The 72089-nt window shown below is 52.3% G+C and overlaps 1 long non-coding RNA gene across 1 annotated transcript; it reads right to left on the bottom strand.

The window, feature by feature from the left end:
- Nucleotides 1-13324: 13324 nt before the first annotated feature.
- On the bottom strand, nt 13325-67006 carry LOC146808674 (uncharacterized). Its single transcript, XR_014966219.1, has 4 exons — nt 66931-67006; nt 39606-39684; nt 35432-35543; nt 13325-13549 (listed from the first exon to the last, which is right to left on the bottom strand). It is a non-coding gene; the product is annotated as an uncharacterized LOC146808674 (long non-coding RNA).
- Between the last annotated feature and the right edge of the window lie 5083 nt (nt 67007-72089).

Below are 72089 nucleotides of genomic sequence, written 5' to 3'. Positions count from 1 at the left end.
AGTGGGAGATATGCATAGTGCAGGGACGGTTGCTTCAGTTGCAGTCATATCCATCCAGGACCATGGAGATGTGTGAACACTACGGTCCCCTGGGGCACCTTTTCCTAGGTATCATGTGTGTCATCCAACAATGTGGACATTCTCTGTGTCTTCAGCATAGGTTGGGCTCTGTGGTATTGTACCCTGGCCTCATTTGTATTTACGTAAAGTGTGCTACATGTGTCCACTGTACAGGGTGACCCAATTTGGCTTGTGCATACTCACTGTGGCCAGTGCCTGTGCGTCTTGGTAAAACTATCTGATGATGGTTGTTTGTCAATTATATGTGTGGACAGGCGCACAAGGGGTAGTTTGTGTACAATCTTGATTTATTGAAGGGCATTTTTTAAATTCCCAGAGTAAGAGGTGTAAGTACTTCCTCTGTCTCAATCACATTGTCTCAGGTAGGGGGGGGTTTGTGCGGGCAAGGCCTACATGTCCAAACCTTATGTCTCCTTGCCAGGTCTGGCCTGTGTGTGATGATTGTCTGGACATACACTCAACATGCAGTGACCCAGTCATGTTGGGCATGGTTTAATGTATTTGCTAAGCAGCATGTGCCAAAAGTTAAAAGACATGGTTCCTGCTCATCCCTTTTTTGTCAACGGTGTGTGGTCCAGATGCTGTGCTCGAGTGTCCCCAGAGACTGTCTCCTCTGTCTAATTTGACATCAAGTTATTTGATGTTGTGTCATGCTCTCCATTGTTTCTCAGTGGCATGGTGGGTCAACCAACTGTGTGGTGCAGGGCCTACATATGTGCCTTGTATTGTAGATGTACACATGTTGCTTTTCATCCTATGCACTGTGACCGATGTAGTTTTGAATCATGTGTCATATGTATACAGGTGTCTGATTATTTCCTGTCTCTTCACCTTGCCCACAGCATCGTCGGGGGAAACCGAGGGAGACACTGGCACGGACCTTGAGGAGGGATCCAGCACCGGTGCCAGCAGTGCTGTCGAGTCTGGCGCAGCGAGTGGCACGGAGGCCAAGGGGAGTAAGGCGGAGGACCTGTCCAGTCCCACCACCGACTATGACGCTGACGGGTCCGAGGCTGAGCTCCCAGAGGGGGCGGAGGCTGCTCCCAGAGCTGAAAGCAGCACTCCATCTCTCGCCGCCCCTTCCATTCCCATCACCGGCCTCCCACTTGCTCGGGTCCCTTCTGTCCGTGCTAGGTGACAACATGTCTCCTTCGTGCCAGGCACCGCACCCCCTGCCCCTGTCTCCCCTGCTGCCGTCAATGCCGAGTCTGTGGACATTCTGCGGCAGTTGCAGGTTGGTCAGACATCGCAGCTTAATGTCCTCCATGGCCACACCACACTGCTGACACAGATGGTGTTGTACATGGAGGGCATGTCAGCAGCGATGTCTGACCAACGGATGTTGCTGAGGTCCATAGACTCGTCACTGACTGCAGCAGTGGGTCTCCTGCAGCGCTCCGTCCCACCCCCTACCCCTGCACCATCCACACTTCCCACTCCCATGCCTGTCCCAAGCACACCTAGACGTCCCCATGCACGCACCCCACCAGACACAGGCAGCACACAACCAGGGAAGGCCAAGCGCACACCTCCTGTCACGCACACACAGGGGGAAGTAGGCACACCCACTGGGTCGGGGGGCAAACAGAAGACACGCAGCCACAGTGGGAGTCTGCAGTCCTCACGACCCACTTCTTTCAAAACCACTCCCCTTAGCTCTCCTGCCCAAGAGTCGGACAAAGAGTCCTTCATGCTCAGTCTGTCCATCAGCCCCAGTGTGGCACCACCCCGCAAGCGGTGGAGGTAGGACCCGGGCAGGGTAGTTGAGTCCCCCACCCTGTCCACACCCTCCCCCAGTGGCGCTGCAACCCATCCCTCTGAACCCCCCCTCCTTGGGGCCTGTGGTTCCTTCAGGTGCAGGGGAGACGCTTGAAGAACTTGCGAGCGTGTGCAGCGCCGTGCTAACCACCACCTTTGGCGTTGCCCCACCCCCTGTGGTGGAGTCGTCCATCCCTGCACACACAACACCTGCCCTTGCCCCTCCTGTCCCTGCGGTGCCTGGTCCTTACCCCCCACATGATGCCCCCCCTGTGGATGAACAGGAACTGTGAACTATGCAGGCAAGCTAGGGGAGACGCATCCCAATGTGTCCCCCCCAGCACTTCGCATATGGACTGGCCTATGGGCCTTATATATAGTGTAAATTTAAATTCTATTTCTTTGAGATGCTGAATAAAGCATTTTGTTTTTCATTTGCACACTAATGCTATTATGTTCTTGCTGTTGGTGGTGCCTCTCCATGATTTGGGGTGGTGATAATGTGTTAGGTCTCTGGGAAATGTAGTAGTGTGCTGCTCATGGGGTGGACCCTGGAATCTGTGTGCCATCACAAGGTCTCTGCAAATGATCTTTGGTCATGTAAGCTCTTACTGTATGGTGACATTGTCCCAAGGTGTGTTCCTTCCTCTGTGGACCCTGACATCTTCCCTGCAGGGTGTTTCCCAATTGTTGTGCTGAGCTGTGTCTACATTTCCTGGGTGTGTGACGGATCACCTCAACTTTGTTCCATGCATGCTCAGCAATGTCTCCACCTGCATCATTTGTGGCATCCTTGGTGGTCACTGTACTTGTGTATGGATTATATTGACATGAATTCATGTGGACATGTTCCCTTTTATGCACTATGCATGTGTGTACTCCCAGCCTCGCACACATGTGTTACGTGTTCTGCAGGGTCTTTCGGCACCTGACTGACAATTGTGGGCATTGTATCTGTGGGTACTCCACCCTTTTCCTTCCATGGGAGGCAAGAACTTGTTGGCAGCCCCAGCACCTGTACATTGCTATCAGTCCTGGAATGTGCGTGACAGTGTGTGTTCCCTTTGGGTCTCTTAGTTTAGTAGGGTGGCACATGAACATACAGTCTTGTTGCATGCTCTCAGTGTGTGTATTGTGCTGCCAGCGCCAGGGGTGGGTATGCATGTGTAATATTTTATCACACCCACATGTGGTTTGTCATGCAGTGGGGGATGGACATCCACCCTCATGGGAGTAGGACCCTGCTGTCAGTGATGTGTTGGCATGCCACTCTCAATATAGTCGCACTTTGTGTATGCCTTCATGCACCCATGGAGTTTTGCTAATTGTAGGATGGTGTACACAGCACCATGTCTCTGTCCACTGCTGGGAGGACTCTGCACCCACCCCTCCTATGTCTGGGCACTGCTGGGAGGACTCTGCACCCACCCCTCCTATGTCTGGGCACTGCTGGGAGGACTCTGCACCCACCCCTCCTGTGTCTGGGCACTGCTGGGTGTGATAGGCACCCACCCCTCCTATGTCTGAGCACTGCTGGGAGTGATAGGCACCCACCCCTCCTATGTCTGGGCACTGCTGGGAGTGATAGGCACCCACCCCTCCTGTGTCTGGGCACTGCTGGGAGGACTCGGCACCCACCCCTCCTGTGTCTGGGCACTGCTGGGAGTGATAGGCACCCACCCCTCCTATGTCTGGGCACTGCTGGGAGGACTCGGCACCCACACCTCCTGTGTCTGGGCACTGCTGGGAGTGATAGGCACCCACCCCTCCTGTGTCTGGGCACTGCTGGGAGGACTCTGCACCCACCCCTCCTATGTCTGGGCACTGCTGGGAGTGATAGGCACCCACCCCTCATGTGTCTGGGCACTGCTGGGAGGACTCTGCACCCACCCCTCCTGTGTCTGGGCACTGCTGGGAGTGATAGGCACCCACCCCTCCTATGACTGGGCACTGCTGGGAGTGATAGGCACCCACCCCTCCTGTGTCTGGGCACTGCTGGGAGGACTCTGCACCCACCCCTCCTGTGTCTGGGCACTGCTGGGAGTGATAGGCACCCACCCCTCCTGTGTCTGGGCACTGCTGGGAGCACTCTGCACCCACCCCTCCTGTGTCTGGGCACTGCTGGGAGTGATAGGCACCCACCCCTCCTATGTCTGGGCACTGCTGGGAGGACTCTGCACCCACCCCTCCTATGTCTGGGCACTGCTGGGAGGACTCTGCACCCACCCCTCCTATGTCTGGGCACTGCTGGGAGTGATAGGCACCCACCCCTCCTGTGTCTGGGCACTGCTGGGAGGACTCTCCACCCACCCCTCCTATGTCTGGGCACTGCTGGGAGTGATAGGCACCGACCCCTCCTATGTCTGGGCACTGCTGGGAGGACTCTGCACCCACCCCTCCTATGTCTGGGCACTGCTGGGAGTGATAGGCACCGACCCCTCCTATGTCTGGGCACTGCTGGGAGGACTCTGCACCCACCCCTCCTATGTCTGGGCACTGCTGGGAGGACTCTGCACCCACCCCTCCTATGTCTGGGCACTGCTGGGAGGACTCTGCACCCACCCCTCCTATGTCTGGGCACTGCTGGGAGTGATAGGCACCCACCCCTATGTGTCTGTCCACTGGCGTGGTACGACCCGTACCCACGTCCTAAAGGCATTGGTACGGGCCGTACCGCCATTGTTGGGGTGCCGTAGGGGTACGGCCCGAACCCATACCTTTAGGACGTGGGTACGGGCCGTACCACGCCTACCCCTACGTCACCCCAACAATGGCGGTACGGCCCGAACCCATGCCTTTGGGACGTGGGTACGGGTCGTACCACGCCTACCCCTACGTCACCCCAACAATGGCGGTACGGCCCGTACCCATGTCCTAGAGGCATGGGTACGGGCCGTACCGACATTGTTGGGGTGGGCGTGGTACGACCCGTACCCACGCTATTAAGGCGTGGGTACGGTCCGTACCACCATTGTTGGGGTGCCATTGGGGTACGGCCCGTACCAATGCCTTTAGAACGGGGTGCGGTCCGTACCGCCATTGTTGGGGTGCCGTAGGGGTTCGGCCCGAACCCATGCCTTTGGGACGTGGGTACGGGCCGTACCACCATTGTTGGGGTGACGTAGGGGTAGGCGTGGTACGACCCGTACCCACGTCCCAAAGGCATGGGTTCGGGCCGTACCCCTACAGCACCCCAACAATGGCAGTGCGGACTGTACCCACGCCTTAATAGCGTGGGTACGGGTTGTACCACGCCCACCCCTACGGAACCCCAACAATGGCTGTACGGCCCGTACCCATGCCTTTGGGACATGGGTACGAGCCGTACCGCCATTGTTGGGGTGCCGTAGGGGTACGGCCTGAACCCATGCCTTTAGGACGTGGGTACGGGCCGTACCGGCATTGTTGGGGTGACGTAGGGGTAGGCGTGGTACGACCCGTACCCACGTCCGAAAGGCATAGGTTCGGGCCGTACCCCTACAGCACCCCAACAATGGCGGTACGGACCATACCCACGCCTTAATAACGTGGGTACGGGTCGTACCACGCCCACCCCTACAGCACCCCAACAATGGCGGTACGCCCCATACCCATGCCTTTGGGACGTGGGTACGAGCCGTACCGCCATTGTTGGGGTGACGTAGGGGTGGGCGTGGTACGACCCGTACCCACGCTATTAATGCGTGGGTACGGTGCGTACCAGAATTGTTGTGTTGCCGGTTCGCATCAATAGCCACTTCCGTTGTGGCGGACGCAGGCCTTGGTGGACACGCCCCCACCCCCCGAAGTGACCAGGCCCTGGGGGTCAGGTATGTACAGGGCATGTATGATTTTTAACTTGGGTGGGGGTTATGTTTCCTGCCCCTGCCCCCCCCTTTGCCCCTGGGTGTTGTTCTGACCTTCTGCGGCATCTGCGTCGGTTCCTGTACTCCAGGTGGACTGCTATGAGGGCCGGGATGACACGTAGGTTGGGGTCCATGGCTGTCCGTCGCGTACAGGTGCTCCTTCTGCGCGTCGTCCTGATTTCCCGACAGTTTTTGGCTGCCGTAAAATATAATCCGTGCGGAGTGATGTGGGCACGGATCGTACTTGGTGGTTCGTGAAACGCTGCCTGACTCCATCCGGACGTCACGTCCGCGGTGTCCCGGATCAGAATTGTGGGTATATTTTTGTCGGTCGGTGGTTTTTACGATTCATACGGAAATGGTGTTTCCGTACGAATCGTACTTGCATGTTTGTAAGCTTTTATTCCCGGGTACGAGTCGGTCGGAGAAAACGCTCCGTCCGACGATTCGTACCAGGTTTCTCCAGGATCGGAATGGGCCCCTCTATATTTTGGAATCGATATTTTAGTACTTACCTGTTTGTAGATAGGAAGTCGATATTCTGTCCTTCTATATTTTGGCGTCGATATTTTGGGCATTCTATATTATGTCACTGAACCGAAGGGACAAGGATGCACGGAAGGACCACCTGCCATGTCATGAACAAGGGGCTGGGAAGCAAAGAAGAGCCACTGCCTTGTCATGAAGAAGGGATCAGGAGACACAGAGGGGCCCCTTGCCATGTCATGAAGAAGGGACCAGGAGGCTGAGAAGTGGCACCTGCCATGTCATTAACAAGGGACCAGGAAGTGCAGAAGGGCCATCTGCAATGTTATGAACAAAGGACCAGGAGGCTGAAGGGACACCTGCCATGTTATGAACAAGGGACTGGGAGGCAAAGAAGAGCCACCTGCCATGTCATGAAGAAGGGACCAGGAAGTGCAGAAGGGCCGCCTGCCATGTCATGAAGAAGGGACCAGGAGGCATGGAAGGGCCACCTGCCATGTCATGAAGAATGGGCCAGGAGGTAAAGTTGGGCCACCTGCCGTGTCTTGAAGAAGGGACCAGAAGTCACAGAAGGGCCACCTGCCATGTCGTGAAGAAGGATCCAGAAGGCACAGAAGGGCCTCCTGCCATGTCATGAACAAGGGAAGAGGACGCTGAGGAGGGCCACCTGCCATGTCATGAACAATAGACCAGGTGGCACAGAAGGGCCACCTGCCATGTCATGAAGAAGGGACCAGGAGGCACGGGAGGGCCACCTGCCATGTCCAGAACAAGGGAGTGAGAGGCACAGAACCTCCACCTGCCATGTCATGATGAAGGGACAGGGAGGCTGAAGGGCCACCTTCCATGTCATAAAGAGTGGACCAGGAGGCACAGAACCTCCACCTGCCATGTCATGAACAAGAGACCAGGAAGTGCAGAAGAGCCACCTGCCATGTCATGAAGAAGGTACCAGGAGGTACAGAAGGGCCACCTGCCATGTTATGAACAAGGGACTGGGAGGCACAGAGTGGCCCTGCCATGTCATGAACATGAGACGAGGAGGCACAGAAGGGCCCCCTGCCATGTCATGATGAAGGGACCAGAAGGCACAGAAGAGCCACCTGCCAAGTCATGATGAAGGGACCACGAGGCACAGAGGGCCACCTGCCAAGTCATGAACAATGGACTAGGAGGCACAGAAGGTCCACCTGCCATGTTATGAACAAGGGACCGGGAGGCAAAGAAGGTCCACCTGCCATGCCATGAACAAGGGACCATAAGGCACAGGAGGGCCACCTGTCATGTCATGAAGAAGGGACCAGGAGGCACAGAAGTGACCCATTGCCATGTCATGAACAAGGGACAGAGAGGCACAGAAGGTCCACCTGCCATGTTATGAACGAGGGACCGGGAGGCACAGAAGGTCCACATGCTATGTTATGAACAAGGGACCGGGAGGCACAGAAGGTCCAAATGCCATGTTATGAACAAGGGACCGGGAGGCACAGAAGGTCCACCTGCCATGTCATGAACCAGCCTCCAACACCTAGTCTCCAGATGGGTGACTGACGCCTCAGTGCAACCTCTGCCATCACTGGACTCTCTCAAGTAGTCCTAGATTAATCAAAAAACTGTAACTGCGTCCACATTTGGAGAGGAGGAGAGGCTGAGAGGTGCAGAACCCAGACCTGGTGGACAAAGAGGAAGGCGTAGCTGAATGAACCTGCATGGAGGGTGAATCAAGGGAGTCCCCCCACAGCGGTGAGGACCTGGAGGCCCAGCTGGCCAGAACTAACCCAAGAAGGATGTACAAAGCCAGGTTGTCGAGGACCAAGGAAGCATCTAGGACTGGTTAACTGCATCATCTATAAAGTAAACATGAGCCACCAGGGACCATGCGCTGACATTATCCTGACCATTGGTAGCCAACTCTTGACAGCCAGAAGGGGCATTGAGGTTTAATTTCTGTAACCGGCACATTGGAGTCCAGTCCCAGTGGCTGCAGCCATGACCCCGAACTCTAGACCTGTAGGAGCTTTGTCTCTTGGCGCTTTAGTTCTGGAGATGTCATATCTGAAGTCAAACTCAGGGCTTACCCAGTTCTCCAGTCCCAACTGGAGAGCCAATGTGTGCCTCTCCAGTGACGTTTGCTGTCCATGGTGGAAGAAATGTTGGTGCGGGCCACACTCCAGCATCAGCAGTCCACCTGCATTAAACCAGGACCTGAGGCTAATTCCGGATCCAATTGTTTTTTCTTGAACTAGAACCAGTGCTCGTAGCCCCAACTAGCAGATTCCAGGTAGCCTCAAAGTTTGAACTAGGCAGGCTTGTTAATGCATGGCAGATCCGGGAGTTTTGAAACCAGCCCAGGACAGGGGAGCCCTTGGCCTTTGGATGAAGGAAGCCATAAGTGGCCACAGAGCTCTGTGATGTTCGTAGCATCAGGGGCAGTGTCTCGGCCCAGAAGGGGCAAGAACATACATGTTCCGTTTAACATTCGGTGCCCTAGCTACATTTGCAGTCCCCACTGGAGATTATGGGGTATTACTCATAGCAAGCAGTCTGAGTTCTAGACTCTCCCTCACCTTGGGGGAAGCTCACAACATACTGCCCTTGTAGATTAAAGTGTCAACACACTGCCCTTGTGGAGTCAAGTGTCAACACACTGCCCTTGTAGAGTCAACACGCTGCCCTTGTAGAATCAACACACTGCCCTTGTAGAGTCAAGTGTCAACACACTGTGTATATGTTGTTTTTAGATTCACCCTGAAAATAAGAGCACATACTTGCACTCACCAGTGATATTCTTTGTGAGCCGTGGACTGTTTCCGCGTAGTTTAGAGGCAACCGGCATCCTAGCCAATCGCGGTTGTCGAGGGCGGGACAGGGGCGGCACCTGACGGAGTGTCGAGCGGTTAGCGCTCTAGACCTCCGCTTCCTGGAGAGTATTTAGCCGCTCGGAGGCCCCCAGCGCGCAGCGATGGCGCGCAGGGTAGGCGCCTTTGACTGCGCCAAAGACGAGCCTAAGACCAGCCCGTCTGTGCCCGTCCGGGCCAGGCCGGGTCACGGGGCAGGTAACGCTAGTCCGGGTAAGATCACTGTGGATCAGTTAAGGTCTATGCGCCCAAGTAGCAATAGTAAATGCTCTGTCCTAAAGCCTTCCCTAACGGGTATACAAGTATGTCCTCACTGTACATTTGCTCTTACAAATGTTCAGCCCTACCCAGAGGTATCACACAAACCTAAGCCATCAACTCAAACCTCTGTTTTAAATTCTCGCACATTCACATTCTACACTGTGAATTGTAGATCACTGCCTCAACATAAAGCTGATATCTACCACCTCCTAGCTGAAGAAAAACCTTGTGCGCTATTTCTAACAGAGACCTGGTTGCGAGATGGTGCAGGTCCCGATGTAGCCGCTGCCTTACCCTCTAACTATGCCATTGTTAGAGTAGACAGAGATAAACAAGTAGGAGGGGGCATCGCTGTGATCTTTAACAGGGATTTTAATTGTGATTTTGAAACAGTAAATATTCCTGGATGTGAAGCAGCTTTTTTTAAAATTTCATTGAATCCAAATTTTATGTTTTCTGGATTTCTAATTTATCGTCCTCCGGGAAACAGCAGTGGTTGGGCTGCGAACTTGGCTAATTTCATTTCGCCTTACTTTCTGAATGCCCAAAACTTGACCATACTGGGGGATTTAAATCTTCATTTGGATGACAAATCTAATAGCATAGCTGTTAACCTGTTAGAGGACTTTAATACTTTGAATATGTCTCTACGAAATGAGGGTCCCACTCATAAAGCTGGGCATCTGTTAGACCCCATTATTTCTAGTGTACAGGAGCTAAAATGGTTGAAAACAGACCCTATCTGTTGGTCGGACCATTTTTTAACGCTTTTTAGTATTACTCTTGAACAATTTAATTCGCCAGGCACTGCTTGCCCTCCAATTTATATGAGAAATTGGAAAAAGCTAGATCTAACTGAGTTACAGAACGCGTTACAGGCATCCCTCCCTGTTCTGGGTGCTGATATGGAAAGAAATGCGCTGGAAGCCCACACTTGGCTAGAGAGAGCAGTTGACATCTGTCTGCCCGCTACCAGGTGTAGAGGGAATGTCCATCGTCCCCCGGCCCCCTGGTATACGGAAGCACTGAAACTAGAAAAAACCAAGTGTAAGGGACTTGAGAGGAAATGGCGCAAACAGTATGATCCTCTTAAAAAGGAAGCATATCGTAAGGCCAGAAACCTCTATCACACGGCCTGTGCTAGAGCTAAAGCATCCTATGTAACAGAGACCATTAATACTGCTGCCAATAAAGCACGGACCCTTTTTAACACAGTTAAAGAATTAGCCGGAGCTAATTCTATGGCAGTTGCACGTCCCCTGACCCCTCAAAAATGTCAAGACCTTGCCACATATTTTGTGGAAAAGATCGAGACTATTCTTGCCAACATTAATGTTCCGGTGAGGGATGACAGGAAAGTTCCTCCCTTAGAAAGCCTACCAGGAAACCGGCTTGTCTCCTGGCCATCCATCTCCCTGGACACCTTGAAATCTTTAGCCACCTCTATCAAGTCGGGCTCTCCATGTGACCCTCTCCCAATTAATATTCTGAGCCAACTGGACGACAGTGCTTTGGGGATTATTGCCGAGACACTAAACGCCTCCATTCATCTGGCAACCGTCCCAGCGTCCTGGAAGCACGCCATGGTCAGCCCTCTGCTGAAAAAGCCGTCAGCTGATCCAGAGGTACTGGCCAACTATCGTCCGATTTCCCTGCTGCCAGCATTCTCAAAAATACTGGAGAAGCACATCCATGGTGTACTTTCAACTTTCACAGAGAATAACAACCTACTCCATTTTTCCCAATCGGGTTTTAGGGCAGGCCACTCCACCGAATCTGCCCTCCTAGGAGTCACGGAGAAGATCAGGGGACTTTTGGACGACGGGCAAACGGTTGCTCTTGTTCTGCTTGATTTAAGCGCAGCCTTCGACACCATCTCACACAACAGACTGCTTGTCAGGCTGAGTGAGGATGGTGTCGGAGGGGCAGCGCTGGACTGGATTAGATCTTACTTGAGCAACAGGACGTTTCAGATCTCGTCCTCACAGGCCCAGTCGGACATTTTTCTGTCACCCCACGGTGTGCCTCAGGGCTCAATTTTGAGCCCGCTATTTTTCAATCTGTATCTCCGCCCCCTCGCCGACTTGGCAGAGCGGGTAGGCCTAGAACTTATGACCTATGCGGACGATTCGCAGATTATTTTTTCCCTTACTAACTCAGAATCTTCATCCCCCTCTGTGCTGAAACTAGGCCTTCAGGAAATTTTCAGCTGGATGTCTACGAACCAGCTAAAGCTCAATGGGGAGAAGACAGAGATTCTTCTCCTGGGGAAAAATAAAGATCTGTGGCAGGATACCCATTGGCCACCATCTTTGGGCGCCTTCCCCACCCCGGCTACCCAAGCTAGAAATTTGGGGGTGTGCATTGATGATTCATTATCAATGAAACAGCAGGCCAACAAAGTGGCTGGTGTCTGCTTCACGATCCTTAAATGGCTGCGGAAGATTATCTGGATGCTGCCTGTGGATACCCAGAAGACCGTAGTCAATGCATTAATTACATCTAGGCTTGACTACGGTAACATCTTATACCTGGGTTCCAATCTAGCCGTGATCAGGAGATTGCAGCTGGTCCAGAACTCCGCAGCCAGGTTGCTGTGCAAGATTCCTAGGACAGCAAGGATCTCGAAGCATCTGAGGAACCTGCATTGGTTGAGGGTAGAGAACCGAGTTCGGTTCAAAGCCTTGACACACATGTTCAAGATCAGGGCAGGAACTGCACCAAAATACCTGCAAAAATTGGTTAGGCCCCATGTTCCTACACGCAATCTCCGTTCTTTAAATGGAGCAAATTTCGTGGTTCCCAGGTTCAAACTGGCCCGAATGGGGGGGAAATCTTTCTCCCATCTGGGACCAGTTCTTTGGAATTCCCTCCCCTTAGCCTTACGGAAGGAGGAGAATTTTGCCAGTTTTAAGAAAAACGTTAAATCTTGGCTTTTTAATAAATAATTGTGGTCCTTGACAGTTACTGCCTCTATGTTTTGACCTTTTAGCCCTGGCGCCGGGAAACCCTTTGTGGGTATCTGTGCGCATTACAAATGCAAAAAATAAATAAATAAATAAATACACTGCCCTTGTAGAGTCAAGTGTATACACACTGCCCTTGTGGAGTCAACACGCTGCCCTTGTAGAATCAACACACTGCCCTTGTAGAGTCAAGTGTCAACACACTGCCCTTGTAGAGTCAAGTGTCAACACGCTGCCCTTGTGGAGTCAACAAACTGCCCTTGTAGAATCAACACACTGCCCTTGTAGAGTCAAGTGTCAACACACTGCCCTTGTAGAGTCAAGTGTCAGCACACTGCCCTTGTGGAGTCAACACGCTGCCCTTGTAGAATCAACACACTGCCCTTGTAGAGTCAAGTGTCAACACACTGCCCTTGTAGAGTCAAGTGTCAACACACTGTCCTGTGGAGTCAATAAGCTGCCCTTGTAGAGTCAACACGCTGCCCTTGTAGAGTAAAGTGTCAACACGCTGCCCTTGTAGAATCAACACACTGCCCTTGTAGAGTAAAGTGTCAACACACTGCCCTTGTGGAGTCAAGTGTCAACACACTGCCCTTGTGGAGTCAACACGCTGCCCTTGTAGAATCAACACACTGCCCTTGTAGAGTCAAGTGTCAACACACTGTCCTTGTGGAATCAACACTCTGCCCTTGTAGAAACAACACACTGCCCTTGAGGAGTGGAGTGTCAACACACTGCCCTTGTAGAGTCAAGTGTCAACACACTGCCCTTGTGGATTCAACACACTGCCCTTGTAGTATCAACACACTGCCCTTGTAGTATCAACACACTGCTCTTGAAAAGACAAGTGTCAGCACACTGCCCTTGTAGAGCTGTTTCAACACACTGTCCTTGCAGAGTCAAGTGTACAAAGGGAGTCACTTTGTTCTTCAGCTGGAGTTCAATAGTACACAAGACCCTGGGGCAGTGGTAGTAAGCGGCATTGCCCATCAAATATACTGCCCAATAACCACTGCCCACCCCAAGCCCTGAGGAAAGGCTTAGCGCACAAACAAAAAAAGAAAAGCTATTGGGAATATTTGCAAGTTTAATCAGTATCTAAACATTAAAGATTCTACTGGAATACATAAGGTTAGAAGTCCGGTATCTGAGCATCTGTGCTATCCTTCAGTCCTCTGGCGCCATCTAGTGCTTCAGAGGGTGCACTGCAGGTCTGCTGGAGTTCCAGGGTCTCTACTTGGACTTGAGGTGCAGAACTTCTTTCGCTGTGTTAAACTTATCAGTTATCCAGTCTCTGCAACAAAAACAGAGCACGGTTAGCATTGCTCCGAGAGGGGAGCAGTCAGTACAATCAAACGCAAGAGCACAGTAGACACGGCCCCAGAGATGGGAGCATTCAGGAGCGTCAGAAGCAAGAGCACGGTAAGCGTTGCCCCCGAGAGGGGCGCAGTCAGGCTTGTCAGACTCAGGAGCATGGTTAGCATTGCCCCAGAGAGGGGCGCAGTCAGGAGCGTCAGATGCAAGAGCACGGCAAGCATTGCCCAAGAGGGGAGAAGTTTGGAGGTATGGACGCAAGAGCACGGCAAGCATTGCCCCCGAGAGGGGAGCATTCAGGGGGGTTAGATGCAAGAGCACGGTAAGCATTGCCCCCGAGAGGGGAGCATTCAGGAGGGTCAGATGCAAGAGCACGGTAAGCATTGCCCCCAAGAGGGGCGCAGTCAGGAGGGTCAGATGCAAGAGCACGGCAAGCATTGCCTCCAAGAGGGGAGCATTCAGGAGGGTCAGATGCAAGAGCAACGTAAGCATTGCCCCCGAGAGGGGAGCATTCAGGAGGGTCAGATGCAAGAGCACGGTAAGCATTGCCCCCAAGAGGGGAGCATTCAGGAGGGTCAGATGCAAGAGCAACGTAAGCATTGCCCCCGAGAGGGGAGCATTCAGGAGGGTCAGACGCAAGAGCACGGTAAGAATTGCCCCCAAGAGGGGCGCAGTCAGGAGGGTCAGATGCAAGAGCACGGCAAGCATTGCCCCCAAGAGGGGAGCATTCAGGAGGGTCAGATGCAAGAGCAACGTAAGCATTGCCCCCGAGAGGGGAGCATTCAGGAGGGTCAGATGCAAGAGCACGGTAAGCATTGCCCCCAAGAGGGGAGCATTCAGGAGGGTCAGATGCAAGAGCAACGTAAGCATTGCCCCCGAGAGGGGAGCATTCAGGAGGGTCAGACGCAAGAGCACGGTAAGAATTGCCCCCAAGAGGGGCGCAGTCAGGAGGGTCAGATGCAAGAGCACGGTAAGCATTGCCCCCAAGAGGGGAGCATTCAGGAGGGTCAGATGCAAGAGCAACGTAAGCATTGCCCCCGAGAGGGGAGCATTCAGGAGGGTCAGATGCAAGAGCACGGTAAGCATTGCCCCCAAGAGGGGAGCATTCAGGAGGGTCAGATGCAAGAGCAACGTAAGCATTGCCCCCGAGAGGGGAGCATTCAGGAGGGTCAGATGCAAGAGCACGGTAAGCGTTGCCCCTGAGAGGGAAGCATTCAGGAGGGTCAGATGCAAGAGCACGGTAAGCATTGCCCCCGAGAGGGGGGCATTAAGGAGGGTCAGATGCAAGAGCACGGTAAGCATTGCCCCCAAGAGGGGAGCATTCAGGAGGGTCAGATGCAAGAGCAACGTAAGCATTGCCCCCGAGAGGGGAGCATTCAGGAGGGTCAGATGCAAGAGCACGGTAAGCGTTGCCCCTGAGAGGGAAGCATTCAGGAGGGTCAGATGCAAGAGCACGGTAAGCGTTGCACGCAAGAGGGGGGCAGTCAGGAGGGTCAGACGCAAGAGCGCGGTAAGCGTTGCCCCAGAGAGGGGCGCAGTCAGGAGCATCAGATGCAAGAGCACGGCAAGCATTGCCCAAGAGGGGAGAAGTTTGGAGGGATGGACGCAAGAGCACGGCAAGCATTGCCCCCGAGAGAGGCAAAGTCAAGATGGTTAGACATAAGTATGGACGAAAAGGGGAGCCCCGAGGAAGAGTCAGACACCCGTATGGAAGACAGAGACACTAGCATGGAAGATATAGACACGGGTATGAAAGAGCTAAACACTTGTATGGAAGACAGAGACACTAGCACAGAACAGTTAGACACTAGTATGGAAGATATAGATACTAGTAAAGACACTATAATACAAAAAAAGGGGATGTTTACAAAGAAGTGTCGGAGAGCAGCGTTAGCATTCTTTGCTTAACACTACGCTCCGCCACTTCTGAAACACAGGGCTGCACCATATTTACAACAATCCGGTGCAGCCCTGCATTGCCCCTGCGCTGGTGCTAATTTCAGCTGCCTAGCGCCAACGCTGGCACCCTTGCACTTTGGTGCAAGGGTGCCTGTATTGGGGGGAATGATTGTGTGCCGAAAGGTGTCCCTTCCTGAGGATACACAATCTCAAATGGCGATTTGTTAGTTTCATGTGTGCTGCTTTGTGCAGCACATATAGAAATTGCAACTTGTCCTTTTTAAAATGATTGTTTATGTGCAGGAAGGGACACCTTCCTGCACATAAACAATCATGCATGCGTTTTGCTGGTTCTATGTGTGCTGCACAATACAGAACACATAGAAACAGCAAAAGCCAGGAGAAAGAATGCATTTCTCCTCGTTTCACCATGTTAAGACCAGGTTTTTCTTGTTCTTCATTTTGGCGCTGCTTCCTATTTACGTCGCCCTTGTATATAGAGGGCAGCATCATGGGTGCTGTGGCAGAATGCCCACCGCAACACCCACTGCCCACCCCTTTCATGCTAAGTGTTGTGTGAAAGGGGGCCTTGTAAATAAGGCGAAGCCCGTATCGCTGCAGGAATGTCTTTAAAAGTGACGTACCTGTGGCGATAGTGGCTTGTAAATATGCCCCCAAGTGTATTGTCAGTCTGTTTCCTGTTTCCAGTTGTGGAGAGCCGTCGGAGCGTGCGAGGCGAGCAAGGCGAAGTGAAGCCGAGTTTGTGTCAGCTAATTGCGGGTGGTTCGCCTTCCTTTTCCTCTCGGAGCAGAGCTCATCTGAGTGAGCGAGTGCGGCAGCCGTAGTCAGTGCCATGGAGAGTGTGCCCCAAGATCCACACAGAAGCAGCGCTTTTAGGACTGGGTGTGGCTTCAAGGTTTTCTCAGTGTGCCCTACTTGTAACTCACTTTTTTCCTGCCTTACTGTGCTCCACAGGCCAGCGGGAGTGATGCTCCAGTGCGGAGCATGTGCTGTGGAATTGAGAGGGGGTGCCCACGCTTCAAGGGCACAGCAGAAGTTGCAGCGGGCCCCGAACCTATTGACACATCAGAGCGGGGTGCTGTGAACCTGGGTGTCTTAAGGCTGGTGCAGCGTTGTGCCGGCATTCTCCTTTACTCCTTTGAGTTCTGTATTGCCTGGCCTTAGTTTTGGCGCTGTCCCAGCCTAGTGAATCTGGAGCAGGCTCGAAAGCAATGGGTGTTGCGGTGGAACGCCCACAGCAGCACCACCCATATCCCGTCCCTGTGCCGCAGCAGACTGCAGCAGGATGGGGCATATTTTCAAGGTGGCGTTAAGCCACGTTAAGTCACGTTAAGTGCCTTAGTGCCACCTTGTAAATAAGGGGAATGGTGCAACGCCACGGGAACGTCAGAAAAAGTGAGGCTCCGGGGGCGTTAGGGGCTTGTAAGTATGCCCCCGAGTTCTGAGAGCCCCATCAGACAGAAACTACCAAAGGACCACTTATCCTTGTGCACATATTACAGATGAAGTTTCGAATCTCACCTGCATAGTTGGGGCCCTTGTAGAGGAAGTTAAAAGGATGTCTTTACAGCAAATAATGAACCATAGGCTTGGGCAACACAGGGACCAGAACGCTGAAGAATTAAGGTTTCAAATCCAACAGATCCAAAGTGATGAAAACTGTGAGGCAGCTCAGGGTACCCGGGGCTCAGATAGAAAGGGCCCGATTCACAGAACTAACTTAAGACAAAATCCTAAACTTACTACCATTTTGGTATTCACAGAAGGCACTTACTCATTTTGGTATTCACAGAAGGCACTTACTCATTTCGGTATTCACAGAAGTTAGGAGTCCTAACTTTAGGACTCCTAAATGCCTTCTGGGAATACCGAAAGTCTTAAAATTAGGATTTTTCTCAGTTTAGTAGTAGTATAGTTAGGACTCCTAACTTTAGGACTCCTAAATGCCTTCTGTGAATACCGAAAGTCTTAAAATTAGGATTTTTCTCAATTTAGTAGTAGTAAAGTTAGGACTCCTAACTTTAGGACTCCTAAATGCCTTCTGTGAATACCGAAAGTCTTAAAATAAGGATTTTTCTCAATTTAGTAGTAGTAAAGTTAGGACTCCTAACTTTAGGACTCCTAAATGCCTTCTGTGAATACCGAAAGCCTTAAAATTAGGATTTTTCTCAGTTTAGTAGTAGTGAAGTTAGGAGTCCTAACTTTAGGACTCCAAAACTGAGAAAAATCCTAATTTTAAGGCTTTCGGTATTCACAGAAGGCATTTAGGAGTCCTAAAGTTAGGACTCCTAACTTCTGTGAATACCAAAGTGAGTAAGTGTCTTCTGTGAATACCAAAATGAGTAAGTGCCTTCTGTGAATACGAAAATGGTAGTAAGTTTAGGATTTTGTCTTAAGTTAGTTCTGTGAATCGGGCCCAAAGTGTGCAAGTTCATGATGCGCAGCAACAATCAATAAGTCATGGTATCCCGGCAGTGTCGAGCAATAGAATCTCTGTCGTAGGACAAGGAACGTCACGTGAAGGACAGGCCCCTCAGGGCCCCTCAAGAACCCTCAGGGACCGAGAATGAAGATAGGCAGATAACTTCAGAGCTCCAAGTAATACATATTACAAATACATCCACCTCCTCTAAGACGGATGGGCTCCCCGAAAGAGCAAGGAAACGGCTAAGAAGGGCTCGTAAGAAAACAAGACAGGTACGGCTGATAGACCCGAGGATGGGTACCCCATCTTTGAACCTATTCTATTGGAAACCGACAAGTGAACTCATCTGGGATGGAGCTGGGGACAACCACATGTATGCGGCAAACTGCCCCAGTGGATGAGACCCCGGCGCAGAGACCCCGAAAAAACAACCATGAGAACAAGGCGAGCGTGAACTCCGCCCTTGCCAGAAAGCATTCATTGAAATGTTCAAGATAAACATACAGACAGGAGATCTGGAAGAAAAAACGAGCTGCTTGCGAGGATTTATGGTTGAAGCTACATTATGCCTGCAAAACAGACAATATTAAAGCCTTTTGGGAACCATTAATGACCTGATCAATGGTAGCAAGTGACATAAACTATCATCATATGGGGAGTGAATGTCCTTAAAAAGAGAAGTGATTACAAATAGACACAGTAAATGAGGCAATGATAATAGCAACTATAGATGGAATTAGATCTAATGTTGAGCCCGGCCCTTATGGGATCCGCAAAGCTGTCTTTAAAGCCAACCCAGAGCTGTGTCAAGAGTACCGACTCCACTGTTCAAAGATGTTGTAGCAATAAAAGTGGTTCCGGAATCATGGCCTTTATATAGAACGGCCCTTCAGAGAATCCGTCTCACTATCGGCTCATAGCACTAACCGATGTGGAGGCGAAGGTCTAACCGATGTGGAGGCGAAGGTCTATCCGATGTGGAGGCAGAGGTCTAACCGATGTGGAGGCAGAGGTCTAACCAATGTGGAGGCAGAGGTCTAACCGATGTGGAGACAGAGGTCTAACCAATGTGGAGGCAAAGGTCTAACCGATGTGGAGGTGAAGGTCTAACTGATGTGGAGGTGAAGGTCTAACCAATGTGGAGGCGGAGGTCTAACAGATGTGGAGGCAAAGGTCTAACCGATGTGGAAGCAAAGGTCTAACTGATATGGAGGCGAAGGTCTAACCGATGTGGAGGTCTAACCGATGTGAAGGCGAAGGTCTAACTGATGTGGAGTCGAAGGTCTAACCGATGTGGAGGTGAAGGTCTAACCGATGTAGAGGCAGAGGTCTAACGGATGTGGAGGCAGAGGTCTAACCGATGCGGAGGCAGAGGTCTAACCGATGTGGAGGCAATAATCTAACCGATGTGAAGGCAGAGGTCTAACCGATGTGGAAGGGGAGGCTTAACCAATGTGGAGGCGAAGGTCTATCCGATGTGGAGGCAGAGGTCTAACCGATGTGGAGGCAGAGGTCTAACCAATGTGGAGGCAGAGGTCTAACCAATGTGGAGGCGAAGGTCTAACCGATGTGGAGGCGAAGGTCTAACCGATGTGGAGGTAGAGGTCTAACCGATGTGGAGGCAGAGGTCTAACCAATGTGGAAGCGGAGGTCTAAGCAATGTGAAGGCAAAGGTCTAACTGATGTGGAGGCGGAGGACTAACCGATGTGGAGGCGGAGGTCTAACAAATGTGGAGGCAAAGGTCTAACCGATGTGGAGGCGAAGGTCTAACTGATGTGGAGGCGAAGGTCTAACCAATGTGGAGGCAGAGGTCTAACAGATTTGGAGGTGAAGGTCTAACCGATGTGGAAACAAAGGTCTGACTGATATGGAGGCGAAGGTCTAACCGATGTGGAGGCAGAGGTCTAACCAATGTGGAGGCGAAGGTCTAAGCAATGTGGAGGCAAAGGTCTAACTGATGTTGAGGCGGAGGACTAACCGATGTGGAGGTGGAGGTCTAACAAATGTGGAGGCAAAGGTCTAACCGATGTGGAGGCAAAGGTCTAACTGATGTGGAGGCGAAGGTCTAACCAATGTGGAGGCGGAGGTCTAACAGATTTGGAGGTGAAGGTCTAACCGATGTGGAAACAAAGGTCTGACTGATATGGAGGCGAAGGTCTAACCGATGTGGAGGTCTAACCGATGTGGAGGCGAAGGTCTAATCAATGTGGAGGCAGAGGTCTAACCGATGTGGAGGCGGAGGTCTAACTGATGTGGAGGTCTAACCGATGTGAAGGTGAAGATCTAACCGATGTGGAGGCGAAGGTTTAACCTCTGTAGAGGCAGAGGTCTAACCGATGTGAAGGCGAAGGTCTAACTGATGTGGAGGCGGAGGTCTAACCGATATGGTCTAACTGATGCAGAGGCAGAGGTCTAACCAGTGTGGAGGCGAAGGTTTAACCGATTTGGAGGCGAAGGTCTAACCGATGCGGAGGTGTAGGTCTAACCGATGGGGAGGCGAAGGTCTAACCGATGTGGAGGCAAAGGTCTAACCAATGTGGAGGCAGAGGTCTAACCGATGTGGATGCAAAGGTCTAAATGATGTAGAGGCGAAGGTATAAACGATGTGGAGGTCTAACCGATGTGGAGGCAGAGGTCTAACTGATGTGGAGGCAGAGGTCTAACAGATGTGGAGGCGGAGGTCTAACCGATGTGGAGGCGGAGGTCTAACCGATGTGGAAGGGGAGGTCTAACCAATGTGGAGGCGAAGGTCTAACCGACGTGGAGGCGAAGGTCTAACTGATGTGGAGGCAGAGGTCTAACCGATGTGGAGGCGATGATTTAACCGATGTGGAGGCGGATGTCTAACCGATGTGGAAGCGGAGGTCTAACCAATGTGGAGGCAAAGGTCTAACTGATGTGGAGGCGAAGGTCTAACCGATGTGGAGGTGAAGGTCTAACCGATGTGGAGGCAGCGGTCTAACGGATGTGGAGGCAGCGGTCTAACCAATGTGGAGGCAGAGGTCTAACCAATGTGGAGGCGGAGGTCTAACCAATGTGGAGGTGAAGGTCTAACCGATGTGGAGGCAAAGGTCTAATGATGTGGAGGCGAAGGTCTAACAGATGTGGAGGCGGAGGTCTAACCAATGTGGAGGGAAGGTCTAACCAATGTAAAGGTGCAGGTCTAACCGATGTGGAGGCAGAGGTCTAACCGATGTGGAGGGGAATGTCTAACCGACATGGATGGGAAGGTCTAACCGATGTGGAGGTGGAGATCTAACCGATGTGTAGGGGAAAGCCTAACTGATGTGGAGGCGAAGGTCTAACCGATGTGGAGGCGGAGGTCTAACCGATGGGGAGGCGGAGGTCTAACTGATGTGGAGGCAAAGGTCTAACCGATGTGGAGGTGAAGGTCTAACCGATGTGGAGGCGAAGGTCTAACCGATGTGGAGGCGAATGTCTAACCGATGTGGAAGCAGAAGTCTAACCGATGTGAAGGCGAAGTTCTAACTGATGTGGAGGTCTAACCGATATGGTCTAACCGATGCAGAGGCAGAGGTCTAATCAGTGTGGAGGCGAAGGTTTAACCGATTTGGAGGCGAATGTCTAACCGATGTGGAGGCATAGGTCTAACCGATGTGGAGGCGAAGGTCTAACCGATGTGGAGGCAAAGGTCTAACCAATGTGGAGGCAGAGGTCTAACCGATGTGGAGACAGAGGTCTAACCAATGTGGAGGCAAAGGTCTAACCGATGTGGAGGCGAGGGTCTACATGATGTGGTGGCAAAGGTCTAACCAATGTGGAGGCAGAGGTCTAACCGATGTGGAGGCGAAGGTCTAAGAGATGTGGAGGCAAAGGTCTATCCGATGTGGAGGCAGACGTCTAACCGATATGGAGTCAAAGGTCTAACCGACGTGGAGGCGAAGGTCTAACCAACGTTATGTTATGTTATGTTGTTATGTTACTGGGTATTTGTTGAGCGCGCGGCTACTCCCAAGAGTGTCCCGGCGCTGTGTGCTGCTGGGGAACCCATCCTGGCTTTCCCTGTGAGAAGGTCCCTACTGGGCATCTCCAAGGTGAAGACAAGCATCCCCGGCGCTGATGGGGCCGTAAGTGGAGATTAAGCAAGCTATTGCCCAGAGTTGCTGAGTGGGATCCATGGTTAGAGTAGGCACCGAGGCGAGAATTATCGTGTCTGCTGACCTTGGCCCAAGACCCTGCCGCGTCGGGAATCGAACCCTGGTCCCGGGCCGACTTCTGCTTCCGGGTCTGACGCCTCTAACCAGTGAGCCACACCACTCCACTTGACGTGGAGGCAAAGGTCTATCCGATGTGGAGGCGGATGTCGAACCGATGTGGAGGCGAGTTTCTCACCGACGTGGATGCGAAGGTCTAACCGATGTGGAGGCGGAGGTCTAACCGATGTGGAGGCGGAGATCTTTGCATCAGGCCTACTTAAGGACCTTGAAGAATGGGCCACATTGAACATAATACCAATATATCAATCAGGATTCCGGAGAGAACAATCTCAAATCTGCGTCCCTCACATTGATGACGGAGACGCAAATATACATGAAGTATCTGCAATGCAATAGGTCCCACATTTGTAATCAATCAATCAATCAATCAATCATGGCATTTATAAAGCGCACTACATACCCGCGAGGGTCTCAAGGGCCAGGCGCTGGGGGGGGAAGCTGCTACTGTTCGAAGAGCTAGGTCTTGAGAAGTCTTCTGAAGGTCAGAAGGTCTTCGGTCTGCCATAGGCAGATGGGGAGGGTGTTCCATGTCTTGGCGGCGAGGTGGGAGAATGATCTGCCGCCGGCGGTCATTCTTCGGATGCAGGGGACAGTGGCGAGGATGCAGTCTACGGAGCGGAGCTAGCGGGTGGGGGTGTAGAGCCTGAGTCGGCTGTTGAGGTACGTTGGTCTGGTGTTGTGGAGTGCCTTGTGTGCGTGGGTGAGGAGTTTGAAGGTTATCCTCTTGTTGACAGGGAGCCAGTGCAAGTCTCTCAGGTGGGGTGTGATGTGGCTGTGGCGAGGGATGTTGAGGATCAGGCGTGCGTAGGCGTTCCGTAGTTTAGTCTACTGCTGACGAGGGCCTGGGTGACCGTCCTTCTTGTTTCGGTGGGGTTCCACTTGAAGATCCTGAGAAGCATGCGGAGGGTGTTGAAGCAGGAGGAGGAGACGGCATTGACCTGCTTCGTCATGGAGAGGGTAGAGTCGAGGATGCCCCTAGGTTGTGTGCATGGTCGGTGGGTGTTGGGGATGTTCCTACTGCAGTCGGCCACCAGGAGTCGTCCCAGGCCGAGGGGGTGGATCCGAGGATGAGGACCTAAGTCTTGTCACAATTCAGCTTCAGTCTGCTGTTCCTCATCGGCGATGGCCTTCATTCCTTCATGGAGGTTGGTTTTGGCGGTGTGGGGGTCCTTGGTGAGTGAGAGGATCAGCTGGGTGTCGTTGGCATAGTAGATGATGTTGAGGTCGTGACGTCGTGCGATGTGGGCAAATGGTGCCATGTAGACGTTGAACAAGGTTGGGCTGAGGGATGAGCCTTGGGTTACGCCGCAGATGATCTTGGTGGCTTCGGAGTGGAAGGTGGGGAGGCGGACGCTCTATGTTCTGCCAGAGAGGAAGGAGGAGGTCCAGTCCAGGGCCTTCTCTTGTATTCCGGCATCGTAGAGGCGTGTTCATAGTGTGCGGTGGCAGACCATGTCAAAGGCGGCTGACAGGTCAAGGAGGATGAGGGCCACGGTTTCTCCGTTGTCTAGCAGGGTCCTGATGTCATCGGTGGTGGCGATGAGGGCAGTTTTGGTGCAGTGGTTGCTGCGGAACCCAGACTGGGACGGGACCAGGATGCTGTTCTCCTCAAGGAAGCTGGTCAGATGTTTGTTGACGATCTTTTCAATGATCTTCGCCGGGAACAGGAGCAGGGAGATGGGTCAGAAGTTCTTGAAGACCTTGGGGTCCGCCTTGGGATTCTTGAGTAAGGCGTTGATCTCTGCGTGCTTCCAGCTCTCCGGGAAGGTCGCTGTCTTGAAGGAGATGTTGATGGTTTTCCGGAGATTGGGTGTGATTGTGCTGCTGGCTTTGTTGAAGATGTGGTGTGGGCAGGGGTCTTCCGGGGATCCGGAGTGGACGGTGTTCATGATCTTGATGGTGTCGTTGTCGTTGATGTTGGTCCAGGTGGTCAGGCGGCTGGAGCGGGTGGTGGTCGTGGGAGCGGGGGTCTCAGTGGTTGCCGGGATGGTGACGGCGTTGAAGCTGTCATGAATGTCTGCGATCTTGCGATGGAAGAAGGTGGCAAGCGAGTCGCACAGGTCTTGCGAAGGTGAGATGTCATTGGTGTTGGAACTGTGTTTGGAGAGTTCCTTCACGATGTTGAAGAGCTCTTTGCTGTTGTGTGCGTTGTTGTCTAGGCGGTCTTTGAAGAAAGTCCATTTGGCTGATCTGATGAGGTGGTGGTGTCTGCGGGTGGTGTTCTTGTGGGCTGTGTAGCTTTCCGGTGTTGGTTCACGGATCCAGCTTTTTTCGAGTTTTCGGCAGGTTTGCTTGGAGGCCTGGAGGTCTTCGGTGAACCAGCTGGCTTTCTTGCTAGTGTGGGTGTTAGAGGGCTTCTTGAGCGGAGCGAGGGTGTTGGCTCAGTCGTTGATCCACTGTTTGAGGTTGTGAGCGGCAGTGTCGGGGTTGGTCGGATCTGCGGGTGCGCTCCGGGCGAGGGTGGTGGAAAGCTCGTTTTTGGTGACTCTGCTCCAGCAGCGGCGCAGCATCTGTTGGGTGCGGTGGTGCGTGATGGGTTTCCGGAAGGTGAAGTGGATGCAGCGGTGATCGGTCCAGTGGAGTTCGGTGGTGTGGTTGAAGGAGACGTGGGAGCTTGTGGAGAAGATGGGTTCAAGCGTGTGGCCGTCGGAGTGGGTGGCTGTAGTGACGAGTTGTCTGAGTCCGAGGTTGGCGAGGTTGGCGATCAGGGTGGAAGAGTTGGTGTCGTTGTTGTTCTCGAGGTGGAAGTTCAGGTCCCCGAGGAGGATGTAGTCCGTGGAGGCGAGGGCGTGTGTGCTGACGAGGTCGGTGATGGAGTCGCTGAACTGTGCTCGTGGTCCGGGGGTCTGTAGATGAGGGTTCCTCTGAGGGTGGTATTGGGATCGGTGTGGATCTGGAAGTGCAGGTGTCCGGCAGTGCTGAGGGTGTCGTCTGTGTTGTTTGAGACTTTGAGAGTGTTCCTGTGGACAATGGCGATTCCTCCTACTGCTCCATTGGTGCGGTCCCTGCGGGTCATCTTGTAGCCTTCCAAGATGGCTATGGCAAAGTCGGGTGCAGAGAAGGGGTTTAGCTAGGTCTCCGTCAGGAAGGCAACGTCTGGGGTGTTGGAGTCCAGTAGGTCCCAGAGTTCCACGGCATGTTTGCGCGCGGAGCGTGTGTTGAGAAGGATGCATCTGAGGTGGTTGGGTTCTTTGGTAGGTGGGTTGGCGGGCCGGATGCTGGTGAAGCTGCAGTTCCAGCAGGAGAAGGATCCTTGGGTGTGCTTAGGGTTGGCCAGGCAGCAGGTGCATGATCGTCCGGCGTTGAGTGCATGGAGGGTGCTAGAGGTGTAGTAGAGGTGGGCATCGTGGCATTCGCGGGGGCCAGGAGTCCTGGCGCTGGGCACGGTCCAGGCGCAGATGGGTGCAGACGGGCTTGCCTTAGACGAGCCTTCGATGCGCCAGCGGCGCGTCCGCTGCGCGGCTGAGCAGCGTCCGCCATATGTGGGGAGGTGGGAGGGAGGAGCAGCTGGGAGGTGGGAGGCAGGAGGTAGGGGCAGGGAATGGGCAGTCAGGGGGGCGGGGCCACAGGGGACTCATCGTCGGGAATGGGAGAGGTGAACGGCATGGAAGGCAAGGGCACAGCATCACGGGGGCACAAAAGGAAAACTGGGCACAGATCACAGGGGTCACAGAAGGAAAAATGGGCACAGAATCACAGGGGCACAGAAGGAATACCGGTCACAGATCATGGGGGTCACAGAAGGAAAAAAAGCAGCACAGAATCACGGGGGCACAGAAGGAAAAAACCGGCACGGAATCACAGGGGTCACAGAAGGAAAAAACGGGCAAAGATCACGGGGGTCACAGAAGGAAAAACGGGCACAGAATCACGGAGATTGAGCTATTGATACTGAAATGATGATACCTTTTATTTATGTTTTTTGAAAATCTGCAAGTGGTGCGTAAACATGTAGGGGACGATTCACAGAACTAACTTAAGACAAAATCCTAAACTTACTACTTTTGGTATTCACAGAAGTTAGGATTTTGTCTTAAGTTTGTCTTAAGACAAACTTAAGACAGATTTAAGACAAACTTAAGACAAACTTAAGACAAACTTAAGACCGACTTAAGACAGACTTAAGACAAAATCCTAACTTAAGTCTGTCTTAAGTCTGTCTTAAGTCTGTCTTAAGTTTGTCTTAAGTCAGTCTTAAGTCTGTCTTGAGTCTGTCTTAAGTCTGTCTTAAGTTTGTCTTAAGACAAACTTAAGACAAAATCCTAACTTCTGTGAATACCAAAAGTAGTAAGTTTAGGATTTTGTCTTAAGTTAGTTCTGTGAATCAGGCCCGTACTTTGTACTTATACTCATTGTTTACGAGAATCAAGACAGGCTTTAACTGCACCTCTTTTACTGCCAGACTTTCTTGCAGTGAGCAAGGACTATAAGTGCAAAGGGGCAGATTTACTAGCCCCTTGCACCACTTTTGCGTCATTTCTAACATGGGAAAAGTGACGCAAAAGTGGCACAAGTGGCTTGTAAATAAGCCCCAAAGTGCATGTTCATGCACCGCTTGCAGGTTTTTCAAAAAATAAAAAGGCATTATCATTTACAATGACAATAGCTCACACTTTTACAAATAAGAGACCTATTGCATTGCACATGCTTGTTAGAAAGATGTGCATGTGTGATCAGAGAGATCGAATGGCTAAAGTGAGCACTCCCATCACCCCCTGTTGAATGCTGTGGTGGGAAGAAGCAAAAGTGTGACCGAGTACTGGGGGGCGCTAGAGTGCCCGAGGCCAGATGGCTGCTCTGCCGGCCAGGTGTAAATATCCGACGAGAATCCGCCCATCCAGCTACAGATTATAAGAAATACAGCTCATGAAGAGAGGGAGCAGTAAAGCTAGACTCGTGAGCCGAAGATTTGGAAAAATCCACAAATTAAATGATTAAGCCCAGAACCAGGCCTGGCCCCACAGCAACGCACTTGGATCCCCAACGCAGCCCGTGCTGCACAGGGAGAAACATGGGCTGGGGAAGGGGGGCTGCATGGTGACACCACAAGCTGTGGCCCTAAGGTATCCACGAGTCAAGGAAAAGACCAGAGACTGCATCTGTGGTCCTGCATGGTGACACCACGAGCTATGGCCATAAGGTACCCACGAGTCCAGGAAAAGAAAAGAGACTGCATCTGTGGCAGTGCTTGGTGACACTACGAGCTATGGCCCTAAGGTACCCACGAGTCCAGGAAAAGACCAAAGACTGCATCTGTGGCCCTGCATGGTGACACCTCGATCTGCAGCCGTCAGGTGGCCACGAATCAAGGAAAAGACCAAAGCCTGTGTAGGAGAGTAGGATCTGCTTCACATGGGTACCCCCACTTTTTGCTGGTGTTTCACTGTTTTTCGACCTTAGTCTGGCTGTGGCCCTGCTATTCAGGGCCCCAGTCTATCTGCTTTCTCTGTAAAATGGTTTCCATGTACATTAGGTACATATCTAATTGGATTCTGGAGTGCCTTATAAGCCCCTAGTACATGGTATACTATGTAACTAGTGCACAGGTACCTTAGAGGCCTACCAGGGGCTGCAGCATGTCTTATGCCACCCCTGGAAAACATTCCAAAATGACACCACAGGTCTGCTACTGCAGCCTGGGTGAGGGTGTGCTTGCACCACTTACTGTGGTATAGGCTACCTATATCACTACACTATCCAGACACATATGAACCTATAAGCCACTCCTATGGCAGGCCTTGACAATCCTGAAGGCAGAGCGCTTGGTTTTAAGTGAGAGGGTGCCCGAGCATGAGCTGAGCCCCTCTGCAGCATTCTGAAACACTTCCTTATGGCTGTTCTGTGATACAGCCATACCATATACTCTTAAGTGCATTATGACCACGTGGTAAATGCTAACTTTGGAATGGCTGTATCAAAACATGTTGTGTTTGGTGTCAAAACTTTGGAATACTACCCCCCCCCTGCCAGCCCTGGCAGCGGGGGTAGCATGCCACCCTTCTAGAGGGAGAGACATGTTCACACTGGCTAAACCCGGTTAAAACTTTCCAAAGCCCTGGCATCACAAAATGGATGCCACTGCCACAGACATGGGTCTGGCCTCCTGCTGCTGACCGAAACTCTGGCAGGGGAGGCCTGGACAATAGGTTTCTTGTATCAGGGAGGTGTAACCACCTCCCCAGACAGGCAGATGTGTATTGGGGCAGGGTGGGTGCATTCAGAGAATGCTTGTGAGAAACTGCCTGGGGCACACAAGGTGTGCCTGTGCATAGCCCAGTTCAAACCGGTTGCGGGGGCACTCAGCCCCTGCTCTGGCATGAAACTGGACAAAGGCGAAGGGGTGTAACCAGCCCCACCCTAGGTCCACCTATAGGTGGGGCCTTAGAGTTAGTCCATCCCCTAATCTTAGTATAAGTATAGGAATCCAGTCCCTAGGACTTTAGATTACCCTGGACAAAACTTTGCAACATATATCCTGGACCTTCGACTTTCTATCACGACTAGAAGACGGAAGAAATCTCCCTTGAGGTCAAGGAGTGACTCCCCTGCTTGGCAGGCACCAAAGCAGCAACTGACCGGTCTGCAATTCTGAAGCTCCCGACGGACGCTGAAGACTCTGCATTCCCAGATGTGGATTTCCAGACTTCACCGATGCAACAGTTAGTCCACAGCAAAGCTGAGTCCTGTGGCTATCGTGGGTGATGTGGAACCGTGACCCCTGGACACTGTAAACTTTTGCAGCAACACTATCTTCCTGGTCATCCTCGAAGTTGTGGTTTGGGCTACGAGTAGCCCCAGCCTTGATCACCACCTGCGCCGAAGTTTGTTAACCTCCACTCCACAAGTGACCCGTGGGCCAGCTCCAAGTGCGACTGCTCTAGGCTCCTTCGCGATCACTAGTCCGTTGGCTAGCAGGTCCCCACGAAGGCAACCCCTCTTCTGCTTGGGCTTTCCTGGTTGCCCCAGAAATACCCTTACTTTTTCTTGCTGGGTGAGTCCATCAGACCTTGCTGGTCTGCACCGCAGTCCTTTCTCTGATTTCCAGTGAATTGCCGTTGCCAAGGCTAGTTGGGTCCTTTCTGGTCGATGAAAATGCAGCAGTCGACAGACTTTGTGGGATAGCTCAAATCCGGCTTGTGGACTTCGTCAACGCCTCCTGGACCTCGTGGCTGAAGAGTCAAGACAACCATCAACTCACCTGAAGCACCCGACATCTGTGGGCATTGGTCCATCCTGCCCTAGGTCACTGGCAAGGGACCCAGACTCTGTCCCCTCTGCTTTCAGGTTCCTTACATCCCAAATCCAGACTTGGATCTCTTCGGACACTTCGCCTCTTTACTGCAGCAGCAGTTCTTTGCAGGTTTCCATTGGAATCGATGACGCGACCCGACACCAAAAGACACCTATGCACCCGACTTCCCTGGGTGATGTAACTAGAGTACTCCGGTGCTCTCGAGGGTGCTAGCCCTAGAACTGTCTTAGTCCAAAAGGGTTTGGTCCTGACTCGATTAGAAGTGTCCCTAATCTTTAAAATTCCAACCGCGACATTCCCCTTAGAAGATAACGGGAACCCGCGGTTGTGTTTTCACACTGCATACAGTCCCCGTGGGTCCCCTGTGTCACTAACTTGGGTGGTTCCTTGAGGTCCCAGTGATTCTAGAGGCTATAGGCCTAGGGCCTATTCCAGTCGTGGTTCTTATACCACTTTTTAGTATATGGTTTGGTACGCCCCTAGGGCCCAAATGTGTATTTGTGCTTTTACTGATGCTTGATCACTTGTAACTAAAGTACTTCGAACGCCAGTCTCATAAAGAGACTAGAGGGGTGTTTTTTATCTTAAATACATATATGTTAAATATATACCTGGTGTGGTTGTCCTTTCATTTGATCATTCAACAGATAATAGACTGGTAAAACAAGCTGCTTTACGTTCCTTCAAGACTTAGCCTGAAGGCTGCTCTCCATAGCTACCACTAGGATAGCTTTCAATAAAGGTTGTCTTTAACCATTCATAACAAGGGGTGGTTTGGACTGATACAAGGTGCCCACCTGAACTAGTGGACAGCATATATCAGGCCACCTTCTCACACTGTATCCCATCATCACTGCTTCTGGCACTCCTTCCCGTATCCCTCCCTTACTGCTCCCAGCACTCCATCCTGTATCCCTCCCTTACTGCTGCCAGCACTCCTTCCTGTATCCCTCCTATACTGCTCCCAGCACTCCTTCCTGTATCCCTCCCCTACTGCTCCCAGCACTCCTTCCTGTATCCCTCCCTTACTGCTCCCAGCACTCCATCCTGTATCCCTCCCTTACTGGTGCCAGCACTCCTTCCTGTATCCCTCCCCTACTGCTCCCAGCACTCCTTCCTGTATCCCTCCCTTACTGCTCCCAGCACTCCATCCTGTATCCCTCCCCTACTGCTCCCCGCACTCCAGCCTCTATCCCTTCCTTACAGCTCCCTGCACCCCTCCCTTTACAACTCACTGCACTCCTTCCTGTATTCCTCCCTTAGTGCGCCCTGCACTCCTTCCTGTATCCCTTCTTTACTGCTCCCAGCACTCCTTCCTGTATCCCTTCCTTACTGCTCCCAGCACTCCTTCCTGTATCCCTCCCTTACTGGTCCAGGCACTCCTTCCTGAATCCCTTCCTTACTGCTCCCAGCACTCCTTCCTGTATCCCTTCTTTAATGCTCCCGGCACTCCTTCCTGTATCTCTCCCTTATTGCTTCCTGCGCTCCTTCCTGTATCCCTCCCTTACTGCTACCAGCACTCCTTCCTGTATCCCTCCCTTACTGCTCCAGGCACTCCTTCCTGTATCCCTTCCTTATTGCTCTAGGCACTCCTTCCTATATCCCTTCTTTACTGCTCCCGGAACTCCTTCCTGTATCCCTCCCTTACTGCTCCAGGCACTCCTTCCTGTATCCCTTCCTTATTTCTCCAGGCACTCCTTCCTATATCCCTTCTTTACTGCTCCCGGAACTCCTTCCTGTATCCCTCCCTTACTGCTCCAGGCACTCCTTCCTGTATCCCTTCCTTATTTCTCCAGGCACTCCTTCCTGTATCCCTCCCTTACTGCTCCAGGCACTCCTACCTGTATCCCTTCCTTACTACCCCTGCACTCATTCCTGTATCCCTTCCTTACTGCTCCAGGCACTCCTACCTGTATCCCTTCCTTACTGCTCCAGGCATTCCTTCCTGTATCTCTTCTTTACTTCTCCCTGCAATCCTTCCTGTATCCCTTCATCACTGCTCCAGGCACTCCTTCCTGTATCCCTTCCTTACTGCTCCAGGCACTCCTTCCTGTGTCCCTTCTTTACTGCTCCCGGCACTCCTTCCTGTATCCCTTCTTTACTGCTCCCAGCACCCCATCCTGTATCCCTTCTTTACTGCTCCCTGCACTCCTTCCTGTATCCCTTCCTTACTGCTCCCTGCACCCCTTCCTGTATTCCTCCCTTACTGCTCCCAGCACTCCTTCCTGTATCCCTACCTTCCTGCTCCAGGCACTCCTACCTGTATCCCTCCCTGCACTGCTCCCTGCACTCCTTCCTGTATCCCTCCCTTCCTGCTCCAGGCACTCCTTCCTGTATCTCTTCCTTACTGCTGCAGGCACACCTTCCTCTATCCCTTCCTTACTGCTACAGGCACTCCTTCCTGTATCCCTTCCTTACTGCTCCAGGCACTCCTACCTGTATCCCTTCCTTACTGCTCCAGGCATTCCTTCCTGTATCTCTTCTTTACTTCTCCCTGCAATCCTTCCTGTATCCCTTCATCACTGCTCCAGGCACTCCTTCCTGTATCCCTTCCTTACTGCTCCAGGCACTCCTTCCTGTATCCCTCCCTTACTGCTCCCTGCACTCTTACCTGTGTCCCTTCTTTACTGCTCCCGGCACTCCTTCCTGTATCCCTCCCTTACTGCTCCCAGCACTCCATCCTGTATCCCTCCCCTACTGCTCCCCGCACTCCAGCCTCTATCCCTTCCTTACAGCTCCCTGCACCCCTCCCTTTACAACTCACTGCACTCCTTCCTGTATTCCTCCCTTAGTGCGCCCTGCACTCCTTCCTGTATCCCTTCTTTACTGCTCCCAGCACTCCTTCCTGTATCCCTTCCTTACTGCTCCCAGCACTCCTTCCTGTATCCCTCCCTTACTGGTCCAGGCACTCCTTCCTGAATCCCTTCCTTACTGCTCCCAGCACTCCTTCCTGTATCCCTTCTTTAATGCTCCCGGCACTCCTTCCTGTATCTCTCCCTTATTGCTTCCTGCGCTCCTTCCTGTATCCCTCCCTTACTGCTACCAGCACTCCTTCCTGTATCCCTCCCTTACTGCTCCAGGCACTCCTTCCTGTATCCCTTCCTTATTGCTCTAGGCACTCCTTCCTATATCCCTTCTTTACTGCTCCCGGAACTCCTTCCTGTATCCCTCCCTTACTGCTCCAGGCACTCCTTCCTGTATCCCTTCCTTATTTCTCCAGGCACTCCTTCCTATATCCCTTCTTTACTGCTCCCGGAACTCCTTCCTGTATCCCTCCCTTACTGCTCCAGGCACTCCTTCCTGTATCCCTTCCTTATTTCTCCAGGCACTCCTTCCTGTATCCCTCCCTTACTGCTCCAGGCACTCCTACCTGTATCCCTTCCTTACTACCCCTGCACTCATTCCTGTATCCCTTCCTTACTGCTCCAGGCACTCCTACCTGTATCCCTTCCTTACTGCTCCAGGCATTCCTTCCTGTATCTCTTCTTTACTTCTCCCTGCAATCCTTCCTGTATCCCTTCATCACTGCTCCAGGCACTCCTTCCCGTATCCCTTCCTTACTGCTCCAGGCACTCCTTCCTGTATCCCTCCCTTACTGCTCCCTGCACTCTTACCTGTGTCCCTTCTTTACTGCTCCCGGCACTCCTTCCTGTATCCCTTCTTTACTGCTCCCAGCACCCCATCCTGTATCCCTTCTTTACTGCTCCCTGCACTCCTTCCTGTATCCCTTCCTTACTGCTCCCTGCACTCCTTCCTGTATTCCTCCCTTACTGCTCCCAGCACTCCTTCCTGTATCCCTACCTTCCTGCTCCAGGCACTCCTACCTGTATCCCTCCCTGCACTGCTCCCTGCACTCCTTCCTGTATCCCTCCCTTCCTGCTCCAGGCACTCCTTCCTGTATCTCTTCCTTACTGCTGCAGGCACACCTTCCTCTATCCCTTCCTTACTGCTACAGGCACTCCTTCCTGTATCCCTTCTTTACTGCTCCAGGCACTCCTACCTGTATCCCTTCTTTACTGCTCCCAGCACTCCTTCCGGTATCCCTCCCTGCACTGCTCCCTGCACTCCTACCTGTATCCCTTCTTTACTGCTCCAGGCACTCCTTCCTGTATCCCTTCCTTATTGCTCTAGGCACTCCTTCCTATATCCCTTCTTTACTGCTCCCGGAACTCCTTCCTGTATCCCTCACTTACTGCTCCAGACACTCCTTCCTGTATCCCTTCCTTATTTCTCCAGGCACTCCTTCCTGTATCCCTTCTTTACTGCTCCCTGCACTCCTACCTGTATCCCTTCCTTACTACCCCTGCACTCCTTCCTGTATCCCTTCCTTACTGCTCCAGGCATTCCTTCCTGTATCCCTTCCTTACTGCCCCCGGCACTCCTTCCTGTATCCCTCCCTTACTGCTCCAGGCACTCCTTCCTGTATCCCTTCCTTACTGCTCCCTGCACTCCTTCCTGTATCTCTTCTTTACTTCTCCCTGCAATCCTTCCTGTATCCCTTCATCACTGCTTCAGGCACTCCTTCCTGTATCCCGTCCTTACTGCTCCAGGCACTCCTTCCTGTATCCCTCCCTTACTGCTCCCTGCACTCCTACCTGTATCCCTTCTTTACTGCTCTCAGCACTCCTTCCTGTATCCCTTCCTTACTGCTCCCGGCAGTCGTTCCTGTAGCCCTTCATCACTGTTCCAGGCACTCCTTCCTGTATCCCTCCCTTACTGCTCCCTGCACTCCTTCCTGTATCCCTCCCTGCACTGCTCAAGGCACTCCTACCTGTATCCCTCCCTGCACTGCTCCCTGCACTCCTTCCTGTATCCCTCCCTTCCTGCTCCAGGCACTCCTTCCTGTATCCCTTCCTTACTGCTCCAGGCACTCCTTCCTGTATCCCTTCTTTACTGCTCCAGGCACTCCTTCCTGTATCCCTTCCTTAATGTTCCCTTCACTCCTTCCTGTATCCCTCCCTTCCTGCTCCAGGCACTCCTTCCTGTATCCCTTCATCACTAATCCCTGCACTCCTTCCTGTATCTCTCCCTTACTGACCCCTGAACTCCTTCCTGTATCCCTTCCTTACTGCTCCCGGCACCGCTCCTTCCTGTATGCCTTCTTTACTGCTCCCTGAACTCCTTGCTGTATCCCTTCCACACTGCTCCCAGCACTCCTACCTGTATCCCTCCCATACTGCTCCCTGCACTCCTTCCTGTATCGCTTCCTTACTGCTCCAAGCACTCCTACCTGTATCCCTTCATCACTGCTCCCTGCACTCCTTCATGTATCCCTCCCTTACTGCTCCCTACACTCCTACCTGTATCCCTCCCTTACTGCTTCAGGCACTCCTTCCTGTATCCCTTCGTCACTGCTCCCTGCACTCCTTCCTGTATCCCTTCGTCACTGCTCCCTGCACTCCTTCCTGTATCCCTTCCTTACTGCTCCCAGCACTCCAGCCTCTATCCCTCCCATACTGCTCCCTGCACTCCTTCCTGTATCGCTTCCTTACTGCTCCCTGCACTCCTTCCTGTATCCCTCCCTTGCTGCTCCCTGCACTCCTTACTGTACCCCTTCCTTACTGCTCCAAGCACTCCTACCTGTATCCCTTCATCACTGCTCCCTGCACTCCTTCCTGTATCCCTTCTGTCTATCCTTGTTTCTAGCTCTTCTCCCACTCTCTTCTCTCAGACCATATCAATGTCTAACTCTTCCCTGGGCTCCTCCATCCATCCATATAACCGTGTAACCCTTTCATAGTAGTGTCTCTCTTGCTTCCCAGTTCTAGGTCTTTCATACTTGTGTTTGTCTCTTCTCTCAGCTCCTCAGTACTGGACGCTGCACTCGCCCCATGGGCCAGTGATGGTGCAGGAAGGTCCTTGCCTGACGCTGCCCTCACCCCACATAGCAGAGATGGTGATGGGCAGGTGACTGGTCCCACAGTCCGCTCGCCCTCCCGTGACCACAAGGGCAGTAGAGCTTCACAAATGGAATTTAATTTACAGTTGAAACAGGTTCATTGTCGTGGATTTTGCGAAACACCTACTTGGCTTTTTCACCGCCTTCTATAACCTTATCTTTGAATTCCTGCAGTGTATCGCCAAAGCCGGGGGAGGCGTCGGCGGAGGCGTCGGCGGAGGCGTCGGCCTTGGTGATGTCTGAGGGGGAGAGGGGGTAAACACTTCATTAACAGGCACTGTAGAGCTGAGAAGCAGGCACAAGAAGTGAGCAGAGAAGCCTAGAGTCAGGTTGTGATTGGAAAGATTGTGGTCTGATTCCCAAAAGCAATCTGAGACAAAAGTATAACTTACGACTTTTAATATTCACAGAGGTCATTTACGAGTTGTATCTTTCTGGAATCTCCAGCTCGGGCCATACTCTCTGGCTTGGGCTGTACTCTCTGGAATCTCTGGCTCAGGCCATACTCTCTGGCTTGGGCTGTACTCTCTGGAATCTCCAGCTCGGGCATTACTCTCTGGCCCGGGCTGTGCTCTCTGGAATCTCCAGCTCGGGCATTTCTCTCTGGCTTGGGCTGTACTCTCTGGAATCTCTGACTCGGACCATACTCTCTGGCTTGGGTTGTACTCTCTGGAATCTCAAGCTCGGGCCATACTCTCTGGCTTGGGCTCTACTCTCTGGAATCTCCGGCTCGGGCCATACTCTCTGGCTCCGGCCCTACTCTCTGGCTCGGGCTGTACTCTCCGGAATCTCCGGCTCGGGCTGTACTCTCTGGCTCCGGCCCTACTCTCTGGCTCGGGCTGTACTCTCCGGAATCTCTGGCTCGGGCCATACTCTCTGGCTCGGGCTGTACTCTCTGGAATCTCTGGCTCGGGCCATACTCTCTGGCTCCGGCCCTACTCTCTGGCTCGAGCTGTACTCTCCGGAATCTCCGGCTCGGGCTGTACTCTCTGGCTCCGGCCCTACTCTCTGGCTCGGGCTGTACTCTCCGGAATCTCTGGCTCGGGCTGTACTCTCTGGCTTGGGCTGTACTCTCTGGAATCTCCAGCTCGGGCATTACTCTCTGGCTTGGGCTGTACTCTCTGGAATCTCTGGCTCGGGCCATACTCTCTGGCTTGGGCTGTACTCTCTGGAATCTCCAGCTCGGGCATTACTCTCTGGCTCGGGCTGTGCTCTCTGGAATCTCCAGCTCGGGCATTACTCTCTGGCTTGGGCTGTACTCTCTGGAATCTCCAGCTCGGGCATTACTCTCTGGCTCGGGCTGTACTCTATGGAATCTCTGACTCGGACCATACTCTCTGGCTTGGGTTGTACTCTCTGGAATCTCAAGCTCGGGCCATACTCTCTGGCTTGGGCTCTACTCTCTGGAATCTCCGGCTCGGGCCATACTCTCTGGCTCCGGCCCTACTCTCTGGCTCGGGCTGTACTCTCCGGAATCTCCGGCTCGGGCTGTACTCTCTGGCTCCGGCCCTACTCTCTGCCTCGGGCTGTACTCTCCGGAATCTCTGGCTCGGGCCATACTCTCTGGCTCGGGCTGTACTCTCTGGAATCTCTGGCTCGGGCCATACTCTCTGGCTCCGGCCCTACTCTCTGGCTCCGTCCCTACTCTCTGGCTTGGGCTGTACTCTCCGGAATTTCCTGCTTGGGCTGTACTCTCTGGCTCCGGCCATACTCTCTGGCTCGGGCTGTACTCTCCGGAATCTCTGGCTTGGGCATTACTCTCTTGCTCAGCTGTACTCTCCATAATCTCCGGCTCGGGCTGTACTCTCTGGCTCCGGCCCTACTCTCTGACTTGGGCCAGATGAAGTGTAATCAATGGTCCAGAATTTTTACAAAAAGGAAAATTAGGAATGTGTGAAAAATGGTAGAGCAGGTCACGAAAATCAGTTTGGAAAGGGAAAAGGGTGTGGCCAGACACTGCATCACATTCCAGAAAGGTTTGATCCTTTGCATTATGGTACATGCAGTTCACAATTTACGCTCCCCTCAGTGCTGACTGTAGTGTTACACCAAACTTTCATGTAACACTACAGTCAATACTGAGCCAATAGGTCAAATAGGACGAGTGATGGTGTGGGTAGAAGGTGGCTGAGTGCTGTGGGTAGAAGGTGGCTGAGTGCTGTGGGTAGAAGGTGGCTGAGTGCTGTGGGTAGAAGGTGGCTGAGTGCTGTGGGTAGAAGGTGGCTGAGTGCTGTGGGTAGAAGGTGGCTGAATGCTGTGGGTAGAAGGTGGCTGAGTGCTGTGGGATAAAGGTGGTTCAAAGCACAAAACAATATTCACAAGGAACTCATTTATAAGCAATGATCCATCGTTTGCGACTTCAGTCGTCGCTCTGAATTAAACACAATCACATATTTCAAAAATGACCTTCTAAAGAAGGCAGTATCAATTATATAATAGCATTCATAATAAGCCCACACAAAACCTTTTTCCTTCCAGAATATACGTAACCTCAGCCGAGGTAGGTATTTTTTTTAATCTACAATTGTCTATATCACAGACTTCTTACCAAAAGTACATGTACAAAAGAATTCATTTGTTCTTGACATTTATAGTGATTTTGTGACCCCAAGTGAAAAAACCATAAGCTATTATAGTAATATTATATGACAAGGTGAACAAGACTTAAAAGGTTATTGGAAAATTATACAAGGACAAACTTAATACAATTTACAATGATTTAGTCAAAGCTGTCTCTTTTATATGTTGTCGACGGCGTTTCGACCCGCTCTAGATACGGGGTCTCTTCAGGACTGTATTTCTGGGGACAGTATAACGCATACATATGTCCATGTAGGATCCAGTATGTGGTTGGTAGGCTGAATGAAAGGAATATATCCAGACTATAATTTTCTTTATCAGAGTCTATCTGATTGATATTTCTATCTTCTTATTATGATAGGAATCTTCCACAATATAGATTCCCTGAGAAATAAATCACTCAAGCGCTGGACTTTTAATCTCACTCGCCTGTCCTCTTGTTACAAGGGAGGGGATCTTCTTACATTAAATTTCCTTCAGTGAATAATCACTTTAAGGCGCTGACCCATTAATTGCAGTCGCCCGTCTCACAATCGAGATGCTTCTGTGGTTAAGTTCTGTGAGTAGAAGGTTTCTTAGTTATATGTACAACTGTTACAAGTGGCATGGGTAGATACTGTCTCCTGTACAAGTGGTAAGGGTGGATGCTGTCTCTTGTACGAGTGGTACAGGTAGAAGCTCTCTTGTACAACTAGTGGTAAGGGTAGAAGCTGTCTCTTGTGCGAGTGGTGGTAAGGGTAGAAGCTGTCTCTTGTACAAGTGGTAAGAGTAGAAGCTATCTCTTACACAAGTTGTTTAGGTAGAAGCTGGCTCTTGCACAAATGGTACGAGTAGAAGCTTACCTTTGTACAAGTGGTCTGGGTAGAAGCTGTCTCTTGAGCAATTGGTAAGGGTAGAAGCTGTCTCTTGTACATGTGGTAAGGGTTGATGCTGTCTCTTGTGAAAGTGATACGGGTAGAATCTGTCTCTTGTGCTAGTGGTACTGGTAGAAGCTGTCTGTTGTACAAGTGGTCTAGGCAGAAGCTGTATCTTGTGCAATTGGTAAGGGTAGAAGCTGTCTCTTGTACATATGGTAAGGGTTGACACTGTCTCTTGTACAAGCGGTATGGGTAACACTCTTGTGCTAGTGCTACGTGGTCTGGGCAGAAGCTGTCTCTTGTAGAAGTGGTAAGGGTAGACGCTGTCTCTTGCACAAGTAGTCTGGGTAGGAGCTGTCTCTCGCACAAGTGGTAAGGGTGAAAACTGTCTCTTGCACAAGTAGTCTGGGTAGGAGCTGTCTCTCGCACAAGTGGTAAGGGTGAAAACTGTCTCTTGTACAAGTGGTCTGTGAAAAAGCTGTCTCTTGGACAAGTGGTAAGGGTAGATGCTGTCTCTTGCACAAGTGATCTGGGTAAAAGCTGTCTCTTGGACAAGTGGTAAGGATGTTGTCTCTTGCACAAGTGGTCTGGGTAGAAGCTGTCTCTTGCACAAGTGGTAAGGGTAGATGCTGTTTTTTGCACAAGTGGTCTGGGTACAAGCTGTGTCTCGCACAAGTGGTAAGGGTAGATGCTGTCTCTTGCACAAGTGGTCTGGGTAGAAGCTGTCTCTTGCACAAGTGGTAAGGGTAGAAGCTGGCTCCGGGTTTCCTTACAAGATGGCTCAGCAGTTTGGGTATCAGCTGTCTCAGAGGAATGAAGTATAGCGCTGAGAAGTGCCAACAGTTGGCAGATAAAGCGCCTTACCAGTCATCACTGCTAGCGTCACAAGAAGCACAGCCAAGGACAGGAGCAGCTTCATGGTGAACTCTGATTAAGTCAATCTCTGCAAAAGAAAAGTAAAGACCAAAGCTGTGCAAACCCTTAACTCAGGAGGACTCCGAGAGCCTCACACGGCCCTGTACCCACAGCATGAAAACCCCCATGATCCTCACTCACGGCCCTGAACCCACATCCCCACACATGGCCCAGAACCCACAGCTCCCTGAAACCCACAGCCCCACACACCGCCCTGAAACCCACAGCCCCACACACCGCCCTGAACACACAGCCCCACACACTCCCTGAAACCCACAGCCCCACACACCGTTCTGAAACCCACAGCCCCACACACCGCCCTGAAACCCACAGCCCCACACACCGCCCTGAACACACAGCCCCACACACCGCCCTGAACACACAGCCCCACACACTCCCTGAAACCCACAGCCCCACACACCGCCCAGAAACCCACAGCCCCACACACCGCCCTGAAACCCACAGCCCCACACACTGCCCTGAAACCCACAGCCCCACACACCGCCCTGAAACCCACAGCCCCACACACCGCCCTGAACACACAGCGCCACATACTCCCTTTAAACTCACAGCCCCACACGGCCCTGATACCCACAACCCCACACCTGGCCCGGAACCCACAGCTCCCTAAACCCACAGTGGCCCCACACATGGCGCTGAAACCCACAGCCTCATAGGACTATGAAACCCATAGCCCCACACATGACCCTGAAACCCCCAGCCCCACACCCGACCCTGAACCCACAACCCCACACATGGACCTGTAACCCACAGCCCCACCTATGGCCCTGATTTCCACAGTCCCACACATGTCCCTGATATCCACAGTTTTCTGAAACCCACAGCCCCACACATGGCCCTACATGGCCCTGAAATCCACAGTTTTCTGACACCCACAGACCCACACATGGCCTTGAACACACATCCTCACATGGCCATGAAAAATACAGTCCTACACACGACCCTGAAACTCACAGCCCCACAGATGACCCTGAACCATCAGCCCCGAAACCCACTGCCCTGCACATGGTCCTGAAACCCACATCCTCACACACAGTGCTGATACCCACAGCCCCACACATGACCATCATCCAAAAGCCCCACACACAACCCTGCAACCCACAGCCCAAGACAGTCTTCGACCCTGATCCTGAGACAGAGCCTTGGCACTGACCCTGAGACAGCCCTCCGCCCTCAGCCATGTGACGACCCTCACCCACAGGAAGGCCCTCAGCCACAGGAGAATCCTCAGCCACAGGAACATCCATAGCCGTGGGAAGACCCTCAGCTATAGGAAGAATCTCAGCAGCGGAAAGACCCTCAGAAGCAAGAAGACCCTCAGCCATGGGACCTCATCCACAAGAAGTCCCTCAGCCATGGGAAGACCCTAAACCACAGGAAGGCCCTCAGTCACAGGAAAATCCTTAGCCACGGGAAGACCCTCAGCTATAGGAAGAATCTCAGCTGCAGAAGGCATGGGAAGACCCTCAGCCACAGGACGATTCTCAGCTGCGGAAGGTTGACCCTCAGCCATGGGAAGACCCTCAGCCACAGGAAGTATCTAAGTAACAGCAATACCAGCCATAGAAAGGTCCTCAGCAGCATGAAGACCCTCAGTCACAGGAAGACCCTCTGCCGCAGGAAAATCGTTAGCCACGGGAAGACCCTCAGCCATGGGAAGACCCTCAGCCACAGGAAGACCCTCAGCCATGGGAAGACCCTCAGCCATGGGAAGACCCTCAGTCACAGGAAGACCCTCAGCCGCAGGAAAATCCTTAGCCACGGGAAGACCCTCAGCCATGGGAAGACCCTCAGCCACAGGAAGACCCTCAGCCACAGGAAGACCCTTAGCCACGGGAAGACCCTCAGCTATTGGAAGAATCTCAGCAGCGGAAAGACCCTCAGAAGCAGGAAGACCCTCAGCCACAGGAACATTCTTAGCCATAGGAAGACCCTCAGCCACAGGAATACCCTCAACCATGGGAAGACCCTCAGAAGCAGGAAGACCCTCAGCCACGGAAACATTCTTAGCCAGTGGAAGACCCTCAGCCACAGGAAGACCCACAGCCTTGGGAAGACCCTTAGCCATGGGAAGACCCTCAGCTGTGGGAAGTCCCTCAGCAACAACCCTCAGCCATCGTAAGACCCTCAGCCACAGGAAGTCCCTCAGCCATGGGAAGATCCTCAGCCGCGGAAAGACCCTCATCCACAGAAATACCCTCAGCATTGACCCTCAGCACTGGGAAGACCCTGAGCCATGGTAAGACCCTCAGCCACAGGAAGTCCCTCAGCCATGGGAAGATTCTCAGCCGCGGAAAGACCCTCAGCCCCAGGAAGACTCTCAGCCATATGACCCTCAGATGTGGGAAGACCCTCAGCAACGACCCTCAGCCACAGGAAGACCCTCAGGAATCGGAAGACCCTCAGCCTTGGGAAGACCCTTAGCCGTGGGAAGAACCTCAGCCGCGGGAAGTCCCTCAGCAACGACCCTCAACCATGGGAAGACCCTCAGCCACAGGAAGTCCCTCAGCCATGGGAAGATCCTTAGCCGTGGAAAGACCCTCAGCCACAGGAAGTCCCTCAGCCATGGGAAGATTCTCAGCTGCCGAAAGACCCTCAGCCCAGGAAGACTCTCAGCCATGTGAAGACCCTCAGCTGTGGGAAGACCATCAGCAACGACCATCAGCCATGGGAAGTCCCTCAGCCATGGGAAGATCCTCAGCCACAGGAAGACCCTCAGCAGCCATGGGAAGACCTTGAACCACATGAAGTATCAAAGCAACGGCAAGACCAGCCATAGGAGGACCCACAGCTGGGGGAAGACCCTCAGCAACAACCCTCAGCCATGGGAAGACCCTCAGCCACGGGAAGACCCTCAGCCATGGTAAGGCCCTCACCATCAGGGCGTGGGATGTGAGTGTGCTCTTAGTTTGAGGTTCTGAGGGTTTCTGACGTGTGCTCCTAGACACTGGACTTTGAGTGACCATCAGTGTGTGTTGGACCGAGAGACCCCATCAGAGAATGCATGTGGGGACCCCTCAGAGCCTTATCCGAAGGTCACAACGAGAGCCCACGTCATCAGGGAAGCTTAGCCTGGGGGTGCATATAGATGTAGTGTCAGTGACGTCTCACAATCCCCATGCTAAGGGCACACTTAGAACCCCACTCTCAGGGATGCTCAAATCATCAGACTCAGGGATTGCATGAGGGTTGACATCATACGGTCTCCTAAGGCCCCAACCCCAAGGTTATGGTAAAAAAAAAAGTCCTCCGGAACTACAATCTCAGGTCCCAGGTACTCCAGATTATTGTGGTCTCAGAGACCACTCAGTGCCATTCCTACGCGCACACTCGTATCACACTGAAGGTCACTCAGAGTCCTGAGTCTAAGAGCACACGTCAGAAACCCCCTAAACCACATATCCCATAGTGACGGTCACTCAGAGTCCAGTGCCCAGAAGCATTAGTAAAGGTCCCTCAGAACCTCACATCCCACAGTGACGGTCACTCAGAGTCCAGTGTCTAGCTGTATACATCAGGGCCCATCAGACCATCACACTAAGGGCCCACTCACAGCCCACAGTGACAGTCACTCAGAGTCCAGAGTCTAGGAGCACGTCAGTACCCCTCAGAACCTCACACTGAGGGCACACTCTCATCCCACAGTGACAGTCACTCAGAGTCCAGAGTCTAGGAACACACATCAGGACCCCTCAGAATCTCACACTGAGGGTACACTCACATCCCACAGTGACTGTAACTCAGCATCCAGAGTCTAGGAGCACACATCAGGACCCCTCAAGACCTCACACTGAGGGCACACTCACATCCCACAGTGGCGGTCACGCAGAGTCCACTGTCTGGGAGCACACATCAGGACCCCTCAGAACCTCACACTATTGGAACACTCACATCCCACAGTGACGGTCACTCAGAGTCCAGAGTCTAGGAGCATCAGTAAAGGACCCTCAGAACCTCACATCCCAGTGACGGTCACTCAGAGTCCAGTGTCTAGCAGTATACATCAGGACCCCTCAGAACCTCACACTGAGGGCAGAGTCACATCCCACAGTGACGGTCACTCAGAGTCCAGTGTCCAGCAGTGTACATCAGGACCCCTCAGAGCCTCACACTGAGGGCACAGTCACATCCCACAGTGACGGTCACTCAGAGTCCAGTGTCTGGGAGCACGTCAGTACCCCTCAGAACCTCACACTGAGGACACATTCATGTAGGAGAGTAGGATCTGCTTCACATGGGTACCCCCACTTTTTGCTGGTGTTTCACTGTTTTTCGACCTTAGTCTGGCTGTGGCCCTGCTAATCAGGACCACAGCCTAGCTGCATCCTCTCTAAAATTGTTTACATGTACATTCGGTACATATCTGATTGGATTCTGGAGTGCCTGACAAGCCCCTAGAATATGGTATACTGTGTACCTAGGGCATAGGTACCTCAGAGACCTACCAGGGGCTGAAGCATGTATTATGCCACCCCTGGGAAGCTCTCCAAAATGGCACCACAGGTCTGCTACTGCAGCCTGGGTAAGGGTGTGCATTCACCCCTTACAGTGGTATAGGCTACCTATATCCACATATATATACAGACACATAAACCTATAAGCCACTCCTATGTGCTTGATTTTATGTGGGAGGGTGCCCAAGCATGAGCTGAGCCCCTCTGCAGCTTTCGGAAATACTTCCTTATGGCTGTTCTGAGATACAGCCATTCCATATACTCTTAAGTGCATTATAACCTCGTGGTAAATGCTAACTTTGGAATGGCTGCATCAAAACATGTCGTGTTTGGTGTCAAAGGATTTTGAATAATACCCCTCCCCCCCTCCAGCTCCGGACGACGGAGGTAGAATTCCACCCTTCTAGAGGGAGAGACATGTTCACACTTTTCAAACCTGGTAGGAATTTCCTGAGCCCCTGCATCACAAAATGGATGCCTCTGCCACAGACACGGTCTGGCCTCCTACTGCTGACCAAAACTCCGGCAGGGGAGGCCTGGAAAATAGGTTTTGTGTCGAAGGGAGGTGTAACCCCCTCCCCCAGACAGGCAGATGTGTTTTGGGGCTGGGCGGGAGCACTCTCTGGTGCTTTGAAGTCCTGCACTGGGGGCACGTTTGCTGTCCCTGTGCATAATCTAGTTCAAACTGGTTGCAGGGGCTACCTACTTCTGCTCTGGCGTGAAACTGGACAAAGGAAATGGGTGTAACCACCCCTCTTTCCAAGTCCACCCATAGGTTGGGCCTTAGAGTTAGTTCATCCCCTAAACTTGGTATAAGTATAGGAATCCAATCCCTAGGACTTTAGATTACCCTGGTCGAAACTCTGCATCATATATCCTGAACCTTAGACTTTCTATCTCGACTAGAAGATGGAAGAAATCTCCCTTGGGATCAAGGAGTGACTCCCCTGCTTGGCAGGCACCAAAGAAGCAACTGACCGGTCTGCATCGCTGAAGCTCCTGCCGGACACCAAAGTCTTTGCATCAACAAAGTTGAATTTCCAGACTTCCCCGAGGCTACCCTGAGTCCCCAGCAAAGCTGAGGCCCATGGCTTACGTGGGTGATGTGGAACCGTGACCCCTGGACACCGTGAACTTTTGCAGCAACACTATCTTCCTAGATATCCTTGAAGTTGTGCTTTGGGCTCCAAGTAGCCCCAGCCTTGAGCACCTCCTGCACTGAAGATTGTTGGCCTCCACTCCACGAGTGACCCATGGGCCAGCTCCAAGTGCGACTGCTCGAGCCTCCTTCGCGATCACTAGTCCATTGGCTAGCAGGTCCCCATGAGGGCAACTCCTCTTCTAATTGGGCTTTCCTGGTTGCTCCAGAAGTGCCCCGACTTACCTTTGCTGGGTGAGTCCCTCAGACCTTGCTGGTCTGCAGCGTAGTCCTTGCTCTGAATTAAAGTGACTTGCCGTTACCAAGGCTTGTTGGGACCAATCTGGTCGCTGACACAGCAGCACTCGACAAACTTCATGGGACAGCTCGAATCTGGCTCGTGGACTTCGTCAACACCTCCTGGACCTCGTGGCTGAGGAGTCAAGACACCCATCAACTCACCTGAAGCGACCGACATCTGTGGGCATTGGTCCATCCTGCCCTTGGTCACTGGCTGGTGACCCAGACTCTGTCCCCTCTGCTTTCAGAATCCTTCCATCCTAGATCCAGGTTTGGATCTCTTCGGACACTTCTCCTCTTCACGGCAGCAGCAGTTCTTTGCAGGCTTCTATTGAAATTGACGACGCGACCCGACACCAAAAGACACCTATGCACCCGGCTTCCCTGGATGAGGTAACTCGAGTACTCCGGTGCTCCCGTGGGTGCTATCCCTAGAACTTCATAAGTCCAAAAGGGTTTGGTCCTGACTCAATTAGAAGTGTCGCTAATCTTTAAATTTCCAACCGCTACATTGCCATAGAAGACAACGGGAATCCGCGGTTGTGTTTACACACTGCATACAGTCCCCTTGGGTCCCCTGTGTCACTACCTTGGGTGGTTCCTTGGGGTCCCAGTGATTTTACAGGCTCTAGGCCTTGTGTCTATTCCAGTCGTGGTTCTTATACCACTTTTTTGGTATATGGTTTGGTACGCCCCTAGGGCCCAAACGTGTATTTGAGCTATTACTGATAATTACTAATTTGTAAACAAAGTACTTCGAACTCCAGTCTCATAAAGAGACTAGAAGTGTGCCTAATCTTTAAATTTCCAAAACCGACATTACCCATAGAAGATAACAGGAACCCACGGTTGTGTTTTCACACTGCATACAGTCCCCGTGGGTACCCTGTGTCACTACCGTGGGTGGTTCCTTCGGGTCCCAGCGATTCTAAAGGCTCTAGGCCTTGTGTCTATTCCAGTCATGGTTCTTATACCACTTTTTTGGTATATGGTTTGGTACGCCGCTAGAGCCCACAAGTGCATTTGTGCTATTACTGATGATTGCTGACTTGTAACTTAAGTACTTCGAACTCCAGTCTCATAAAGAGACTAGAGGGGTGTGTTTTATCTTAAATACATATATGTTAAATATATACCTGGTGTGTTTGTCCTTTCATTTGATCATTCAAGAGATTATAGATTGGTAAAACAAGCTGCTTTACATTCCTTCAAGACTTAGCCTGAAGGCTGCTCTCCATAGCTACCACTAGGATAGCTTTCATATAAGGTTGTCTTTAACCTATCACCATAAGGGTTTGTTTGGACTGATACGAGGTGCCCACTAGAACTAGTGGACAGCATATATCAGGCCACCTTCTCACATTGGTGTGCAGCATGTGGGATTCCAGCTTGCTATTGTTTTACCAGATAATCTCAACTGAATTGATCAACTGAAAACCACTAAAGGTACCTAAGGTACATATAATATCAAGTTTAGCTACAGTAAATTCTACTGAACTTAGAGTTGTGTGTTAAGGGATAGCACACCCTTTCTACAACTCAAGAGAGTTTAGTAGGCCAGACTAGTGTAGGTAGTGCAATACACCACACCACATTAGTAATGTCTAACCAGCCAGTGACCAGTGGAAGCCTGCAAGAAGCCAGTGAGCTTCTCCCCTATAGATACGAGGATCTCCCCTTTGATCAGCTAAGGGCATTATGTTCCATTAGGAAGCTGAAGACAGGCAAAAGTCCATCCACCCAGCATCTCATAAAGATACTTAAGCTGGATGATATCACAGGGCCTAGTGGGCCTGATGGGGTAGACAGTGTGGGTGGGGCAGCACCTGAGGATGGATCTAGGGGTGAAAACTCCCCTGACCCTAACTCTGATGCTGACCAGACTGGTGACAATGACCAGACTCTGGTGAACCCAGATCTCCTGGATGAGGATGAGGAGGATGACAATAATGCTCCTTCCTTTATTCCTCCAGGTAGGCCTGACAACAGGGCTAGAAGGGATAGATCTCTGTCAAGGGGATCTATCCAGTATAACTCCTCTATAGGGACATCTGTCTCTTCTCACAGAGGGAGGATAACCTCCCAGGAGAGGAGAGAGAGACTGCTGAAGTATGAGCAAGACATGTTCAACCTCAGAAAGCAGAAGATGGCCCTAGATAGGGAAGCCCTAGAGCTCTACAGAGCTAGTAAAAAGGAGGGACTAGAGTCCCTTGGTGGAAGTAATTTCCCTTGAGGTAGGGAGAGTTCTTATGATCATAGAAATCTAAGTAAGATTTTCCCTCCCTTCCAGAGTGGGGATGACATCCACAAATAGATAATTGCCTTGGAGAGGGCATGTAAAGTACAGAATGTCCCTCAAGGTCAGTGGGCAGCAATCCTATGGCTCTCCTTTGCAGACAAAGGTAGAGATAAGCTCCTCACTGTAAGAGAAGAGGATGCTGATGATTACAAAGTCTTGAACAGTGCACTAATAGATGGGTTTGGCCTAACCACTGAACAATACAGGTTAAAGTTCAGAGACACCCAAAAAGCACAAAATCAAGACTGGGTTGACTTTGTTGACTGTGCTGCTAAGGCTCAGGAAGGTTGGTTATTGGGCAGTAAAGTGTGTGATTTCAAAGGATTGTACAATCTGATAATGAGGGAGCAGATTCTTAATAACTGATAAAATCAGCTGTTGCACCAGTACCTGGTAGACTCTGATCTGACTTCTCCCTAAGAATTGGGAAAGAAGTAGGCCTGGGCTAAAATTCTGTTCCGCTCGTGGAAATTGCGATAATTTGACATTTTCGCGTTCCGCTGAGAGCGCGAAAATGTCAAAATTTCCACAATCCGCATTTTACCGGAAATTTTTTGCTTGTTTGCGCTGTAAAATAATAGATACTCACGTGCGCGCGATCGCCTTACCTGAATCCCCGCGTTCGCCGACAAGTTTTCCCGATCCGGTCACGTTCTCCACGAGATGTTGGATTGTTGGTAGCCATTTGCCATCTCGCGACAGTTCGCGCCCGCAGTGACGCCATTCGTCGCGCGATCATGTCTTTCTTCTCGCGATCATGCACCGTGAGACAAGTGAAAACAAGATGGCTGCGTCCGCGAGCAACCGCATGGGTAAGTTGGCGAGCCGCGACCACGCAGAAAATACCACGAAGAACTTCCGCATCTTCGCGATATTTCCGCGTGTTTGCGGAGATTTTTTACATTTTTGCGATAATTTGCGAAAGTGAATTTCGCAAATTCCGCCCACCCCTAGAAAGAAGGCAGAAAAATGGGTCAGAACCAGGGTGAGGCAGAAGGTACAGAACCAAGGTGGTGACCCAAAGAAGCAGGTTTCCAAAAACTCTGACAAGGGTGGGGACAAGGGTAAAGACCAGAAGTCTTCTCAAGGGCCCCAAAAATCTTCTTCAGGTGGGGATGCACAGGCTAACAAAGGGAAAGGCCAAAAGAAACCTTAGTGCAAAATCTGTAAGCAGAACACTCACTGGACCAGTGACTGCACCAAGGCCAAAGAAAATACTCCAGCCACCACTAATGCCCCTAAGGCACCTGCTCCCCCTAGTGCAGTTACAATTGGTGGTGGGAATACACAGAATAAGGGTGTAGTAGGGTTGACCCTGGGTTCTGAGATGCACTCTGGTCTAGTCAGAGTACCAACTCAGGCTTTGCTTGTCAGTGATGGGGGCATGGATATGTCCCCCTTTGTGAGTCCCAGTAACTTGGGCAAATACAGACAGCAGCCTTTAATAAATGGAGTAGAAGCTTGGGCATTCAGGGACACAGGAGCAAGTGTCACCATGGTGATAAAAGATCTTGTGGATCCTGGTCAGATTATACTTGGTGAAATGTACCAAGTGACCAATGCTTGCAATGTCAGAACAGACCATTCTCTGGCAGTTGTTAACTTCTCCTGGGGAGGGCTAACTGGCCTGAAGAAGGTTGTGATAAATGCAGACCTACCAGTACAGTGCTTGCTTGGCAATGATCTAGAGACTTCAGCTTGGGCTGAAGTGGAGCTCAGGACACATGCAGAAATGTTAGGGATCCCTGAACATGTCTTTGCTGTGACTAGGTCACAGGCTAAAATATCTAAAACTGGACAGGCCCTGGATTCTGGAATAATGGACCTGGTGCCTCACAAGAGGAGGAGCAGTAGGGTAAAGGCAGAGCCTTCCTACCTGGCTCAGGATGCTGATCAGTCTCCTCAGGGAAATGATCTTGAGCCTGAAGAAGGAACTGTCCCAGAGGACATTGAACCTGACCAGGTTGAGTTCTTGGGGACAGGTGGCCCTTCCAGGTCTGATCTGAGCCAGGAGCCGAAAACCTGCCCCTCTCTTGAAACCCTTAGACAGCAAGCTGCTGATGAGGCTGCTGGGAATGCTAGTGGCACCCATAAAGTTTATTGGGATGATGGACTCCTTTACTCAGAGAATAGAGACCCCAAGCCTGGTGCATCCAGGAGGTTGGTTATACCTCTGAAGTTTAGGGGTTTCCTATTGACACTAGCCCATGATATTCCCCTAGCAGGACACAAAGGCCGGAACAAGACTTGGGACAGAATTGTTCCTCACTTTCACTGGCCCCACACGTCTGAAGACACAAAGGAGTTTTGTCGCTCCTGTGTAACCTGCCAAGCCAGTGGCAAAGCAGGTGGCACTACAAAGACCCCCTGATACCACTACCTGTGGTGGGGGTGCCCTTTGAAAGGGAAGGGATTGACATTGTTGGCCCCATGGATCCCCAAACCGCATCGGGGCACAGATTTATACTGGTGGTAGTGGACCATGCCACCAGGTATCCAGAAGCAATTCCCCTAAGGACCACTACAGCACCTGTAGTGGCAAGAGCTCTATTGGGTGTGTTCTCAAGAGTAGGCTTTCCTAAGGAGGTAGTATCTGACAGGGGTGCAAACTTCATGTCTAGTTACTTAACTGCTATGTGGAAGGAGTGTGGAGTGAACTACAAGTTCACCACACCCTATCACCCACAATGCTAAGGTTTAATTGAGAGATTCACCAAAACCTTAAAGGGCATGATCAAAGGACTCCCAGGGAAGCTTAGGCGAAAATGGGACCTGCTCTTGCCCTGCCTTTTATTTGCATACAGGAAGGTGCCTCAAATGGGGTTGGCTACAGCCCATTTGAACTTTTGTTTGGACACCCTGTTAGGGGTCCATTGTGTTTGGTGAAGGAAGGATGGGAGTTATCTCTCAAGCCCCCAAAGCAAGACATAGTGGACTATGTACTTGGTCTCCGCTCCAGGATGGCTGGTTACATGAAAAAGGTAAACAAAAACCTTGAGGCTAGCCAGGAACTGCAAAAAGCATGGCATGACCAAAAAGCTGTACTGACCTTTTACCAGCCAGGACAGAACGTGTGGGTGTTGGAGCCTGTGGCCCCAGCAGCTCTTCAGGACAAGTGGAGTGGACCCCACACTATTGTTGAACAGAAAGGGGAGGTACCTATTTGGTAGACCTTGGAACCCCTAGGAGTCCCCATAGGGTACTTCATGTCAACAGACTAAAACTATATGTTGACAGGGCAGACATGAGCTTGCTCATGGCTACTGATGAAGGACAGGAGAAAGAGAGTGACCCACTCCGTGACCTGCTTTATCAGAACCCTGATGATGGGTCAGTGAATGGTGTAGCCTTGGCAGGCAGCCTCACTGCTCAGCAAAAAACTGACTGCAAAAACCTCCTCAGCCAGTTTAGACATATGTTTTCTCTGACTCCAAGTCAGACCACCTGGTGCACTCATGAAGTGGACACTGGGGACAGTCTACCTGTGAAGAATAAGATCTACCGACAACCTGACCATGTCAGGTACTGTATAAGGACAGAAATCCAAAAGATGTTGGATCTGGGTGTGATTGAACCCTCAGTTAGCCCTTGGGTTAGCCCAGCGGTCCTGGTACCTAAACCTCACACCAGTGGTGGAAAAGAGAGATGAGGCTTTGGGTAGACTACAGGGGTCTCAATGCAGTCACTAGGACTGATACCCATCCCATCCCTAGGTCAGATGAGCTAATAGACACCTTGGCCTCAACCAAGTTTCTCAGCACATTTGACCTAACAGCTGGCTACTGGCAGATCAGACTAGCTGATGATGCAAAGCCAAAGACAGCATATTCTACCCCTAGTGGGCACTATCAATTTATGGTAATGCCCTTTGGTTTGAAGAATGCACCTGCCACTTTCCAAAGGTTGGTGAATCAAGTCCTTACAGGCCTGAAAGACTTTAGTGCAGCATATCTAGATGATATTGCTGTCTTTAGCTCAATCTGGGAGGATCACCTGGTCCACCTGAGGAATGTTTTGGAGGCCCTGCAAAGGGCAGGACTCACAATCAAGGCTACTAAGTGCCAGATAGGGCAGAGTCAGGTTGTATACCTGGGCCACCTTGTAGGTGGAGGCCAGGTTCTACCATTGCAGAGCAACATCCAAACCATTATGGAATGGATTGCTCCAACTACCCAGACTCAGATGAGAGCCTTCTTAGGCCTGACTGGGTACTATAGGAGGTTTGTCAAAGGGTATGGATCAATAGTGACACCCTGGAATGACTTAACTACTAAAAAGATGCCCAAAAATGTTCAGTGTACAGCTAGCTGTCAAAAGGCATTTGATGACCTCAAGCAGGCCATGTGCACTGCTCCCATTCTGCAGAGTCCTGACTACTCCAAGAAGTTCATTGTCCAAACAGATGCATCTGAATTGGGGGTAGGGGCTGTACTGTCACAGTTGAATGATGAAGGTCAGGATCAGCCAGTAGCTTTCATAAGCAGAAGGCTGACCCCTAAAGAGAAACAGTGGTCAGCCATTGAGAGTGAGGCCTTTGCTGTGGTTTGGGCTCTGAATAAGTTGAGGCCATACTTGTTGGTACTCACTTCCTTGTTCAGACAGACCATAAGGCCCCTCTTATGGCTAAAACAAATGAAGGGTGAAAACCCCAAACTGCTTAGGTGGTCCATTTCCCTACAGGGGATGGACTTTACGGTGGAACATAGACCTGGGAGTAACCATGCCAAAGCAGATGGACTCTCTAGGTATTTCCACTTAGAACATGAAGACTCAACTGGTCAAGGTTAGTTTAATGTCCCTGCATTTGGGGGGGGGGGTGTAGGAGAGCAGGATCTGCTTCCCATGGGTACCCCCACTTTTTGCTGGTGTTTCACTGTTTTTCAACGTTAGTCTGGCTGTGGCCCTGCTTATCAGGACCACAGCCTTGCTGCTTCCTCTCTAAAATGGTTTGCATGAACATTAGGTACATATCTAATTAGATTCTGGAGTGCCTAACAAGCCCCTAGTATATGGTATACTATGTACCTAGGGCATTGGTACCTCAGAGGGCTACCAGGGGCTGAAGCATGTATTATGCCACCCCTCGGAAGCACTCCAAAATAACACCACAGGTCTTCTACTGCAGCCTGGGTAAGGGTGTGCTTGCACCCCTTACAGTGGTATAGGCTACCTATGTCCACATATATATACAGACACATATAAACCTATAAGCCACTCCTCTGGCAGGCCTTGACAATCCTGAAGACAGAGTGCTTGGTTTTATGTGAGAGGGTGCCCAAGCATGAGCTGAGCCCCTCTGCAGCTTTCGGAAGTACTTCCTTATGGCCGTTTTGAGATACAGCCATACCATATACTCTTAAGTGCATTATAACCTCTCGGTAAATGCTAACTTTGGGATGGCTGCATCAAAACATGTCGTGTTTGGTGTCAAACACTTTGGAATACTACCTCCCCCCCCCCCACCAGTTCTGGCAGCATGGGTAGCATTCCACCCTTCTAGAGGGAGAGACAAGTTCACACTGGTCAAATCCGGCAGGACTTTCCTGAGCCCTGGCTTCACAAAATGGATGCCTCTGCCACAGACACGGATCTGGCCTCCTGTTGCTGACCGAAACTCCGGCTGGGGAGGCCTGGACAATAGGTTTCCTGTCGAAGGGAGATGTAACCCCCTTCCCAGACAGGCAGATGTGTATTGGGGCTGGGCGGGAGCATTCTCTGGTGCTTTGAAGACCTGCACTGGGGGCACACTTGGTGTCCCTGTGCATAGTCCAGTTCAAACCGGTTGCAGGGGCTACCTGCCCCTGCTCTGGCATGAAATTGCGCAAAGGAAATGGGTGTAACCACCCCTCTTTCCAAGCCCACCTATAGGTTGGGCCCTAGAGTTAGTCCATCCCCTAAACTTGGTATAAGTACAGGAATCCAGTCCCTAGGACTTTAGATTACCATGGACTAAACTCTGCATCATATATCCTGGACCTTCAACTTTCTATCTCGACTGGAAGACGGAAGAAATCTCCCTTGGGGTCAAGGAGTGACTCCCCTGCTTGTCAGGCACCAAAGAAGCAATTGACCGGTCTGCATCGCTGAAGCTCCCTCCGGACGCTGAAGTCTTTGCATCACCAAAGGTGAATTTCCAGACTTCCCCGAGGCTACCCTGAGACCCCAGCAAAGCTGAGGCCCGTGGCTATCGTGGGTGACGTGGAACCGTGATCCCTGGACACCATGAACTTTTGCAGCAACTCTATCTTCCTGGATCTCCTCAAAGTTGTGCTTTGGGCTCTGAGTTGCCCCAGCCTTGAGCACCTCCTGCACTGAAGATTGTTGGCCTCCACTCCACGAGTGACCCGTGGGCCAGTTTCAAGTGCGACCGCTTGAGGCTCCTTTGCGATCACTAGCCCGTTGGGTAGCAGGTCCCCACGAAGGCAACTCCTCTTCTACTTGGGCTTTCCTGGTTGCTCCAGACGTGCCGTGACTTACCCGTGCTGGGTGAGTCCCTCAGACCTTGCTGGTCTACACCGCAGTCCTTTCTCTGAATTCCAGTGACTTGCCGTTGCCAAGGCTTGTTGGGTCCAATCTGGTCGCCGACACCGCAGCACTCGACAGACTTTGTGGCACTGCTCGAATCCGGCTTGTGGATTTTGTCGACAACTCCTGGACCTCGCGGCTGAAGAGTCAAGACACCTATCAACTCACCTGAAGCACCCGACATCTGTGGGCATTGGTCCATCCTGCCCTAGGTCACTGGCAAGTGACCCAAACTCTGTCCCCTCTGCTTTCAGGTTCCTTACATCCCAGATCCAGACTTGGATCTCTCCGGACACTTCTCCTCTTCACAGCAGCAGCAGTTCTTTTCAGGCTTCCATTGAAATCGACGACGCGACCTGACACCAAAAGACACCTATGCACCCGGCTTCCCTGGGTGAGGTAACTCGAGTACTCCAGTGCTCCTATGGGCGCTAGCCCTAGAACTTCTTAAGTCCAAAAGGGTTTGGTCCTGACTCGATTAGAAGTGTCCCTAATCTTTAAATTTCCAACCGCGACATTGCCCATAGAAGACAACGGAAATCGGCGGTTGTGTTTACATACTGCATACAGTCCCCTTGGGTCCCCTGTGTCACTACCTTGGGTGGTTCCTTGGGGTCCCAGTGATTCTTCAGGCTCTAGGCCTTGTGTCTATTCCAGTCGTGGTTCTTATATCACTTTTTTGGTATATGGTTTGGTTCGCCCCTAGGGCCCAAACGTGTATTTCTGCTATTACTGATAATTGCTAACTTGTAAACAAAGTACTTCGAACTCCAGTCTCATAAAGAGACTAGAGGGGTGTGTTGAACCTTAAATACATATATTTTGAATATATACCTGGTGTGGTTGTCTTTTCATTTGATCATTCAAGAGATTATAAGTAAAAACAAGCTGCTTTACATTCCTTCAAGACTTAGCCTGAAGGCTGCTCTCCATAGCTACCACTAGGATAGCTTTCATATAAGGTTGTCTTTAACCATTCACCATAAGGGGTTGTTTGGACTGATACAAGGTGCCCACTAGAACTAGTGGACAGCATATATCAGGCCACCTTCTCACAGCTACGACGTCTGAAAGTGCCCGACGAACAGCGAGTGATATTGGTAGAAAATCCTACGGACTGCTGTGATAGAAGTATGCCATCAGGCTTGAAGTATTAATCACTATTCCTGCGTTAGCTACCTGGAAATCTAAATAAGTTGAGACTGGGCTGGTTCAACAAACTTTTTCTTTGACCAGACATAAGGGTCAATTATTATCTTTTCATCGTCCTGAAGATGGTCTAACGGACTTTTAAGCCACAGAAACCGAAACGTCGACCAGCTCATCTATTTATACTGTTATTTGGTTTCCTTGGAAATTGTTTTCTGTTGTTTCAGATCTGTTTTCCAATACAGCAACATTTTGGAATAGATGTTTACATACTTGACCCTGAGGTCACTACTTTTTATACAACATTGATTTACCTCGGTTCTTGTGTGTAGTTACATTGTTTTGTACCCTTTCTATTTGCTTTTATTAAATAACTTGATTTGTTGAAATATACTCACCCGTGTTGTTCATTTGAAGATTCATCATGATCTAAATGGGTCAAGTTTGATTTTAATTGTTCATTAGTCAGCCACCACTTGAGGGCTTGACAATAGATTTATTCATGTTTCTGATGTTTGTTTAGTTATTTTGAAATAAATCCCTTGTAGGCACTCTTACCTAGTAAATGTTACATGTCCCAAGCCTCCAAGGGTCTATTGGGTTTACCAAATTTCTTTTTACTCTTTGTGTATTTAGATTCGCTTTTTTTACTTGGGTTCCCCAATCCATCTTATCATTAAGAGTGAGGCCCAAGTAGTCAAAAAACGACACCCTTTCTCGGGGCCTGCCATCGATTTGAGGATGTGGGCAATTGCTAGTGTTAGCGTGGAAAACCATATACGTTGTTTTCTGGAGGTTTATCTCCAGTTTCCTATTCCTGCAAAATGTGCAGACCTCCTCCAGTACCCGCTGCATACCCATAGGAGTCTTAGACAGTAGCAGCGTATCGTCCGCAAACATTAAAGCTGGTATTTTGCGGTTCGCTAACCTCGGTGAGTCTATATCTTTCACTGCCAATAAGGTTTCAATTAGACCATTTAAAAAGAGGGAGAACAGGGTCGGGGCTAAGACACATCCCTGTCTCACCCCTTTCTCTACAGGGAAAGGAGCTGTCAATTCCCCTTTCTTGCCATATCTTACTCTTGCGTACGTATCCTGGTGTAAGAGTTTCAGCCCCCGGATATGCCCAGAACTGCAGATCCCCAGGCCTCGCAGATGGTCAGCCCCAGAGGATGCTCTCCGGTGACATCTCCCGCTGCATGCCTCCACCCACATCAGATGTCACCCCCAGCACCAGCATCGACCGAGTGGATTTGAATTCGATGTCAGCGACTGACAGCAAAACATTTTTCTTTTGCAGCAACACTTAGAATTCGATTTTTATTACTACACCCTGAGGAAGCCCCATGGCCAGAAGGCCTTTGTAAGGGGGCGAAACACGTGTTGGCTGTTTTTTGCTACACTTGACTCCAAATATTACAAGCGTTACATACCTTACTATAGCGCATTAAAAAGTTGAAATTATTTCCAAAAGAAAAAAAAAGAGTGACTAGCACACCGTCAAGGAGATGTCCTGCCCAAGGAGACGAGGAATTACCCTGCTGCAAACCTAGGGCAAAGAACAGCATAGAGATATCTTGCCCCCAGTCATAGCCACAGGAGATATCCTGTCCCAGAAGATATCCTGTCCCAGCCATAGCCCAGGAGATATCCTGCCCAGTCCTCAGCCCCTGGAGATATCCTGCCCCAGCCTCAGTCCCAGGAGATATCCTGCCCCAGTCCCAGGAGATATCCTGCCTCATCCATAGCCCCAAGAGATATCCTGCCCTAGCCGTAGTCCCAGGAGCTATCCTGCCCTAGCCATAGCCCCAGGAGATATCCTGCCCTAGCCATAGCCCCAGGAGAAATCCTGCCTCATCCATAGTCCCAAGAGACAGTCTTCCCCAGTTACAGCCCTAGGAGATATACTGCCCCAGCCATAGCCAGTATCCAGTATCCAATATCCAGTATTTGTAAAGCACAAACAATTAACCGAGGGTGTCAAGGTGCTGGGGGCCGTCGGGAAGAGTAAGCGAGCTATTGCCCAGAGTCACATGGTGCTGGGCTTACCTACCGCTGGTTCCGGGGATTGAACCATGTGCCCCCATGGTCTGAAGTCAGGTGCTCTGGCCGCTGCAGCACACCTCTTCCTAAACATGAGCTATCCTGCCCCAGCAATAGCAATATGAGATATCCTCTCCCAGCCTCAGCCCCAGGGGATATCCTGCCCCAGCACCAGGAGATACCCTGCCCTAGCCATAGCCCCAGGAGATATCCTGCCCTAGCCTTAGCCTCAGGAGATATCCTGCCTCGGCCCCAGAAGACATCCTGTCCCAACCCCACAAGATTTTCTGGCCCAGCTATAGCCCCATTTGATATCCAGAGCCAGCCTCAGCCCCAGCCCCAGCCCTAGGAGATATCAGCCATAGCCCCGGGTGATATCATGCCCCATCCTCGGCCCCAGGAGCTATTCTACCCTAGCCATAGCCCCAGGAGATATTCTCTGCCAGCCATAGCCCCAATAGATATATTGCCCCAGCCATAATGCCAGGAGATATCCTGCCCCAGCCACAGGAATTTTCTTACCCCAGCCTCGTCCCCAGGAGATATCCTGCCCAGCCCCAGCTCCAGGAGATATTCTGTCCTAGTCTCAGCCCTAGGACATATCCTACCACAGCCCAGGAGATATCCTGACTCAGCCCTTGTAGATATTCTGCCTCAGCCATAACTCACAGGATATATCCTGCGTCAGCCATAGCCCCAGGAGACATCCTGCCCCAGCCATAGCCCTGGGAATGTTTCAGCCCCAGCCTCAACCGCAGACGATGTCCTGCCCCAGTCATAGCCCGGGAGATATCATGCCTCAGCTTTAACACCCAAGAAATATCCTGTCCCTGTCATGACCTGAGGAGATATCCTGTCCCAACCATACCTCCAGGAGTTATCCAACCCCAGCCATAGCCCCAGGAGATATCATGCTCCAACGATCAACCCAGGAGTTATCCTGTCCCAGCCATAGCCCCAGGAGGTATCCTGCCCCAGCCATAACCCCAGGATATGTCCTGCTCCAGCTATAGCTCCAGGAGATATCCTGCCCCAGCCTCAGCTCAGGAGGGTATCTTGCCCCAGCCTCTGCCCCAGGAGATATCCTGCCCCAGCCTCAGCGACAGGAGATTTCCAGCCTCAGTCCGAGGAGTTATCCTGCCCCAACCTCGGCCGCAGGAGTTATCCTGCACCAGTCATAGCCCCAAGAGGTACCCTACCCCAGCCTCGGCCACAGGAGATATACTGCCCCAGTCATAGCCCCAGAAGATTTCCTGTCCTAGCCATAGTCCCAGGAGCTATCCTGCCCCAGCCATAGGACCAGGAGATGTCCTGTCCCAGCTATAGCCCCAGGAGATATCCTATCTCAGTCATCGCCTCAGGAGATACCCTGACCCAGCCATATCAGCAGGAGATATCCTGCCCCAGCCTCAGCCCCAGAAGATATCTTTCCCCAGCCCCAGGAGATTTCCTGCCCCAGCCTTAGCCCTAGGACTTGTCCTGCCCTAGACATGGTCCCAGGAGATATCTTGCCCCAGCCATAGCACCAGGAGATATCCTGCCCCAGCCATAACCCCAGGAGATGTCCTGCCCAAGCCATAGCCCCAAGAGATGTCTTGCCCCAGCTATAGCCCCAGGAGATATCCTGCCTCAGTTATTGACCCATGGGATATCCTGCCCCAGCCCCAGGATATACCCTGCCCCAGCCATAGACCCAGGAGATATCATGCCCTAGCCATAGCCCTAGGAGCTATCCTGCCCCAGCCATATCCCCTGGAGATATCCTGTCCCAGCCTCAGCCCCAGAAGATATCTTGCCCCAGCTCCAGGAGATATCCTGCACGAGCCTTAGACCTAGGAGATATCCTGCCCTAGACATAGCCCCAGGAGATATCCTGCCCCAGCCATAGCACCAGGAAATATCCTGCCCAGCCATAACTCCAAGAGATGTCCTGCCTTATTCATAGCCCCAGGAGATGTCTTGCCCCAGCTATAGCCCCAGGAGAAATCCTGCCTCAGTCATTGCCCCAGGAGATATCCTGACCCAGCCCCAGGATATACCCTGCCCCAGCCCCAGACCCAGGAGATATCCTGCCTCAGCCTCGGCCCCAGGAGATATCTTATGCAGCCATGGCCCAGGAGATATTCTGCCCCAGTCAAAGCCCCAAAAGGTACCCTACCCCAGTCTCGGCCACAGGAGATATACTGCCCCAGCCATAGCCCCAGGAGATGTCCTGCCCTAGCCATAGCCCCAGGAGCTATCCGGCCCCAGCCATAGCACCAGGAGATGTCCTGCCCCAGCTATGGCCCCAGGAGATATCCTGTCTCAGCCTCAGCCCCAGAAGACATCTTGCCACAGCCCCAGGAGATTTCCTGCCCCAGCCTTAGCCCTAGGAGATGTCCTGCCCTAGACATAGCACCAGGAGATATCCCACCCCAGCCATAGCACCAGGAGATATCCTGCCCCAGCCATAACCCCAGGAGATGTCCTGCCCTAGCCATAGCCCCAAGAGATGTCCTGCCCCAGCTATAGCCCCAGGAGATATCCTGCCTCAGTCATTGACCCATGAAATATCCTGCCTCAGCCCCAGGATATACCCTGCCCCAGCCATAGACCCAGGACCTATCCTGCCCCAGCCATAGCACCAGGAGATGTCCTGCCCCAGCCATATCCCCAGGAGATATCCTGCCCCAGACTCAACCTCAGAAGTTATCTTGCCCCAGCCTCAGGAGACATCCTGCCCCAGCCTTAGCCCTAGGAGATATCCTTCTCTAGACATAGCCACAGGAGATATCCTGCCCCAGCCATAACACCAGGAGATATCCTGCCCAGCCATAACCCCAGGAGATGTCCTGCCCCAGCTATAGCCCCAGTAGATATCCTGCCCTAGCCATAGCCTCAGGAGATGTCCTGCCCCAGCTTTAGCCCAGGGAGATATCCTGCCCCAGCCTCAGCTTCAGAAGGTATCTTGCCCCAGCCTTGGCCCCAGGAGATATCCTGTCCCAGTCTCAGCCACAGGAGATATCCAGCCTAAGTCCCAGGAGTTATTCTGCCCCAACTCGGCCCCAGGAGTTATCCTGCCCCAGTCATAGCACCAAGAGGTACCCTACCCCAGCCTCAGCCAGAGGAGGTATACTGTCCCACCCATAGCCCCAGGAGATGTCCTGCCCTAGGCATTGCCCCAAGAGCTATCCTGCCCCCGCCATAGAACCAGAAGATGTTCTGCCCCAGCTTTAGCCCCAGGAGATAACCTGTCTCAGTCATTGCCTCAGAAGAAATCTTGCCCCAGCCCCAGGAGATATCCTACCCCAGCCTTAGCCCTAGGAAATGTCCTGAACTAGACAGAGCCCCTGGAGATATCCTGCCCCAGCCATAGCACCAGGAGATATCCTGCCCCAGCCATATAACCAGGAGATGTCCTGCCCTAGCAATAGCCCCAAGAGATGTCTTGTCCCAGCTATAGCCCTAGGAGACATCCTGCCTCAGTCATTGACCGAGGAGATATCCTGCCCCAGCCGCAGGATATACCCTGCCCCAGCCATAGAACCAGGAGATATCCTTCCCTAGCCATAGCCCCAGGAGCTATCCTGCCCCACCCATAGCACCAGGAGATGTCCAGCCCCAGCTATAGCCCCAGGAGATATCCTGTCTCAGTCATTGCCTCAGGAGATATCCTGCTACAGCCATATCCCCAGGAGATATCCTGCCCCAGCCTCAGCCTCAGAAGATATCTTACCCCGGCCCCAGGAGATATCCTGCCCCAGCCTTAGCCCTAGGAGATGTCCTGCCCTAGACATAGCCCCAGGAGATATCCTGCCCCAGCCAAAGCACCAGGAGATAGCCTGCCCCAGCCATAACCCCAGGAGATGTCATGCCCTAGCAATAGCCCCAGGAGATGTCTTGCCTCAGCTATAGCCCCAGGAGATATCCTGCCTCAGTCGTTGCCCCAGGAGATATCCTGCCCCAGCCCCAGGATATACCCTGCCCCAGCCATAGACCCAGGAGATTGCCTGCCCCAGCCTCGGTCCCAGGAGATATCTTGCTGCAGCCATGGCCCCAGGAGATATCCTGCCCCAGCCCTGGCCCCAGGAGATATCCTGCCCCAACCTTAGCCTCAGGAGATATCCTGCCTTGGCCCCAGAAGATATCCTGCCCCAACCCCAGAAGATTTTCTGCCCCAGCTATAGCCTCATTAGATATCCAGCCCCAGCAATAGCCACAGGAGATATCCTGCCTCAGTCATAGCCCCAGAAGATATCCTTCCCCATCCTCGGCCCTAGTGAATATCCTATCCCATCCATAGACCTAGGAAATATTCTCTGCCAGCCATAGCCCCAATGGATATACTGCCCCAGCCATAACCCCAAGAGATATCCTGCCCCAAACACAGGAAATATCTTGCCCCAGCCTCTTCCCCAGGAGATATCCTGCCCCAGGCATAGTCCCAGGAGTTATCCTGCCCCAGTCTCGGCCCCAGGAGTTATCCTGCCCCAGTCATAGCCCCAGGAGGTACACTACCTTAGCCTCGCCCCTGGAGATATCCTGCCCCAGCTATGGCCCCAGGCGATGTCCTGCCCTAGCCATAGCCCCAGGAGATATCCTGCCACAGCCATAGCACCAGGATATGTCCTGCACCAGCTATTGCCCCAGGAGATATCCTGCCTCAGTCATTGCCTCAGGAGATATCCTGCCCCAGCCATATCCCCGGGAGATACCCTGCCCCAGCCTCCGCCCCAGGAGATATCCTGCCCCAGCTACAGGAGTTATACTGCCCCAGCCTTAGCCCTATAGATGTCCTGCCCTAGACATAGCCCCAGGAGATATCCTGGCCTAGCCATAGCCCAAGGATATGTCCAGCCCCAACTACAGCCCCAGTAGATATCCTGCCTCAGTCATTGCCCAGTAGATATCTTGATCCAGCCATATCCACAGGAGATATCCTGCCCCAGCCGTGGCCCCAGGAGTTATCCCGCCCCAGTCGTAGCCCCAGGAGGAACCCTACCCCAGCCTCCCCCCAGGAGATATCCTGCCCCAGCCACAGACCCAGGAGATATCCTGCCCCAACCGTAGCACCAGGTGATGTCCTGGCCCAGATACAGCACTGGGAGTTATCCTGCCTCAGTCAATGCCCCCGGAGATATTCTGCCCAAGCCATATTCCCAGAATATATCCTGCCCCGGCCTCGGCCCCTTGAGATATCCTGCCCAAGCCCCAGGAGATAGTCTGCCCCAGCTATAACCCCAGGAGATGTCCTGCCCCAGCTAGAGCCCCAGGAGATTTCCTGCCCTAGCCATAGCCCCAGGAGATGTCCTGCCCTAGCCATAGCCCCAGGAGCTATCCTGCCCCAGCCATAGCACCAGGAGATGTCCTGCCCCAGCCATATCCCCAGGAGATATCCTGCCCCAGACTCAACCTCAGAAGTTATCTTGCCCCAGCCTCAGGAGATATCCTGCCCCAGCCTTAGCCCTAGGAGATATCCTGCTCTAGACATAGCCACAGGAGATATCCTGCCCCAGCCATAACACCAGGAGATATCCTGCCCAGCCATAACCCCAGGAGATGTCCTGCCCCAGCTATAGCCCCAGTAGATATCCTGCCCTAGCCATAGCCTCAGGAGATGTCCTGCCCCAGCTTTAGCCCAGGGAGATATCCTGCCCCAGCCTCAGCTTCAGAAGGTATCTTGCCCCAGCCTTGGCCCCAGGAGATATCCTGCCCCAGCCTCAGCCACAGGAGATATCCAGCCTAAGTCCCAGGAGTTATTCTGCCCCAAACTCGGCCCCAGGAGTTATCCTGCCCCAGTCATAGCACCAAGAGGTACCCTACCCCAGCCTCAGCCAGAGGAGGTATACTGTCCCACCCATAGCCCCAGGAGATGTCCTGCCCTAGGCATTGCCCCAAGAGCTATCCTGCCCCAGCCATAGAACCAGAAGATGTTCTGCCCCAGCTTTAGCCACAGGAGATAACCTGTCTCAGTCATTGCCTCAGAAGAAATCTTGCCCCAGCCCCAGGAGATATCCTGCCCCAGCCTTAGCCCTAGGAAATGTCCTGAACTAGACAGAGCACCTGGAGATATCCTGCCCCAGCCATAGCACCAGGAGATATCCTGCCCCAACCATATAACCAGGAGATGTCCTGCCCTAGCAATAGCCCCAAGAGATGTCTTGCCCCAGCTATAGCCCTAGGAGACATCCTGCCTCAGTCATTGACCGAGGAGATATCCTGCCCCAGCCGCAGGATATACCCTGCCCCAGCCATAGAACCAGGAGATATCCTTCCCTAGCCATAGCCCCAGGAGCTATCCTGCCCCACCCATAGCACCAGGAGATGTCCAGCCCCAGCTATAGCCCCAGGAGATATCCTGTCTCAGTCATTGCCTCAGGAGATATCCTGCTACAGCCATATCCCCAGGAGATATCCTGCCCCAGCCTCAGCCCCAGAAGATATCTTACCCCGGCCCCAGGAGATATCCTGCCCCAGCCTTAGCCCTAGGAGATGTCCTGCCCTAGACATAGCCCCAGGAGATATCCTGCCCCAGCCAAAGCACCAGGAGATAGCCTGCCCCAGCCATAACCCCAGGAGATGTCATGCCCTAGCAATAGCCCCAGGAGATGTCTTGCCTCAGCTATAGCCCCAGGAGATATCCTGCCTCAGTCGTTGCCCCAGGAGATATCCTGCCCCAGCCCCAGGATATACCCTGCCCCAGCCATAGACCCAGGAGATTGCCTGCCCCAGCCTCGGTCCCAGGAGATATCTTGCTGCAGCCATGGCCCCAGGAGATATCCTGCCCCAGCCCTGGCCCCAGGAGATATCCTGCCCCAACCTTAGCCTCAGGAGATATCCTGCCTTGGCCCCAGAAGATATCCTGCCCCAACCCCAGAAGATTTTCTGCCCCAGCTATAGCCTCATTAGATATCCAGCCCCAGCAATAGCCACAGGAGATATCCTGCCTCAGTCATAGCCCCAGAAGATATCCTTCCCCATCCTCGGCCCTAGTGAATATCCTAACCCATCCATAGACCTAGGAAATATTCTCTGCCAGCCATAGCCCCAATGGATATACTGCCCCAGCCATAACCCCAGGAGATATCCTGCCCCAAACACAGGAAATATCTTGCCCCAGCCTCTTCCCCAGTAGATATCCTGCCCCAGGCATAGCCCCAGGAGTTATCCTGCCCCAGTCTCGTTGCCCCAGGAGATATCCTGCCTCAGTCATTGCCTCAGGAGATATCCTGCCCCAGCCATATCCCCGGGAGATACCCTGCCCCAGCCTCCGCCCCAGGAGATATCCTGCCCCAGCTACAGGAGTTATACTGCCCCAGCCTTAGCCCTATAGATGTCCTGCCATAGACATAGCCCCATGAGATATCCTGGCCTAGCCATAGCCCAAGGATATGTCCAGCCCCAACTACAGCCCCAGTAGATATCCTGCCTCAGTCATTGCCCAGTAGATATCTTGATCCAGCCATATCCACAGGAGATATCCTGCCCCAGCCGTGGCCCCAGGAGTTATCCCGCCCCAGTCGTAGCCCCAGGAGGAACCCTACCCCAGCCTCCCCCCAGGAGATATCCTGCCCCAGCCACAGACCCAGGAGATATCCTGCCCCAACCATAGCACCAGGTGATGTCCTGGCCCAGATACAGCACTAGGAGTTATCCTGCCTCAGTCAATGCCCCCGGAGATATTCTGCCCAAGCCATATCCCCAGAATATATCCTGCCCCGGCCTCGGCCCCTTGAGATATCCTGCCCAAGCCCCAGGAGATAGTCTGCCCCAGCTATAACCCCAGGAGATGTCCTGCCCCAGCTAGAGCCCCAGGAGATTTCCTGCCCTAGCCATAGCCCCAGGAGATGTCCTGCCCCAGCTATAGCCCCGGGAGATATCCTGCCCCAGCCTCAGCTCAAGAAGGTATCTTGCACCAGTGTCGGCCCTAGGAGATATCCTGCCCCAGCCTCAGCCACAGGAGATATCCAGCCTCAGTTCCAGGAGGTATTAGGCCCCAGGAGTTATTCTGCCCAGTCATAGCCCCAAGAGGTACCCTACCACGGCCCCAGCCATAGCCCCTGGAGATGTCTTGCCCTACCCATAGCCTCAAGACCTATCCTGACCCAGCCGTAGCATCAGAAGATGTCCTGCCCCAGCTATAGCCCCAGGAGATATCCTGTCTCAGTCATTGAGATATCCTGCCCCAGCCTCAGCCCCAGAAGATATCTTGCCCCAGCCCCAGGAGATATCCTGCCCCAGCCTTAGCCCTAGGAGATGTCCTGCCCTAGACATAGCCCCAGGAGATATCCTGCCCCAGCCATAGTACCCGGGAGATATCCTGCCCCAGCCATAACCCCAGGAGATGTCCTGCCCTAGCCATAGCCCCAAGAGATGTCTTGCCCCAGCTACAGGCCCTGGAGATATCCTGCCTCAGTCATTGACCCAGGAGATATCCTGTCCCAGCCCCAGGATATACCCTGCCTCAGCCATAGCCCCAGAAGATATCCTTCCCCATCGTCGGCCCTAGGGGATATCCTACCCCAGCCATAGACCTAGCAAATATTCTCTGCCAGCCATAGCCCCAATAGATATACTGCCCCAGCCATAAGCCCAGGACATATCCTGCCCCAGCCTCGGCGACAGGAGGTTTCCAGCCTCAGTCCGAGGAGTTATCCTGCCCCAACCTCGGCCCCAGGAGTTATCCTGCCCCAGTCAAAGCCCCAAGAGGTACCCTACCCCAGCCTCGGCCACAGGAGATATACTGCCCCAGCCATAACCCCAGGAGATGTCCTGCCCCAGCTATAGCCCCAGGAGATATCCTGCCCCAGCCATAACCCCAGGAGATGTCCTGCCCCAGCTACAGCCCCGGGAGATTTCCTGCCCCAGGCTCAGCTCCAGAAGGTATCTTGCCACAGTCTCAGGAGTTATCCTGCCACAACCTCGGCCCCAGGAGATAACCTGTCCCAGCCTCGGCCCCAGGAGATGTCCTGCCCCAGCCTCGGCCCCGGGAGATGTCCTGCCCCTGCCTCGGCCCCAGGAGGTATCCTGCCCCTGTCTCAGCCCCTGGAGATATCCTGCCCCAGCCTTGGCCCCAGGAGATGTCCTGCCCCAGCCTCGGCCCCAGGAGTTGTCCTGCCACAGCCTCGACCCCAGGAGATGTCCTGCCCCAACCTCGGCCCCGGGAGATATCCTGCCCCAGCCTCGGCCCCAGGAGATGTCCTGCCTCTGTCTCGGCCCCTGGAGATGTCCTGCCCCAGCCTCGGCCCCAGGAGATGTACTGCCCCTGTCTCGGCCCCTGGAGATGTCCTGCCCCAGCCTCGGCCCCAGGAGATGTCCTGCCCCAGCCTCGGCCCCCGTCCACCCCAGCCCGGGGCCTCTGCTCACCTCAGGAGTGAAGAAGAGGAGTCTCTGCTGAGGCTGAAGGCGAGGAGCCTGATATACCCGTCCTGACCCCTCTGAGTACACATGGAGGGAGGGGCTGTCGGGGGTGGGAGGGCCTGGGAAGGGGGGGGGGGGGTTGTTTGTTTCCTCCACATTTCACTCTGTCCCTCTGCTGCGTCCGGAGCATTATTTGAACAAAGATTCTGTTCAGAACCCGAGATAACAGGACTGGGGGGCGGGGGGTGGGGGGACCCCACTATCACCCCCTCAGTACACTCGGGGGCAGACCGTGTCACGCATGGGACGTGAGATGAAGGACTCAATACAGAACCTGAGAGTGATAACCAGGCTGGGGGTCTGTCACTCACTGAGTATCACTCACTGGGGCTTTGACACACCTCGGAGCACGACCTCACCGTTTGGCACGATGCGCACACACCCTGGGCAGTCTTTCCTTTGGTGTGACACTCCCACCTTGGTGCAGTGTCACTCAATGGGAGTGAAGCTCACACCTTGGGCAATCTCGGTCATTTTGTGTGAGACTCCCACCTTGGTGCAGTGTCACTCATTGGGAGTGAAGCTCACACCCTGGAGCAGTCTCTGTCACTTGACGTGAGACTCACACCTTGGTGCAGTGTCACTCATTGGGAGTGAAGCACAAACCCTGGGCAGTCTCTGCCATTTAGTGTGAGACTAACACCTTGGTGCAGTGTCACTCATTGGGAGTAAAGCTCACACTCAGGGCAATCTCTGTTATTTGACCTGAGACTCACACGTTGGTGCAGTGTCACTCATTTGGAGTGAAGCGCACACCCTCGAGCTGTCTCTGTCATTTGATGTGAGACTCACACGTTCGTGCAGTGTCACTCATTTGGAGTGAAGTGAACACCCTGGAGCTGTCTCTGTAATTTCGCATGAGACTCACACCTTGGTGCAGTGTCACTTATTGAAAATGAGGCTCACACCCTGGAGCAGCCTTTCTCATTTGGTGTGAGGCTCACACCTTGGTGCAGTGTCCCTCATTTAAAATGAGTCTCACGCCCTGGGCAGTCTATCTCATTTGATGTGAGACTCACACCTTGGTGCAGTGTCACTCATTGATAATGAGGCTCACACCCTGGAGCAGCCGCTCTCATTTGGTGTGAGGCTCACACCTTGGTGCAGTGTCCCTCATTTAAAATGAGTCTCACACCCTGGGCAGTCTATCTCATTTGATGTGAGACTCACACCTTGGTGCAGTGTCACTCATTGAAAATGAGGCTCACACCCTGGAGCAGCCTCTCTCATTTGGTGTGAGGCTCACACCTTGGTGCAGTGTCCCTCATTTAAAATGAGTCTCATACCCTGGGCAGTCTATCTCATTTGATGTGAGACTCACACCTTGGTGCAGTGTCACTCATTAGGAGTGAAGCACACACCCTGGGTGGTCTCTATCATTTGACGTGACACTCACACCTTGGTGCAGTGTCACTCACTCTAAATGAGTCTCACACCTTGGTGCAGTATAACTCATTGGGAGTGAAGCTCACACCCTGGACAGTCTCGGTCATTTGGTGTGAGACTCCCACCTTGGTGCAGTGTCTCTCATTGGGAGTGAAGCTCACACCCTGGGCAGTCTCTGCCATTTAGTGTGAGACTAACACCTTGGTGCAGTGTCACTCATTTGGAGTGAAGTGAACACCCTGGAGCTGTCTCTGTAATTTCGCATGAGACTCACACCTTGGTGCAGTGTCACTCATTGAAAATGAGGCTCACACCCTGGAGCAGCCTTTCTCATTTGGTGTGAGGCTCACACCTTGGTGCAGTGTCCCTCATTTAAAATGAGTCTCACACCCTGGGAATTCTATCTCATTTGATGTGAGACTCACACCTTGGTGCAGTGTCACTCATTGAAAATGAGGCTCACACCCTGGAGCAGCCCCTCTCATTTGGTGTGAGGCTCACACCTTGGTGCAGTGTCCCTCATTTAAAATGAGTCTCATGCCCTGGGCAGTCTATCTCATTTGATGAGAGACTCACACCTTGGTGCAGTGTCACTCATTGTGAGTGAAGCACACACCCTGGGTGGTCTCTATCATTTGACGTGACACTCACACCTTGGTGCAGTGTCACTCATTTGGAGTGAAGCGCAAACCCTGGAGCAGTCTCTGCCACTTGGCGTGAGACTCACACCTTGGTACAGTGTCACTCACTGAAAATGAGTCTCACACCCAGTGAGAAGTTGGCCTGGCATATGCTGGTCACTAGTTCTAGTGGCCACCTTGCACCAGTCCAATTCGACTCTTGGTAGATAGGTTTAAAGACAACCTTTTAAAAGAAAGCTATCCTAGTGGTAGCTGTGGAGAGCAGCCTTCAGGCTAAGTCTCTGAGGAATGTAAAGCAGCTTGTTTTACCTTATAATCTCTTGAATTACCAAATGAAAAGACACCACACAGGTATATATATGAAATATATATGTATTTATTACTAAATATACTCTACTAATCTCTTTATGAGATTAGTCCCAGGTAGACATTCAAAAGATCAATATTTCTCAATAAATTAAGCACATAAATCACTGTAGCCCTAGGGGCGTACCAGACCATATACTAAGTAAATGGTATAACAAATTCGACAAGCAAAATGAAGAGGCCTAGGGCCTTGGGAATCGCTGGGGCTTCACTGCTGTAGTGTTTTCAGGTAAGTAACTAGCCCACAGGAGGCGCGTGCAGTGTCTAAACACGCACGCGAGTTTCTCATAGACTTCAATGCAAAAATGTCGCGATTTGTATTTTAAAGTTCTAGGGCACTTCCGAGTGGACAACAAGCACACAACTTACAGGGTAAGTATTTCGATAGCCAATGCACACTTGGGCACCGTAATGCCAGAGTTACCTCACCCAGGGAGTCCGGGTGCACAGGTGTCCTTTGGTGTCGGGTCGCGATGCTGATTTCAATGGGAATCGAGGTGTTCTTGCTGCTTGTGTCGTCGAGAGAGGTGTCCGTTCGGTTCCAACGATGGATTGGAGTTGCAGGCAACCTGGAAATTGAGGGGACAGAGTTCAGAGTCACTTGCCAGTGACCGGTGGCCTTCAGGATAGATGACCACAACTGTCGCGTCGCTTTCGTCACTGATGGTGTTTTGTCTCTTCGCCCACGTCGTCCAGGAGGGATTGATGACGATCAGCAGCTGGAGTTGGAGGGTCCCACGACGTCTGCAGCTGTTGGCGGTGTCGGCACTCGGATTGGATCCAACAACCCTTGGCAACTGCAAGTCTCGGGGAGAGTGAAGATTGTGGATGGCTCAGACCAGCAAGGTCCGAGGAACTTACCCAGCGAGGGTAAGTGAGGGTAGGCCCAGAGCAACAAGGCCAGCCCTTGGAATAGTCGAGGATGTCTTCAGGAGGGCTACTAGCCAATGGGCAAGCAACCGCAAAGACGCCTTTGCAGGAAAACTTCAGCAACAGCCCACGGTCACTCGGGACGGGGTAGGCCGCTGATCTTTGGTTCAGTACCTGCTCGGGACTTGGACATTAAGTGGTCCAAAGCACAGGTTTGTAGTTTGTCGTTCAGGGCTTGCACTTGAAATCAGTGCACGGTTCCTTGGTATTGTCGTTCCTCGTCACTCGTGGGGTCCAGACGCCACAGCTTCGCTGGGGACTCAAAATGGCCGTAGAGAGGTCAGGAAATTGACTTTAGGGGACGCAGGGACTTCGGGCTCCGGCGGGAGCGGTAAAGTTTGCAACCGTTGTTCAGTCCTTAAGGTACCTGCAAAGCAGGGGAGCCACTCCTTGGCTCCAAGGGAGATCCTTCGGTCTTCTAAAGGTAGTAGAACGTTGAAGGGACCGGATTCTTCTTCGTAGAGCGTCGTCCAGGTGTAATCTGAATTGCATTGGCAATATTTGGTATCTTATACTGTAAAGATGGGAGGGACTAGCTCTATGGCCACTCCTCTAGGAGGGCCAGGGTAGGGGTGGTTACACCCACTCCCCTTTGTCCAGTTTCGCGCCAGGACAGGGGCAGAGGCCCCTGAACCGGTTTGAGCTGGCATATGCACAGAGGAGCCTACTGCTCCCCCAGTGCAGGACTTCAAAGGCACTCTAAGAGTGCACCCACCCAGCTCCAATACACTAAATCCTGTCTGGAAGGTTGTGACACCTCCCTGTGACAGGAAACCCTTTGTTGAGCTCCCTCCACTGCGAGTTTCGGTCAGCAGCAGGAGGGCAGCCCGGTGTCTGTGCTGGTGGCATCCATTTTGTGATGCCAGGGCTCTAGAAGATTTCTACCGTTTGGTACAGTGGGTACATGTCGTCCCCTCTAGTAGGGTGGGATCATACTCCCACACCAGTTACTGGTGTGGGGGTATGATTCCAAAACGTTTGACACCAAACACGACATGTTTTGATGCAGTCATTCCAAAGTTATCATTAACCGGGAGGTTATAATGCACTTAATAGTATATGGTTTAACCGCATCCACAAACAGCAGCAGAGAATAGACTCTGCCAGCTGCAGAGGGGTCCTGCTCAGGCAGAAGCACCCCCTCACATAGTAAACCACGCACCCTGCCCTTGGGATTGATAGGGCCTACCATAGGGGTGACTGATAGGTTCATATGTGTGTGTATGGTGAGATATAGGAATCTATACCTTAGTGAGGAGTGCTAACACTACCTCACCCAGGCTGCAGTAGCAGGCCTGAGGTGTCAGATTGAGAATGCTTCCCAAGGGTGGCATAATACATGCTGCAGCCCCTGGTAGGCCTGTGAAGTACCAATGCCCTAGGTACCTAAGGTACCATATACTAGGGGCTCACAAGGTACCACAGTATCCAATCACAAGTGCATCTAGTATGCACATCAAGTTGTTTAGAGAGATCAGGTAGACTGGGGCCCTGATTAGCAGGGACCCAGCCAGACTATAGCCAGAAACCAGTGTATACATCAGAAAAAAAAGTGGGGGCAACACAAGTGCAGATCCTACTCTCCTACACAACCCCCCCCCCCCCAAACGCAGGGACATTAAACTAACCTTGACCAGTTGAGTCTTCATGTTCTAAGTGGAAATACCTCGAGAGTCCATCTGCATTGGCATGTTGGGTCCCAGGTCTATGTTCCACTGTATAGTCCACCCCCTGTAGGGAAATGGACCACCTGAGCAGTTTAGGATTTTCACCTTTCATCTG

Source organism: Triturus cristatus, chromosome 7, assembly GCF_964204655.1.
Source record: "Triturus cristatus chromosome 7, aTriCri1.1, whole genome shotgun sequence".
In the NCBI taxonomy this organism is placed as follows: Eukaryota; Metazoa; Chordata; class Amphibia; order Caudata; family Salamandridae; genus Triturus; species Triturus cristatus.
The sequence above is the reverse complement of the archived record's forward strand: the minus strand, read 5'-3'. Positions and strand labels throughout refer to the sequence as shown.